The following is a 68,132-nucleotide window of genomic DNA, read 5'->3' on the forward strand; positions in this document are numbered from 1 at the left end:
CCTCTCCTCTCCTCTCCTCTCCTCTCCTCTCCTCTCCTCTCTTCTCATTTTTTTTTCTTTCTAGTGTCTGACTCATAATCTGGAGGATATTTTGCAGTAACTCACTGCTGTGGATGAATGTATCACACGCATTAAACAAGTGTTGCTACTGTTCACTTGAAGCCAGCTCACAATCTGTATACTCATTCAACTTTTTTTCTCCAAACAACATACATCATCTGAGCAGCTTCTATAAACAGACCAAGTTCAGCTTGCTATAGCAACACACCTCCAGTAAGTGAATTTTCTGGCTGATTAAACAGAAGAAAAATGATCTTTTTCAGGTTTTCTGAGAGAAAATTGTGAGATCCCAGCATACTTGTGTCAACAAATATCTGCTTGTGCTAAACTCACAGTAAGGTCGTCATCCATCCATCCTTAGGTTGTGATGGATGCACAAAATGGGGGTGTTGGGAGAGGAATTAAGAGAGAGCAATAACAACTATTTTTAAAATGGGTTCTGTCCTGGTACATTAAAAATATAATGAAGAAAGCTTCTTACCTGCTGATCTGAGATACCTACAGTTTGCACCTCAGCCTTTAGGTAGATGGGCTAATGCAGAGATAAACTTACAAAATGCCTCAGATGAATGCTAGACTGATTCCCTCATTTAACTTGAAAAAAGGCACTAAAGGATCAGCCTGAAAATAGGCATTTATGGTATAGATGAAATAAGGTGCTGTGAAACAAAAAAAAAAAAAAAAAAGAGAGAGAGAGAGAGAGATTGCATATTTCAGTTACAAATTCAAACATAACCTTGAGAGTTTTATAAATTTGTAATATTTATGTTAGTGCATATATTTTCTGGACTTGCATCTCTGTTTTAGAGTTCTGCATATTCTTTTGAGGTGCAAGAGAACCCTTGGAGTTTCCTAGGATTTAAATGTAGGGATTTACCAGCTCTTAAGTATTTTTGAAGTCAAGAAGATTGAGATTGGGAAATCGTTTTCTGAGGCAATCAAACCTATTCTGGGGGACAAGAAGGCTGCACGCCTGGACCTACTTCCTCATCTGTGCCAGCACGTGTGTTTCATGTGACCAAAATGGCAGTTTTTCCTGCCACAGAATGAGATTTTGCATGTGTGATGAGACAATCGCATCCCATGTGTGATGGGATGATCCCCTTACCTGGGCTGAGGGTGATGGATGGATGGATGGATGGATGGATGGATGGATGGATGGATGGGTGGGTGGGTGGGTGGATGGGTGGGTGGATGGGTGGATGGATGGATGTCACATTTTGGTCACATCAGAGACTACTTTTGATCACAGAATGAGAAAGGACTATGATTTGTTTCAGTGGGTCAGAATACACATACTTCATCCCCAGCTTATCCTCTGTTGAAGCATGCTAAGAATATACCGTTTGTCATTTAAATGAACTTATTTTAACGTGCAATAAAGGATGATTCATGTTTCCTTATACAATTTTATTAGCCTTTTCAGTTTTCATATATATTGGTTGTTTTCTTTTATTCTGTTTGTATCCACCATTAGTTATGAGAATGAGGGAGTGTGATTCTTGTCTAAGAGAAAGAAAAATAAGAAAAAATGAATAAAATATTTTCAATTTGTTTCAATGCCAGGAATATTTTTGTTTTAAAGAAAACCAAACAAAACAATAATGTGATGGGTATGGAGAGCAATATCTCAAACTACATAGCTTAAAATGAATTATAATTATTTTTATATCCTGGTACATCAGCTAAAATCGCATGTATCAATAGGGGTTTTACTGGGATTAAATATAACACAATTGCGTACATGCAGCTGACCCTTAAACATGCAGATCAATGGATTTAAAGTTAGGCATGACAGTGTTTGAACCACTGGCATGTGAAATAGCTAAACTTGGCCATAACTGTAATTTGTTTGTTGAAACTTTGTAAAATGAAACGTAATCATAAGTGGAAACATTTTTGTCTTTTAAATGACAACCTTGACTTAACAATGAAACACACTTCTTTCTAAACTTTGGTTCAATTCTTGCTCCAAGCAAGATTTAAAAGTTGCTTCACTTTAGCCTGTGTAGCAGAGGAGGAAGGGATAGATTCCACAGCTGAAGGTGGACAAAGGTAGCATTTCTTTGGCAGCAGAAAGTAATTTTTGTTTGGCAAAAAGGGATGCTTGCATTTGCACAGACATTTGGATTATTGGAAGCAGCCCTAGCAAAACTGAATGAACGGACAGCATGCAGGTGAAGTTTGAATGCATATCAAATGGCTCTGAAATGTGTAAAGTGATTGTCCTCTGATAGGATGCAGTCCCATATTGCATGCATTTAGTTTTCTGTATGTGATGAGTCATATGGATCCAAATGACACTACACATGTGTGTAAAATTAAGATGTGAGTATTCACAACAACATCACCACAGCAGTTCAGATCGGTCTAGAGTTTTAAACTTCAGCTTTTTTTTTTTTTTTTTGCTTTTTTTTTTTTTTTCCTAGGCTATATCAGTAAGATTTAAAACTGCTGGCAAGCCTGGAGGGAAAATATTTAATTCTTAAGCAAATAAGATTTTAGTACCATCAGTTCCTGAGAGAAATCCCTAATTAGTATATCTTTTATTTATAATGATATAGTGTATCATTGGCTTATAAAGACAGATAGTATATCTCAAATGTGCATGAGTAGCAACAGAAAGTTTTAAATATTTAATATGTATAAATTACTGCATTATTTTTATTCCAAACTGATGTCATTTTAAAACCTTATTCAGGCCCATTTGAGAATTCCGGTTTGGGGCATTTTGAAATATCTGAGGAAAACATTTCTAAGTGAAAATTCCTGAAAAAAATGCATTATATATCTCAAGGCCAATGCACATCTAGAAACTGTGGAAGATGCTAATAAATCCAATAAATAAATAAACAAAAAGGACATCTGGAATATCCATTCAGTTCAACTGATGCTAGGCGTACTCAGCACCTCTGAAAATTAGCTTGCTTATCAGCTTATCAGGTGCCTAAATTAGGATGGATTGGTGCTTTGAAAAGCATGAGCTTAACAAGACAGTTTTACAATAGTACAGCACTGTTTGCTGTAACATTTCCATCACATGCAGTCTTGCACACACCACAGGCAGGGAGGAAATGGGATGTCTGGAACAACTGCAGGTGATGCCTCCAGCCTTGACCTCGACACACATGGCAGATGGGGGCATGCAGGGCTGGAGTCCTGTCTTTTCCAGAGCCTTGTTAAGCTTGGCAGTGTACAACATCCTGCCATGCATTTTCTTTTCAGGATTGGAAGCCAAACTGTTGTTATTTACAAGGAACCATTTCTCTGTATGGGAAGCTTTCCTTCTAAAAAGGTTTCAAACACAGGAACCATTCCCGCTCTGCTCTCCCAGTGCTTTTGCATGGATTACAGTGTAACAGTTAGGATCCTCTTTCTCTTTGTTATAACAAGTGCTAAAGAGGGTTTTACTACATCCATCAGCGAATGCTGCAATCCAGGCACATGCCATAGCAACTTGCAATCATTTTGAAAGCAGAATTTCCCTGTGATTTCAGTGGGGACTTCTTCAAAACACATGATGTGGTGTGGTCTTTGGCATTTATACCCTGCCCCACTTCAGGCAAGAGGAAAAAAAATCAGGAAAATTAAAATAAAACAAATTTAGATTAGTGTAATCTCAGAGTTATGAACGTATATGCTCAGACTTCAGGAAATTATTTTTTTTCATCCTTACATCAACTCAGCTGTTTTGCATATGTTGGCCTTGGTTAATTCTGTTCTGTTTTGGAGCATAAATGTTAGTATGTTTTTAATATTTGTTTCATATCTCTGAGATTTACAATTGATATGTATACTTTAATACTTTTGATAACATATAATGTTTGTCTTCTAAATCTCTGGGACTTTGGCCATCAACCCATTCTTGTGTTGGTGAAGCTAAGTTTATATACGTGTATATATATGTATGTGTATGCATGGGTCTTACTTTGGAGGACTAAACCAGGGGAGGTTCAGGTTGGAAATGAGACATTTCTTCTCAGAAAGAGCAGTCAGGCACTGGGACAGGTTGCCCAGGGAGGTGGTGGAGTCACCGTCCCTGGGGGTGTTCAAGGCAAGGCTGGACGTAGTGCTTAGGGACATGGTTTAGTGGGTGACACTGGTGGTAGGGGGATGGTTGGACCAGATGGTCTTGGAGGGCTTTCCCAACCCTAATGATTCAATGGTTCTGTAACGAGGGTCCTTGGGGCTGTATGTAGATACGGGACACATTTAACAGGATGTGACACACACCGGAAAGGATGATTGCTAAGGAGGCTTTGGGTCAGCCTCCACCTCTCAGGACGGTCTGTTCCAGCGTTTGGCCACCCTCTAGCTACATGAAATGCTTTTTATTATGCTTAAACAGAATTTCTCGTGTTTCGGTTTGTGCCTGTCGCCACAAGTCCTGTCAGCGGGCAGAGGTTAGCGGGCAGACCCCTGGGAGGAGCCGGACACGGTCTCCTTCGCTACCCCACAACGTGAGGCGTTTATTTAACTGGATAAGATGCTAGCAGAGGCAGCCACCCCACAATACGACGGGCCGGGGCTAAGGGACTGCCCTCAGAGGGCGAGGAGGCTGCTGCCTATGCCGGGGACCGACTCGAAGACGATGGCGCCACCGCCCCCCTCCCACACGCCCACCTCCCGCTCCTCCCGCCCGCAGCGGCCCGTACCATTCCCCTCACCCTTTCGGGGGTGAGCGCGGAGGGGGAAAAGAGGGGAGGCAGGACACCCGCCGCTATGTGAGCGCCGTGCTACCACCCGCTCCCCCCTTTTACAGCCCGCGCGGTGGCGCCGTCCTGCCGCCGGGCTCTGTGGCGGCGCTTCCCGCCTCTCCTCGCCGCCCCGCTCCGCCCCGGCCGCCATGTTGCGGCGGTGGCGGCGGCTGTGGGAGCTGCCGCCGGGGGTGGCGGAGCATGCACGGCACGGAGCAGCGTCCCGCGGCCGCGCACCCTGCCCAGTGGGTGCTCGTTGCGCCAGGTAACCCCGCGGGGCTCCGAGGTGGGGCGGGCTCCGCCACGAGCTCGCAGGTCACGGCGGCGGAGCCGGGCAGGAGGCGGCCGCCTTCCCTGTGAGGGCTGCGGTGCGCGGCCGGCCCTGGTTTTGTGACACAGCCCCGACACAAGGCCCTGCAGGGGATCTCCCTCCTCTCCGGGGACCCCGTCTTCTTCACCGCCTTTTATTTTTTATAAATTTGGCTCGCCCCTGGTTTGCAAGCAGTGCTGTGAGCCTGCAGAGAGGGGCTGTAGAAGAGGGAGGTCCTGTCAGCAAGGTCCTCCATGGAGCCTCAGCATCATCTCCTGGCTGCTGGTCTGCCTCACCTCCTTCACCATTATTTACTTATTTATTGAGGAAAGGGCTTAGCCCCTAAGCTTCTGCTTCAAAACAAACTCCTTGGAAAACATAAATCCTAATCCACACTGAGATTTCCTCTGCTCTTCTTCCTGTAGGCTGAACGAGCAGACGTCCACATGGCAGCTAGCGCAGACGAGGCCATACGCGCTGTGTAGGCTTAGCTTCTGTTGCTTCACACAAAGCAAGTGTGAAGATGCCTTTCCCCCCCTTTCCATTTATTTCTGACTAGTATCAGCTCGTAAATTCACAGGTCACAAAAGGGTTTTGTGTTAAGGAGGATGAGGCAAACAGGATGTGTTCAAACTCCAAGATGCTCAGAGGAAGGAGACATTTCACAAGTACCTTTTTATAGCCTGATATCCTAAGGCAGTGAGACTTCCACAACTGTTCGTGGGTTGGCCTTATACTGTGCCTGTTTCTTGTCCTACCCAAAATTACAAGCTTGTTTGTTAATTTCAGCCAAACCTGATAAAAAGGGGGAGCTTTTTGGAGTATTTTTATAATTTTCATGAGAATGTCTGTGACAATGTGATAAGTGCTGTAAATGATACCACCAACAGAAAGGTAGAGAATCAGCTTAGTTCACCAAGGCTTGAAAATGAGGCAGTTCAGTGTTGAGGCATTAAGAAACCAGGCTTCTCTAGTTACAAGAGCAACAGAACCAATTGTTATGGTTTCGCTGATTCCTCTTTTCCTCTGGTTTTAGCTTTTCAATTCCTTTCTTCGGTATCTGACATGCTTGATGCTGAAGAAAGGAATTTATAAGCAAGGAATTCCTTTCTCTGCAGACTAGGATTTAAAGCTGAATCTTGTATCAGATGACTGGCTATGCCAACAGATGTCCATACTGTGCAAATATTTACAAATATGCTTAACTTATGCATGAGTAGTCAGTTCTGTGCAGTAAGTTAAATTCTTCAGTAAGTGTTTGCAGGATTGGAGCCAGAGCTTGTAACTTTCATGAAGCCAGACAGTTTGTATTACCAATTATGCCAGCACAGCTCTGACAAAATTTATATAGTACTCCAGACCCGTAAGAAAGTTTATTAAACCTTAGTAGAACCTCAGAGCACATAGTGATTTTTAGAAAAAGATAATTTCAGAACTCCACAGCTGATGAAACTTGCCTATCATATAAATTGGACCACTGAAATTAAATAGATTTAATGATTTTCTTTTTCTTTTCACAATTTTTATGAAGGGAGATTCTTAAAGTTAGTGTCTGTTGCTCTTGCTAAAGTTTTACGTTTCTGAACTGCTCTGTCTGATGGATCTCAGAAAGTCTTTGTTGGCCATTTAGCAGAAATTGTAATCGGAAGACCCGATTGGGACCTTAGGAAAGAAGATGGACAAAGTTGTCTGTATAACCAGAGATGATTTTTTCTTTGACTATGTTAAATGTTATTTATATGGCAATCTGTATCTTCTCAAGACCTGCATAGTATTATGCTCCATACACGTGTAAAAGCGACCTGTGTAAATAATTGCAGGATCTGGTTCTGGGTGGGAGTTAAGTACTGTCTGTTAATGTCTGCTAACACCTTGTAGATGTAAATTGCAAGTTTATCTTTGTGTATCCTGTGCATAGTGGCAGGAAAGAGAAAGACAAGTTTTAATGCTGTGCAAGGAGCTCCAAAACTTTTCTTACACTAAAGGCACTTTCTAAGGCCCCACTTTCAAGTAATTCCGTTAGTTTGAGCTGCTCACCAGAGCAGTCTCCCTTGAACAGCTTGTAAGGTTAATAATGCATACCATCCTACACGACTAAATAGCATTTCCACTTGGATATGTCATTCATCTTGCATTGATTGTGACATCTTAAAAGTTCCTGTATGGCTGGAGATGATGACTAGCTCTGCAGAGAGGCTAGATATCAGTTTAAAAAAGAATGAAGTCTGTCAGAAGGGTAGAATTAAAGCTGAGAGAACTGAAACTTGCTTTCTTAACTCTCAGTATTTCTCAAACATGTTTGACCCAGAACAAGGCAAGGATGTGGCTAGAGTTTTGAACAAGGATACATATGGTGGTCTCATCTCTTAATCACTGTGCCTTTCTGAAACTCCATCAGAAGAGTCTGAGCCTCTCAGAGAAGTCTCTGGGCATGGTTTAGTTACTTATATGACACATAGAAACACTTAGTTAAAGTGTAAAAAGCTCATGCCGAGGAAGGTGAGATTCTTATTTGGACTTCAGCAACTGGCAACATTGTGATATTTGCAACACAGCAGCTAAAAAACAGATGGATTTCATTTTCTGATTTGCCATAGAAAGTGAGCAGAGTAGTGTGCTTTGGGATTGAAGGCTCTAAAATTATTGCTAATTTCCCTGCTTTACTACACATTTGTAGAATACATTGTATTGTGTGGCTCTGTTGTTTGCAGTGTGTTTGAAACTGAGAAAATAGATTTCAGTTTTGGTTCTGATTTCCTTGTTTCCATATTGATTTCAGTGTTCTCGAACCAGCTGAGAAACGAGGAATCTCCTCTGTCAGCTAGAACTGCCCTATGTTGTTTTTTCAAGTCACGATTATAGCTAGAGGAGTAATACAGCTGGAGTGGTTGTTTTACCAATGATGCGTGCTACAGCAGTCCCTTGATTTGTCCTAGAGGGCCAGACTCCCTTGCTTTCTGTTCCAAATCATTAACTGTATCATTATATTTCCAGTACTGTAAAACGGTGACTGTCAGCGTCCATTTCATGCCTACAAGTGGTAGGACAGCTACAAAACACACAGCTCGTCAGGTATTTTGCCTAGATTATAGAGGTGGGTAAAGGTGGGAAGAGGTACGGAGTTGCCTGAGCTGAGAGACAGGGGCTGATGTCCAGTCAGCCAGGCACCCTGTGCTTCACCTCCGTCGGTCTTTGTCTACCTTCATTCCTTCCTATGGCAAAGAAAGGGCTTTGTTCACTCCACTTAGCAGTAGCACCTTGATGACAGAGCTTTGCCCTCACCACCCCATTGCCACACCCAGATACTCAAGCCTGTTTGGTATGGGACAGTCACACAAGGGAAATCTTGAGTAGGAAGAAGGGGAAGAGCCTCAGACAGTCCTATCAGGGCTGGCAGGTAAGCAACTTCAAGGGGAAGTACAAATCTTACCTTTAGACAAGGTAGCCTGCCCTTGTCCTGGTGACAGCACTGGTTGTGGTGCTTCTGCTGATACTTTTATTTTTATTTTTTTCCTGGAGCACAGGATGATTTGATATGCCAAAACATCTTTTTGTTTGTTTGTTTGTTTGTTTTTAGCACGGTTGTTCCCATGTGAGGGATTGAAGAACGAAGGGCAGGATGAAGGGGGAAGCCTTGGCCTGGGAATCAGGGATACAGGAGTTCAGAAGCGTTGGTCTGGTGGAGAAGGTTGGGCAAGGAGAAGGTGGGAACCATCCTGATCACTCCTAAAGGCTGGGAGCCACTGCTGGACATCATGCAGCCTTAACGCGAGCATTTAGGGGAAGGATGTGAACCGTTGAGAGAGAGAGCAACGAACAGGAGAAGAGTAGGCAGAGAGGTTGGTCAGGTGGAGTGAGGTGATGAGGACATAAAAATCGGGTGAGGACAGAAGACTTGGGCATGCAGGTAGGAGTAGAGCTGTGCATGCTGGGCTCAAAATAGAGCCAACCCTTCAGGCAGTTTCTCCAGTTGCAGTTTAGCTATTCTGTGGATACACAGGCACCAGATTTGGCCTAGAGGAGACTCTGCTCAGCACTAACATGGTTTATTGGTTCAAGTGCTGTGCCATGTTAACACATCTCTGCTGTTTCCAGAACCAGCTTTGCAGTGCAGCTGCTTTCAGACAGTGTCTGAACTAATAAGTCCTGATGGAACCGAGCTGGCTCTGTGCAGACCCACATGGGTGTTTCTGTGCTGTGTTCCACGTTCCAGGGGATTTTATTAACTTGGCTGGAAATCTGGATCTGAACTTGCTTTGTTCAGGGTAGTTGACGTCAACGGTTAAGAAGACCTCCGGAATCTGGAGCACTGGAGAAATTGTGGTACAGAGGCATCACAGTGTTTGTAAGTCCTGAAGGACCCACATGGACTTGACTGGTGGGTGTCTGAGTTTGCAGACTGTGCTCTTCTGCTTTTCTCAGAGAAGTTGGATAATCTGTGATGTCTCATTGTGTGTGTATCCACACCCTCCACTTACTCTTGAGAATGCAGAGCTTCCTATACAGGAATTGGTCTAGCTACTGAGTGGGTTCAAGGGAAAAGAAGTGGCTCCTGAGGATTAGAGCCCATCTGTCTCATAGCTAGAAGGTTGCTAATGCTGTGCTTTTCTAGAAGAGATTCTGTGGTTACTGAGTATTTATGTTGTGTCTGTTGTTTTTTTTTTTTTTTTTCAAATCCTATCACCTGAATCAATGAGGTGCTTTTGTAATACACATATATTTCTGTTTGTTTCACAGAGCCTATGGAATTACCGTTGTCAATGTTTTCTCTGAAAATCATAAGGACTAGAAATGATTTTTTAGAGAAAGAAATAACATTGAGACCCCACCTAACTGTAGGTTTATAAGAGTAGGGAGGTGGAAAACCTTCAGATACCGTTTTGAAATCACGGTGTGTGACAGATCCAATCTGGGCTCTGTGTAACAAAACAGCTTTCTTATATAATGGCCTCAAACTGGTCGTACTGACAGCGACCAACCTCTCCCACTAGCTGCCTAGCAAGAGGGGTGTGAAGGGCAGTCTCTTTTCAGTTCAGTTTCTTGGGTATAGGTGTTTTGTCGGAGCTGATACTATTTATATCCTTTGCTGGTTTTAGCAAAGAGGTCAGGAATTGAAGAAAGTTTTCTAAGTTTGGCGTTCCACTCAGCACCCAAGGTTAAGAGCACTGTATTTCATTTGTTCTGTATTCATAAAAGAAGTAGGGGTTAGCTGCAAGCTGAAGATTAATTTCCAGCTCTATTTTTTGAGCTAGACAAGTTTAGATGACTACATTTTTTTGGTCTGTTGTTTTCTTAAACAGCAAATTGATTAGCTTTTTTATTATTTTATGGGAACTGCCATTTTAATGGCACTGGAAGGATAGCAAGAAGGGAGGGAAATTTAACAATCCTATTATTTTTAGGAATTACTTATTTAAAAATAAAAGGAGCAGTTTCACATGAGACTTGGCAAGCTCTTTGAACAAATCTCATATGCCAAAAGTCAGATGGAGGCAGAAATAAATGGACTGTGATGCCAAACCATAGGGCATCAGCATGCATTAAATTAATCCTCCTTTCTTTCAAATGAGACTAAGGAACTTTTGTCTCCATGCAACAACAGAGGAAGCATTTGACTTGAAAATTTGGGGTCATATTGAGAGAAGATGTCATATCAAAAGAAGCTGTTGAATATATAATGCATGAAAGTAGTTTGCTTTAACATCTGAAATAGGCGGGGTGGTTTTTTATTATTTTTTATTTTCCATTCTGTTACCTTGGGCTTAAAAACACTTCAATACATGCTTTTATTTAGCTTTAAAGAAATAAATTCAGAGTATCTGCTGCAAAACAGACCGCTATGCTGGGCTGTTAGAAAGCTTATTTCAGAAGTTGTAGTGAATGCCAAAATTGAGCAGGACATTTGAACGTTAATACTTCCAGAACAATTCAGATAAAGAACTTGGAAATAATGTTGATAATTAAAAATGTGTGTTTTTAAGGAGCTGACTTGAAACATCAGAAAGATAATGTAAGTATACGTGCCCGTATTTATCTACTTTCTTTTAATAAAGTGAGCCTGGATACACTTATTGTAGAAGTCAGCGCTCTGTGGGCATGTTTTACTTAACCTCTCCCTAAACTGGCATTTGCATCTCCTGAACAAAGCCTTTTGCCTGCAGGTAATTTTCACTATTTTTTTGCATGTCATCTCTTAAAAGGCATACTGAGCTCAGCTGTGTATAAAGCAGATATAACTGGCAAGCCAAGGAGCCAGAAGGAAGCGTAGCAAATAAAATAACTGAAAAGAGATGTTTTAATGTGTAACACCATCTCCTACTTCTGCTTTCTGCCATCTGGCTTGGAAGAGACCAACTTATGCCAACTTAGGCCTCTCTGCACATGGGAATAGGGCTGATTCAGCCAGTAATACAGCTGCACCAGTGATGACCCTATAAATATTGAGAAGGGAAGTCTGAAGTTTTTATCCTTTCAAGTGATAACCTGTTCTCGAACTTCTCAAGATGACTTTTCCTTCATTCAGCTCAGCCTCCTCTGGATGATCTGCCTAACATCGAGATTTCAGTAACAGCTGAGTTAGTATTCTCCATTGTTGCCAGTGAGTCTATAAACGTGTGTTTTTGGCTTAAGAAGTGATCTGTGCCAGCATTAGGTGACGTTAAAGGATGCTCTCAGGCAGAAGTCTTAATATCAAGCGCAGTTGCTTGGCTGTGTACTGGGGCAGAAGACTACTCGAGCCATCTGGTAGTATTTCTGCATCAAGTTTTGTTCAAGATAGAAAACTTAATGCCATTTTTGCATCTCAGTATTTTATTACTTTTTAACCACATTATTTGCAGGTGAAGTAGGAGCCAAAAAGGGTTTAAGGGGTGTAAATTGCACCACATTAAACATTATTTGCTTAAGGCATCAAATGCTATATGTTATGATTACCAAACTGATGGCCATCCTAGCTTTTACAACAGGCATCGCAGAAGTCCCCTTGCTGAAGCCAGTGCTATATGGTCAAGAGGATAAGGGAGTGAGGTAACACAAGCTATTGTAACTGAGTGAAAACTAAGGTAAGATTTCCAAAAATGAAGTGGGTTCAAGTGTGAAGCCATGCCTCCTGCCTCCCGTGTAGGCATGTGGAAGAGCGGCTGTTTGCAGAGGTAATAGAGCTGAGTGCCATTTAGTGGTCTCCAGGGAGCGTTGTCAGCCAAGGAAGCAATGATACCTCGTGCTCATCTGTTGCTTTCCCACCTCTATAAATCACATAGGATCTTGTTTTCTAATTAGCCTAAGCTGACCAAAGAGGCCATTGTCTCATGTAGAGTAGGTGATTTTCTGTGGCATCTGCTGCTCTCACCACGGGTTCTGTCCCTCTGTTCTGGTGATCATGTAACCATATAGTGGGCGGCAATATTTACTGATTTGGATGAAAATGAAGACTTCTTTTGTGGCTTGTTTCTGCTCATTTAGGTCAATGAACTGAGCTGGCTTGCCATACAGCCACAGAAATGCTGCTGGTTTTAATGGAGAGAAGGCAGCAGAGGTCGGGAGCTCAGGACTGCATTTTTTAATGACCTGTGATCTTTGGTCACTGGAAGCCATTCATGGGACTGCATCCTCAGTCTATGCATACCTGAATTGATTCATTACGCTAATATTTTGTAACTTATAAATATTTTTAGAAGTCTACCAGATACAAAGTACTGGATTTATTAATTACTTTTCACTGAACTTTTTTTCAGCGTGTGTACCACAGGACAAAGGACACTTGGCTTATATAGCATTGGCACAGGCACTGAATTAATTAAAGCAGTTTACTTCAGGGTTAACTGATTCTAAAAAGAATGTAAATATAAACAATTATTAGATCTAACATATCTGCACCCCTAGACTACTTAGTTTAAAGGCGTCCATAAAATGTCTGTTAAATGAGCGCCATCATCATCATGTCTCCATCTGACACACCTTTTTTGCATGACTAGAAGTTCAGAAGGGAATGGAAAAGATTTGTGTAGGTGACGTATGGTTTAATATCTGTTTTTAAATGAAATCTTAACTTTATATTTCCAGACTTTTAAATGATCCTGTTTTTTTGCAGGGTGGTGGTGGTGGGGAAATTTGTGCTCTCTGAGGGTTTTTTCCTCTTACGCAATTGACAGATATTTACAGCCTTTTGCTTGCTTGGCTGGCAGCTTTTTGCATGGGAATTCCATATAACTTGATATTAGTCTGTTATATACAGTATTCTATAAGCAGTTTTTGAAAAAAAGGTGAACAGACCTTGCATCATCTCTAACAGTTTCATAGATCTTAGTGGGAGTTTTATGTTCTTTTCCAGTTTATTTGTGTTGCGGTACCAGCTAGCCCCTTTTTTTTAATGGCCAGGTTTGTTAATGCCACATGTCAATCCATTGTGGAATAAATTATTGCTAGAAATTCTTTGACAGCCGCTTCATTTTCACTTTGTTCTGCTTACACATTTTACAGAATTTGCCTGGTTATATGTCCACGAAATACGATAGGCTTCTCTCTTTTTGTGTAATTGAAGGCTTTGTAGTCTCTTCGTCTCACCTTCAGGGTTTTGACGTTCCCTCTGTAGACCCCAGTACAGCTGCTGGATGTATCGCCCACATTTTTAGGTGGGCTTTGTGTGACTTGGTTGATCATGAACGAACAGTAACCTATAAGTAACTTAAGCAAAGTACACCTACTTAACAGTGTGGTGCTGGTGTTTCGTTGTCCTGCATTGTGCTTAACTCAGAACTCCCTCCACTGGTGCAGCAGCGACTCTGCCTCACCCGGGTTGCAGGAGGTGTTGGGAAGGTTGAGGGAGACAGAAGCATACTCCCAAGGGATGGGGCAGGCTGCAGGGGGCGGTCGGCTGCCTCCTAGAAGCACCTGGCTGTCTTACCTGGCACTTTAGAGAGTGGCTAGCTAATTCAGATGCCTCCTTGGGACAGGATTAATCGGGCCTCTCTGTACCTGTTTGTCTGTTGTTTTTTGTTTGTTTGTTTGTTTTTGTTTTTATCCTTGCAGAGAACATTGTCCTAGGAGAACAGTGTGCTGTACTGACACATCTGTCACTATGTTGACCTGTGCTCCCTGTGCATTACCTGCCACGTACAGCTGCAGTTGGTAGAGAACGTAACAGTCAGAAAGGTCTCATGTCTCTCTTGTTATTCCAGTAGAGGAACAGGTTTTTACAGATGCTTTTGGAGTAAGCGCAGTGGCAATCACCTGATGTTTTCCATTAGGATTTCCCGTAATGTCCCTTTTGTCTGCTTATTTTCTGTAAGATTATTGCTTGTCTGGTTGTGACTCTTAAAATTCAAAAATCCCAAACACCCAGTTTAACTCTTAGTTTTGCTAGAAAATCACTACAGAGCTGGTTTTTAAGAAATCTTTATTTACTCAGCTAGAAGAGATCCTTGCCCAAATACGAGGACTGATAAATGTAATGACATTAAAGAAATCCAGTTACCTTTCCTGGCTGAAGGCCAGAACACACAGAAGAAAGCGTTTGGACACCTAACTTCAAAAATCCCTTGCTCAGCACTTTCCTACCCACGAACTGTTTAAATTCAGATAAATAGGGCCTTCTTCATCCGTAAGGCCATGTTACTATTGCATCCAGTTTTCCAAGCAGGCATTCTCCCAGTTGCCTCTTTTTATCTGCCAACTTGACATCTAGTAGAGCCAATCTGTAACAAAAATATACTGCTGCCCCTGGAAATGGAGTGGGGTATTGAATACATTTTGAAGAAATCCCAATGTTTAAAACAAAAAAAAATCAAACCACTTTTGCCTTTGCCCACACCTTCCCTTCTTTTTGTTTGTGCACACGTGCATCCCTTCTGGTAAGCTGCCTTCTGCAGCAGCTGTGGGGAGAACGGGGCGTTTGCTCTGATCCCATGGGCGGGAGATGCTGGGACTGGGGCTTGGCCTCTTCTTTAGGGGCTAAATGGCATGGGCAGCTGCCCGCCGTGCAGTTCCTGAGGAGAGCTGCAGAGCTAGAAGGGCAGAGCTGTGTTTCCCTTCTTGTGGAAACCCAGGGCAGATAAAGGGGAATCCGTCAGGGCAGAGGGTGATGGCACAGGGCGGCCCTCAGCAATGAGAGGTGGTTATCCTGGGTGAGGAGGCAGCGGGGTCTCTGCAGGCATTTCCCGTACTTAGTGGAGATGGATGAATCCAGCATGGCATTGGAAGGTTGGGAAAATAACAGATCTAGCGAATAAAGCTGCGAACTTCATTAAAACCAGCTCCATTAGGAAGGGTTGTCTACTTAATTGTTCACGTTATACCTGATGCAACTTTGGGCTCAGCTGGACGCCTTCCCGGTGTTCATAAATCTATGCATGGAGAAAGCAAAGCAAGTGAGCACTAAAAGCTCCTTCACTTTTGTTTTGTTTTGTTTTGCTTTGCTTTTAGTTTCAAATTTTGAAACTCACATTTAGTGTGTATATTTTAACATGTTCATGCGAAACACATCAAAGTAAACACATGCAGTGTGTTTCTTTCACTGTCATTAATCACTCTAGTGTTTTAAAAAGTAACAAAAAATACACCAATGTTAAACTGTGCTCAGAAATTGAAATATACACAGCTTTAGAAATTTGAAGTTCTCCTTTGCCAGGACAAATGTAGCTTGACAACCGTGTGTGTTTATGTATCAGCATATGAAGTAAATCTGGTTAGCAAATACGGACTTTTTTTTCCATTAAAAATCCCTAACTTATATTGAAACTTTTTCAAGCCACCTGAAGACTCAACTGAAAATTCAGGGGAAGAAAATAGCAGTTAATTCTTCAAACAGCTCTAGGAACTGTTATCTTCCAACACCTCACCACAAAACACACTTGGTTTTTAAGCCCTGCTTACGTCTTCTTCTGGACAATTTCTGTTTGGAGGTGTAGATGTGAAAGATGAGATTTACCCGGGCCTTTTTTGCAACTGAGGTTCCTGTGAACTTGTGAGAAGTCTACCTGTCCTTTCCTGAGGTGCTGCGGACAGGCTTTCAGCCAGAGTGGACAACTATTTTTGAATGTGCTTGAGGTTCCTATCTCCATTTTTTTTTATGGAAAAGGACTGCGCTGCCTCTGTCTCAGCAAACCTCCTGGATACTACCAAAACTCTCTGCTTCCCGCAGCAGCACCATAACCCAAGCATCAGCCTGGTCCCTGTCAGTCTGTTCTCTGGGGGCTGGATGCTGGTTGTGTTTGTGAAATGCTTTAGTAATTTTCCTTGCTCTGATGAATGCCTTTATGAGAGGAATTGGGACAGAACTGGCAGTCTGTGAGCTAAGAAGGATGATGCTGTCATGTTGCTCTTCACTCAGATGTGGGAAGTTGTTTTCATACATATAACTTAGACTTTCCCAATGAAGAGAACTTGGATAGAATACACTTAACTGGGGATCCTTATAGATGGTTTTTTCAGACTTGAATCAGCATCATTATGGGAGCTGTTTCCTTTCTATTTTTTTTTTTAAATTTCAGAGAAATTGTACTTTTGTGGCTCTGCTTTTTGTCTGACTTTTTTTGCTTAAAAACACAGTAAAGAGAACAACTGTCAGGAGCCTAAGCCAGAGGCGCTGTATTCTCTCAGCTTCTTTTTCCTGTGGGGAGAAAGAAACACACTCATTGTTTTTCAAGATTATATATAACAGATAAACAAAGGTGCATTTTTTTCACATAACAACCACTCAGACAATTCCTGCCCCATATTGCCGCATAATCTTAGTTCCCGAAAGAAGTCCACTGTTTGTTTCTGCAAATATTTTACCTTGTGCACTTTTAACTTTTTAATGTCCATGCCATACTTGGCCTAATTTGCCAAAGCATTCTCATTGTCATTGAGACTAATCGGGGCAACGCATCAGTTCATCTCACTTAACTGAGATGTCAAACTTGGGAGCTCTGTTGCCTGAGGCTCTCTGGGGGGAAGTGGTTTTCAAAACTTAAATCATTCCCAGGTGCATATATTTTCCGTGGCAAATAGAGAGTGCCAGGAAGTCTGGAATCATAATTTAGGTGCCTTGATCAGGTAGGATGAATTTGGGCTGAGGCATATAGCTTTTTAGGCAGAAAATATGTGAGCTTTCAAAAAGTGTCCATCCAATTAATTCTGAACATCTTGGAGAAGCATGGCAGAACGTGAAATGCTTCTCAATTTGCAAGTTTATAACTTTTTCCTTTCTCCCCACAGAGGCTGCTACTGACCCCCCTAAGACACCTGACAGCGAACCTATGTTTACAAGGTTACGCAGTCCAAGCACAGGCAAGTTTTGGAATAGTGACACGATTCTGTTAATGTTCTGGTTGATTCCCTCCACCACCAAATGATTTGTGTTTTGCAAGCTGAAATAGTGATGATAATGTAAGTCTTACGTGCCAAAGATACTGATGGTGATGCCAGACAGTTAATGCTGTGCAAACATGTAGGATTTCTTTTATAATTTTAATTGGTTGAAATGTTTATTCATCAGGAATATTGGCAGCACAAAAAAGAGGGGTAATTTAAGTTGTGTTTTTAAGTGCATTAGTTTTGGGGAACTTTCAATGTTGGGTGTTGAGCTTGGGCTTTTTTTTTTAATCCAAACTTAGGCTTCATACCGTTCATCTTATGCTGTAAAATAAATAGGCAGGGTCAGAAGAAGTGATTCAATTATACTTACCAAGCTTTTTGACTCTTTACATTTTTAAATCTAATTTTCTTGTTTCCTTGGTCCAAGTGGTGGTATCTCTTTTCCCGTTAATAGATGACAAGGCACTTTGAATTCAAAATACATTGGAAAGACCAGCAGATGCAGGTGATATAATGACACCACCATCCCACACACAGTTACTTTCTTCTAGTCAGATTGCCATTTTAGTCAAGGATTTGTTATTTCTATATGAGTAACGTAATAATTGCAGTGTAAGATACTGCAGCAGAAATCTGCAGCAAGCCTTGGTTAGGGTTAGCATGTTTTGTTTGAAAAACATGGCTCACGTTGTTTTTTTCTCTTTTCGTAATATTGTTTTTTCTAAATTATATGCTTTTGTTTTTGAAATACACCATTCATTTTTTTATATATTTGTAACTAAAGTCTTCAGGTACATTTTAATACCACAGTACTCTAATTTCTACTTGGAAAAGTAATTTAAAAACAATAGATACAGAATGTGAAATAATTTATTCTCGTCAGGGTACTTGTTTTTTGATTGCTCAGATTTACAGTGAAAATATACAGCCAGAGAAATTTTCCACCTGCTGTATTATATTGGCTTTGTAATTTATTATGTATTAAAAAGAGTAGATATTAACTTGCTTTTCTCTGTGGAAGAAGAGAACTATTTAGCTTGTAGAATCAGAGATCTTGGGAAAGGTTTCTGGGGAAAACCTAAAGTACGATGATTTGACCAAAAGCCTGGGTGTGTTCCTTCAGAATTTACAGAAGTTTATTTATAGACATGCATAAACTTTCAGTTATGTAGCCTATTATAAGTATAGGGTTTGAAAATGGAAGGACTGAGAACACCCTAATAATGTCTTTTCCTTATGTCTGGGTCTAATGGATGAATTGTTGATGCCAGATACTGTATAAATACCCACTGAAGGACTCAGCACACTGTGGATACTCATGCTAACCACTTTATTAAATAAAAGTACGCACGGTCCTTTTTATAGTCAGGTAAAAAAGGACAAAATTTCTATCCCATACAAAGACTACAAACTAGTGTTTCAGCCTGTAATACAGAAGTCCTATAAGACGCATTTTTCAAAGTTCTAAATTAAAAAGAAGGGGAGTGCCCACGCCACAAGACTTTAGCAACTAATTGAAGCGTCAAAGTTAGGAGGAGAGCTACTTAGCTTCTCTCTCCATCTCCTGGAGATTTTCCCTAGTGACATAGTTGGGAACCCATGGTGACTGTCCTTTTAATGTAAAGAAATAAAATGAGGAGCTGAAGTTTTGCAGTAGGAATGGTCTCTTTCCCGACATTTCCTAGCTCTCCACCGCATTTGGCAAGCACGCTCACTGGTAGGAGTCTTTAAGCTGTTCAACGAACACTTCCATGAATAGTCTGATGTCTGGCACTGATCAAACTATGGTGTAGACCCTTGTTAAGAAGCACATGGTAATGATTGAAACCTCTGCTCCCCCTTATATTTACTGTTCACTCCTCTCCTTCCCTCTCCAAAAGAATGATTATCAGAGAACTGAAACTATATCCTTAGGTGAGGTTAAACATTTGGTCAGCTTCTTGGATAAAGGGGGAAAAAAAAGCATCATCAGTCATTTTTGGGAAAAGATGCATCTGCCCATTTTAGCTGACCTTCCTCTGCACCTAAGGAATCTCTTCAGGCTGGAAACAGCAGTGCTGACTTCAGCTTGTAATGGCTTGCATTGACACTTTTTTGAGCCAGCATGCGATCTGCAAGTCAGTGCAGCTTTGCAATTTATGTGTTTTGAGCAGGACTGCCATGTTGTAGTTGATGTTGTCTCTTGAAGATGCACTGATAACCAAGACAGGACTAGTCCAGCCAACAGACTCAACTAACTGAACGTCAGTGGCCCCTTACAGCCCCACAGTTCTGGTAACTTGTTTGAGACACAGCAAGTGCCAATTCTGTTTTTAACACATTTGCCACCTTCTCATTAGAACCTAGAAACAGCAGAGCTGTGTTATGTGGCTGAAAATAAAGCTCTTCTTTCCCTTTTCAAACTGTCAAGATTATGGTGGACACTTTGTGGCAGCTCCTTTTAACTTTCTTGTTCACTTTGTTTGTCTACCCATACTGAGTTATCTGTTGTCTGTTTTGATGCACACATGCACAAAAAAAAATCAAGTTGTCACTTGAAGGTTTGAGAGTTTTGTTCCCCTAACCCAGCATATAATGTCTTGGGAACAAGCATGAGAGAGAGAAAGGAAATTTTCTGGTTTTCCACCTTCCCCCTTCAGTACAGACAAAAGCTAATTTCTTGTGTGATTTTGATTTGGGTTTGGATCAAAGGCTTTGTGTTGTAAGATGAACTATTCACACATCTTATTTATTGATTCAAATTCAGTTTGGTTTATAGAGCTGGTAAACGAACATCTGTATATAATAGTTTTCTTTGTCTGAGCTTTCTTTGTAGTGAGTTTATGTAGAATGTGTGTATGTTTGTGTGTGTATGTATATAAGGCACATTCTTCAGATGTATTGGGTATTCTTTTGATTTTTGTGAAAGCTTACAAACACAAACCAGATTTCTGTTTCGACAGGGGAAGCAACCCTTTACTTATTCAATAGTGGTGCACAGCAGCTGTTTGAAGTTAAAGTTTTTCATGAAGAATATCGTTCCTGGTTTATAGGTGAGACTGTTCAACAAGGTGAGTAATATAACATATCCTTCCCCCAACTGTAACTAATGTTCATAAACAGACACCTTCCCTCTCTCTTCTAGTAAATTTACAGGTGTTTCTCCTAGTTGTTTGAGGCATGCTGCATCACATCCCCACCTTCTGACACACTCGTTTGCCATCTGGATTTAACCAGGGCTAGGGGCTTTGTGGTCTCTCTTTAAAAGACTGCCTTTGGCAGCCTCAATTAGACAGATGTTCGTTTGTCTTTGAGGAAGGGTATAGCGGGGCGGGGGAGTCATTCAATTGTATTTAAACTGAAGTGTTATAAAATACTTAGCTTGGCTTGTCAATCAGACCAGAAAGTCCTCAGTGTAAGTAAAATATGTCTTATCCTATGGCAGGGAAAAAGGGCTGGAAGGCCTGAGCTAGCTAAGCAGAGCAGCGTGTAAGAGCTCCAAGCGTTGGAATGCATGGTCTTGTTTTCTTTTGATTACCTCTGTAGTCCTCTGTGTGAGTGTTGTAAGCTCAGGGATAGGGCTGCTGTCTGAAGGTGCCGTTTCAGTGTTTCGTCTGAAGTGAGCTCATCTATAATATCATAGTCCATGATCTTTCTAAAAATGAGAAAGAAACTTATGTAACTACTTGTAACAGCTTTAACAATCCTTTATCAGTAAGGGTGTCACTGGGGTAGTGTTTCTCTCCCAGGATGTCCATAGACCATGCAGTAAATATCAGCTCAGGAGATGAATGTATACCCTTTTCGTCTATTTTCAACTAGGAAAATAAAAGCATTTATAATAATAAATAAATAAAGAACCTTACCAGACATATGCCTTCTTTAATGGTAATATCCCAAATGCGTGTTATTTTTTAAACATCCTTTGCAGGTGTGTATAGCAATGCAAACAGTATGTCTGCGAGCTTTTCCTTGCTCCATCTGGGGGGGAGCCAAAAGACTGGGTCTGCTCCCTGCTCCCAATTATATCCATGTTGTATTCTCCCCTTTCTTTTTCTAACCTCTGCTTTGGCCCTTTGGAAACACTTGCCTTGAGAAGCAATTGCTTCAGTTTCATTTAAAATATAAAGGAGGGATTTTCTTTCCTGAATGTTTGGGTTGCTGCATCTCTGAGATGGTCAGGTGAAAACAGCACAAAAAAGCTGTGTGTTTGCAGTTAAAGCAAATCATCTCATTATTATCTGCAGAGAAGGAGAGAGGTCTTTACACAACTACAGTGAGTCTGAACTCCTTACAACAAATAAAAACACTCTTACTGGAGTTACAATTGAAAGCATTTAAATTGAAACTGTAAGAAAGTGGCTAGTGTTTTTTTTCCTCCAATCTCCAAAATCAAAACCTTCAGGTTGATGAGTAAGTAGTCCAGGTACTTTCCACAGCTTATGGCTGTGCTGTTGAGTTTAAGAGCTGTCTTTGCCTGGTTCTTGTCAGGAAAATGTATTCCCTTGTGATCTGGGTAGTTTTCTTCCAGGGTCTTAGCATGTGACAGTACCAGGTTATAAACTCACATAGCCAGAGAAATGTTTTGACCCTGAATGCCCTAGACTTGTCTTGGTTTTGCTTGCATGGGTTGATCAGTATCATTTTGATATAAATGTGAGGTGCCTTATGTTTGTTTGTCTTACTCAGCTCACACAGCACTAGAACCACGTTTTGAGGCTGTCACCTTTAGGCTTAGCTTTTGATTATGGAATTGCAAAAGGAGGATGACAGTGTAAGAGCCCATTCTGCTCCAGCCAAGGGTTCATTTAGGATTCTTGAGGCTTGTCAGAAGCCGTACAACTAGTCTCATAATAGCCATGCCCTTGGTACTCTCTCTGGAAAGAAGAATTGAAATCAGCTTTGAGATAAACGTGAACTGGATCACCAGGCTAATTTGGCTATACAGATACGTTGTTGAGACTTCACACTATAATGCATCATGTTAGCAGTGCAGATGCTGGATAGGTTATGAGCTTTGACCAAACCACCTTCCCACTCTATCTTTTGTTAGACTTAGGGCCATTGCAATAAGATTTCCTTTTTAAAAAAAAGATCTTAATCACATAATTAAAAAAGAATTACATTTATTTGCCTTTGGTTTGCTAATTAATGTCAAGTTGACATCAGTTATTGTATCTAATTAGTGAATTTCCTTATTTCCAATTATCTACGATTATACAGAAAAACTGACTGGGCTGTTGTCCTGCAATGAGCTTCATATGGACGGAGGTGTCTGCTTCAAGGAGAGACCAAGTTCTTCCTTTGTAATTTTGAATAAAACACAGAAACATTTTCTGATCTGTTGAAGCGTATTTTGTTCTATTAGGAAACTATATGCAGATTCTCCCCTTACAAATGAAAGGCAGCTCTACCTTAACTAGCTCTTGAAATTATTTCTTGCACGGCCATCCTCTGCTGCCAGCATGGTGTTTGGAGTGGAGTATACTGGGTTTATCTGGTATCCCAAAACAAGGTTATGTTACACCCAAATCTGCCAATAGAGGGCAGCTTTAATTTTGCTGTTTTTATTACAGTCCAGAAAAAGGGAAAACTGAGAGTGCTTAAAGCCAGAAGACCTGCAACAGAGCTTGTGCTTTTGTTTGGCAGAGTTGAGAATTGAGCTCTCTATATTTTTAACATAAAAACACAAATACTATTTTCTTGCCCATTTTACTGAAATACGGGATTACTTAACATAAAAAAATCTCCTTTGCTTGCCCACAGTCCTGACACACATCCTAAAAAATGGCCAGGCAATATACTCACGCCTCTTGGTACTAAACTTACTTTTGTATATCTGTCACTTAGATGGGCGCCTGCTGTTCGTGACGCCGATGGACCCCTTATTTCTGATACTTTATTACCTCAGAAAGGCAGACAAGGAGGTAAGCCCACTTAACTTTTTTCACTGTAATTCTCAGGAGAAAGCGTTATGTCAGTCTTCATTTTCTGCAGAAGTTATGTTAATTTTATGAACAGGGACTTCCATATTATGGGAAATTAAATTTGCTTTTAAAACAGAGATGTCCACCCTAGACATACTTCTGTTTATACTTCTGTTTTCACCATTTTCTTTGGCCACTAAAGTATTTTCCAGGAGTCAGCTTGCAATCTGAACAAAACCTAATCCCCTCTTTGTAAGAGAAGCAGAGAATCTTTTGTCCTTTTGTGAGAGCCTATCCCCGTACGATTGAATTTAAAATGATAGATGTCATCAGAGCAAAACAAACTAGAGCCTGTCCTAAGGAGTAGATAAATCACTCTGAGAAACAGGAGAAGAAAGATGATTTCAGATGCAGTGGGAGATGAAGTAGAAACAATTCTGTGGCAGTTTGAACTTGAAAGGAAACATTGCCTTTTTACAAACAGTATTAGTAGAGCTGGTGTATCATGCAATAGCAAAGGGGTGACCAAGTATCCAAAAGATGAATATCCATTTATCAAGGGTGTTGTAAAACCTTACTTAAATATCCAACATGTATCAAAACTCCTAGGCAATATTACTGATTTATAGTTTGTCATGTGCCTGTGAAAAGAGAGGCACATAAAAATAAAAATGTTAATCCACAATTTTTATTTCATGGGGTCAATATTTTCACTTTATGCATCCTAAGAGGTTTTCTTCTAAGAGCACTTCCTATCAAGTGGCTTGCCATTTTCTGCTGTAGGTTGCAGGTGGAGAATGCAGGAAAACTGTCTTTGTATGCTGAAGAAATGAAGTCCTACTAGGCATTTGTAATAGTAACCTATTGTTATGTAATTACTTCTAAATAATTTATGGTATAGGGTGTGCCAAGGTGTTCAGTCGTTCTGTGGTCTCTTCTTGCTGTAGGGTGGCCCATCAGAAGAAGTCATTGCACAGGAATAGTTGAGCTTTTTCTCTTGGCATTGCACTCTGAATTCAGCACTCCTTTGAAAGCTTTATAAACCAAACTTAAATTAGGGAAAGTGTAAATCTCCTCTGTCAATGTGTCAGAGTGCTGAGGTAGCCTGAAAGGATGACTGTTGCTGCTGTTTTCTGTGGATTGGAAGCGTCCAGTGCTGCCATTTGCTTCTTAGGTACATTGTTCTGGAAAGGTTTTCTAAACAAGGCATGGTGCCTGATAAGTTCATAGAGCTGTTATGGGTTCCTAATTAAGGACAAATGCATTCCTGCAGTGCCCTGCCCAAATTAGTGTATTCTTCAGTAAAGCAAAGTCTTGAAGATTTTGTGGCAGATGTCTCAAGCAAGGTCAGCTTGAATACAGCACATTCACTTCTGGCGTGAACTAATGAGTATTAAGATACCTCCTGAGTATTGTGGAATCATTCTTTGCACCATCCTCTGGTTTTGATAGTGAGATGCAGGGTTGCTTGTGTCTCTGAGCAGAGTCATCTCCTATCCAATCTTAGCATAGGCTCTGTTGCTGCACGAGGTGAACGTGGCTGTCTTGCTTCTGGACACAGAGTGGTTTGTGCAGGTAAGGTATCCATGGGAAACAGTTCATTGAAGCTTTATTTCTGCTTCTCATAGCCTTTTTGCCATTGTAATTGTACCTTTTCATTTTCAAGAGAAACAAATTGAAATTCATTGTTTTGTGTTTTTTCTTTTTTTAATCTTATTTAACAGTGGATGGTTATTTTATTAAGCCTCTGACTGTTTAGTAAGAGGATTAATTAATAATGAAAACAGTTTACCCAAGTGCTTTTTTCATACTGACCGCTGTAATGACTTCAGCCTTGGCTCCTGAGACCTTGCGCTCTCCAAGGATGGAGAACTCACTGAGTCTTTGTACTGATGCGTAAAGGAGCTTTCCAAAGAGAAGCCTGCCAGTTGTGCCAAACTGTGCTGAATGATTATGCATTGTTTGGCAACGACAAGATTTGTTTGATGGTTCTGTCATGTGTGGGGCTATTTAAGTTTTGCCAAAATCCCTTTATATGCATACTCTGGCCAAACTGGAATTGACTTTGCAGAGGTGAAAGGTTAATACTGTGTTCCAGAAGCTGCCCTGCTCCTTTGAGATTTATCTTTTATGGAAGGAAAAGCAAAATTTGAATGGAAGTTATGACACTGGGTTTAATCCAACAGGTTTTGGTCTCAAACACTATTGGCACACACTGACTACTGTGTCTTATGTCATCTTCCAAAAAATCTCGCTGTACTTCACATTAGCTTCTCCCCATGTTGTTTTAAATTTGGGCTCTTAAGTGCAGTAATTGAAAAGTTCAGCATTTTGCAGATATTTACTGGTTTGAAGTAAATATTTATAGTTTGCTTTGTAATCAGTTTCTAAATGTGTCATGTGGTACCGTTCAAAATACGATCTTCCTTAAATACTTTATATTAAAACTGTGGCAATTGCATGCATATATATATTTCTATATGCGTATATGTATATGTCTTAACATTGTAATAATGCTTTTATTATTCCTTTGATGTATTTTCAGCAACAAGGAAAGTTCCAGCCACTGGATCAAGTTGTGCTAGACTCAGAGTACCCTTATTGCCGATTGCTGCTGAAGTGCGTAGATGTTAAACAGTCCATACATCATGTAACGGAAGAAAAAGGTGAAAAGATTTGGGCGGGGGAGGGAGGGGAGTTTGGATTTATTAGTGCTACTTCATTACAAAATAGATTTAAGTACTGTTTTTCGCTTTACTTGAGGTGCTGGATGAAGCTGTATTTTAAAAGCAGAAGTTCAGGCTTAGAAGTCTTCGTTACAGTATTGTGAATAGTAAAACGTGGATCTCAGATTATCTGCTGTAACTCTAAAATAGTTGTGCAGTCTTCCTGCTTGGTGGCATAAAAATTATAAACTGATCAGAGTTGGCTATGTGCTATGAACTTTCTTTGCCTTTTGATAAAAGTTTTACATCTTCCTAAATTCTTTCTTTAGTGTAGCATAGTCTCGTGTGGAAGAAGTGAAACCATTGTCCATGTGGCTTTTTTTCTCCCTCTGTGGCAAAGCATTCAAACAATAAGCAGAACAAAGCTCAAGAAGAGAGAATATACTGCTGAGAAAGAAGAGCACAAGTTTTCTAGCTTTGCATAATTTATTGTGAGATTAATCACAGAATCACAGAATAGTCTAGGTTGGAAGAGACCTCCAAGATCACCGAGTCCAACCTCTGACCTAACACTAACAAGTCCTCCACTAAACCATATCCCTAAGCTCTACATCTAAACGTCTTTTAAAGACCTCCAGGGATGGTGACTCAGTTCAAAGGCTTAATTTTATTTTCATTTTTACATGCAAACCTTGATTGGGATTCATAACTGTGAGAGAACACCTGAATGGAAGAAAATAGTATCAATTCTATACATAGTGCCCTCAGGTTTTATCCAGAATTCCCTTTGGTACAGGGGGCTCTTATTTTGAGGAGAATATCGACTTTCTAGGGAAGAGGAAGGGGCATTACATAATTTTCGCAGCTTGGCAGACCTGCAAAAGATGCTTGACTTCAGTTTTTACATTCAGTCCTATAAAGGGCATTATACTTCTGTTTGCTGACTTTCTGATAGTGGAGATCTACCTGTACAGGAGTTGGAGAACACGGAATCTACCAGTAAGTGAAAAAACGTTAACTGTCTGACCCGTTATGTTTATAGAGCACCTCCAAGCAGTAGAGGTACACAGATTAAAAGTCAGAAATACTACAAATGTGCTCTCATGAAGCACTCTGCCCTTGTTGATATAGATAGAAGAAATATCTAGCTGTTCCTCTAAAGATGAGGAAGGGTGATAGAAGAAGAAAAATGCAGCTGAGTAGAATGCCAGACCTCTTTTAGGCTGTGTAGAACATCAAGAGAGGGGACTGTTAGCTTTTCCTGAAGGATTTAGATGTACAAGCTCAAATATTTCCTGTATGATATGGTACATATGCATTAACACAGAGCAGTTACTTCCCCAAAAGAATCAATTTGAACTTCAGGGCAAGACATGTTTCCATTGAAAATGATCACTTTAACTAGACAGCAGGAAATCTGGGCAGTGAGACAATTGTGTTATTTTGCTGGGACTGGGGTAGTTGGAGTTATGTGCTGTCCTGGATTTCCAAAAGAACCTTTGGAAAGCATTGAGTTACATTCAGTATCAGTGGGAGCAGGCAACTCTTTTCTTGGGGTGAGTTCTGACTTTCAAGAAGGCTTCTTTAAGACAGATGTATCTGAACTACAAAACCGCTTTTGCCTTCCCATGGAGTGATAAATGCTTCCAGTAAAAACTAATATTAAACTTCTAGGCAATTAGTGTCCCCTACAACTTGTCCAATGGAGGTGGGGATGAGAGGGGAGATACTAAACATCTGCCCTTCTGTCTCAGAAGGTGAAAAATCCTGCCAGATCCTCTTGACTGTCAAGCTAAGAACTCTGCATAAGAATAAAGGGCAAAGCCAGCATTATTTTTCTGAAGAGGCACTTTCTCCAAACAACAGTGCTGCCTCTGGGCGGTATTAGTGTTTCCTTTTTAACAGCAAAAGAATAACTAAGTATCTATATAGATTTGCCATAGACAAGATCTTATGTCTTAGTCTAACCTCTGTATCCATTCTGAAATCATATTTGCAGTTGTTGTCCACCAGAGCATTGTTTGATAAACTGTATTGGTAGATAGTAGTGAAAATTCTTTACTGGTTGTTTTGTGTTGTGTTGATGCTTTTCATAATGTATTATGTACACCAATAAGTTTGGGTCATTCCGCCAGCAAGTGATATTAACTGCTAAAGAAGTTACATTCATTTTTTGTTTTGTTTGTTTGTTTGTTTTGAAATGTAATGGACAAGGATTGCTGTCCATATTAATGCTGTGTGTGCTTGCACGCTCTGGCTGTATGTGATAATCTTGGACATGTACCTGCTGCTGCTTTTCTTGTTCAGGTTTGGGTTGGGTTGAAAGTAACAACATTAGGCCTGCTCTTAGGATTTCTTTCTTTCATTTTTTAGAACACCAAACCTACAGTTATGCAACAGACACATCAGTGCTTGCCTGCCTGTCATGCACAGGTCACCGTTCTGTTCATTCCCCTTCTATGTGTTTCATATTCACATCTCTTTTATTGCCTGTAAAAAATACCAATATTATGACTAATGTACTCTTTCTAGCTCTAAGACTTGTCTACGACATAACCTTTCTCATTTAAGGAGCAGGGCTTTAGGGCAAGAAGTATCTGTTGTGTTCAGTCTTCTGCAATTCTGATCTGTTTGGCAGAACCTGACAACATAATTATTTCATTCTTAATTTAATGTTAAGACTTTTAACATCTGTATAACAAATTCTTACCCTAGAGCACTCGCAGTTTACACTTACTGAATTAGCAGAAAGTCCGCTTTCCCTGGCCTCAGTGTTGAAGGGCACTGAAAATTCATTTTGCTGGATTAAATTCCCATTTACCTGCTTTAGTAGTTGGGGAAAGGGTGTGTTACAGCTTGCTGAATCTGGGTGAGGCAGGTTGTTTGCTAATGAATTCAAAGATTGGATAAAGAGTACAATAGAGAAGGATTAGGAAGGGGTTATGAACTCCAATTCTAGAGCGTTACTCTTTGTTTCATTTTGCAAGGCAAAAACTGCACTGTGATCTTGTCTGATGTGATTAACATGAAGAGCCAAGAAAACTTACCTGATTAGAATAACTAAGTAATATTGCCAAGCTTGTATTCCCAGAAGGTAGGAAAAAAGGGGCCATATGAGTTTCTGAGTTATGGAAAACACTGAGAAAATGGATGTTAAAATGTGCTTTAGGCAGTTTGCTCAACAATACATCAGGGAAACTTCCAAGTCTACATAGCGATTACCCGATCGCTGAACATATTATTTAATTGTAGAACCACTTATATTCCATCTGTATTTCTCAAACCCAATCTTTCCAGATGTCTCAGACCAGTTTTATAGGCACCAGACACATTAGGGAACAAAAGGCTTTCCAATATATACTCATATTATCAAACATAGTCGCTAACTCTCACCAATATCAAATGTGCATCACATGTTAAATCCACGTTCCAATATTGAATCCTTTTGTCAGCAGTTTGTGACTTTCATAACTCACTTTAATTCTTCAGAGGTCTCAAATATTGTCAGTTTCTAGAGTTTAATAGTCAAAACTGTCAAGCACACAAAATGTTTTCAAACAAAGTGATCTCTGAAGGGTTCAGCGTAATTATTTTTCACGTTTTAATGAAAATGGCTTCACAGTTTTACGTTTCCTTTCTCTAACTGAGTCACTCTGAATCATGCTGTTGTGGGGGAGTCTGCCTGGGAATCTGGACTAGAATTACTTTTCAGCATGGGCTGGGGGATGGTGGCAGGAGGATGTCCCTTCCTCGAACTTTCTCAGATAAGAGAGGAATCCGTGAATCGTACTCACTGTGCTTGGCCCAAACCACATTAGCTCTTTGAGAAGCAGGTTAAAGCATACAGATAGTCTCCTCTAATTTCTGCTGCTTCTCTTTCAGAGCCATTTAGAAACTTCAAAGTCCTATAGGCTGCAGCCAGTAATGTCACAGCTGCAACTTTACCTGCAACTTTTCCTGCAACTCATCAACTTCATAAAGCAAAGTGTATATTAGCATTTTTTTCCTTTTTGCTCAGAAGAATTTTTTGCATTTTACTCCTCTACAGCTGTTGTGTTGAGATAGATTTAAACTTTATCTTGTAAACAGCTTTCCCCGACCTCTCCGTACCCCCTACCATGCATACACAAAGAGCACATAATAGATATTTGTATGCAATTTGGAAGAGCCAAGATAAACCCCAAAGAAGGAAATGCTGAAACAATCATAAATAATGTTGTTGTTTGCAAGGGGAGAAGGAAACTCCATGAACCTAGTGTTGGAATATGATACTGGGTCAGTAAATGACATGAAACAGATGTATGTATTTATGGGAATGGTATACAGGAGATTAAAATCTATTGAAATACCTGTTAAAGAAATAGATTCAAACACAGTGGGCTCTGAAATCTCCTGTGTAATCTTACTAGGCATTTTGTTCCGCTTCTAAAATGGAGCACTGTGAATTAAAGCTCAATAATTTTTATCCTGAAATTTCCGTGAGCTTTTGCAATTTTCTCTCTCCTTTGCCTCAGCATCCTGACTCACATATGTTCGTGGTACCCTAGTTATCACAGGGGAAACGCTTTTTGAAATTCTTGTATCATCGAGTTAATTTATGTTGCTCAATAAATCATAAATGAATCATGTACTTCCTCCCACTAGGAGTGTGTTTCATGATTTTAGTTCTTTATTTTCTTTTGACACTGTATTAAACTACGTAAAAGGAGGATAGAAGTAACCTTTGTAATAGTCACCCTGTGAAATGGGAGTGGAGAAATGATAGGAAAAGAGATTATTGAAAGGGCAAGTGGTTTGTCTTCCGTACCCAACTCTCCTGGCACCCCTTTAGGTGCTGGAATTAATAAACTAGAGATTTAAAGTATTATGTTGTGGGTGCTTGTGTGTTTTTTGCAGTCATGAAAACAATGTTTTATGTTGCAAACGGTGTGGTAAAAATGACCAGTCCGGTGACACAAGGTAGTGAAGGTTTGGTAAATTACAAGGGCTTGAGAAGAGCCTTACTGAATTCAGGCAGCCCAAGATTACACATATATACATAAAATATGTGCTTTGCTGGATTAGGGCCTAATTAAAGATTGTTAGGTTGTTCAAACTTGTGCATATCAGCTCAGTCTGTTTATTTTTCCATGTTTCCAATATTTTTGAAACTTTTTGCCCTGATATCAAACATGTGCAAGCTGCAAATTAACTTCCGTGCTCTGTCAACAGCTCTGAAGATTTTAAGTGTATTGAAAATGCAATCTAAACCAGTCATGACTTTCTTCCCCTTTCTTGGTTTATCTCAGAGATTGGCAGTCAGAAATTTCACAAGTACAGCCAAGAGAAGACGTTGAAGTGGTTAAAGAAAAAGGTATCACGTTTCTATTTTGCTTTCTAAATTGCTCTATGTTTAAATGGAAAATGCAGATTAGCTTGTCCATATCTGTATTTGAGCCATGTGGCATCCCTCAGTTAAAGTACATGTCCTGTGCAAGAAGGATAGACAGCACACCACAGTTGCTGCGTGCAGGAGTGGGGTGAGGTATTAGAGAAATGGCAGGTTTGTTACATTTCTCATTTTAATGGGGCTGCCGTGAAAGGGATCTGAAGGGGGAGGCAGGAGAAGAAGCTGAAGTTGAGTTTATTGCTGCGCTCTGTAGGCTTTGCAAGAAGTGAGAGGCTTATTTCTTGCCTTATCTGCTTTGCCAGTGGGCTAGAGGAAGGCTTTAAGAGTTTCTCCTTGCAACTTTTAAATTCTGCCATGCCCTAAAGCTCGACAGATAGTCCAGCTTGGTTTTGTGCTGTAAATGTGATCCCTCATGAAGTCTTGGCAGAGACTTTCATAACAGTCCTGATATGGTTGCTGCTATCCTAATCCCATCACTCTCTTCAAGAAGTCAGTACAGTATGCTGAAAGAAATAACTCTTATGACTAAGTTCAGTGTTGTCTGTGTTTTGGTCTAAAGAAGGTGTATCTAATTTTACACATACACGTGCCTCTGCTATGATGCTACTTTGTAGAAAAAGACTGTATGCATCATACATGGCTGGGAAACCTTAAATTAGTCAACATGAGCAGAAAATCTGGTCTGCTTTCTGCACTGATGAAGCTGGGGGTTATCTCCTTTCCAATGAATGCCTGAATGTTGGAGCAGGCGCCTGTTTGCGTTGAAAATTTCTTTGCCAGTGATCTCAGTGTTAGGTACAGTATCACAGTGCCCTGTAATGTTCTTAATCTTTGATTTCCATCGGGGCTGCCTTTGCAATCCAACTGGGTTGAGGCATTCTCTGTTCTTCCAGCAGGTGTATTTTTCACCTGTGTAAGAGTGGCTGTTAACATCTGAAAAGCTCGTCGCATCTTAGGGTGCCACAAAACTGGTGCTGTGTTGCCAAGGCAACACGTTCAAAAACGGGCTAGCTTTGTTGCGTTTTTGAGCTCATATGCTAGTCATTACAAATGTATATTAAATTTCACCACAGTCCATAACTTGAGTGTTTTATATGCTTGAAACAAAATTACAAGAGCTTTGTCACTGCATTAACATGTGCATAACAACACTGATATAGACATTTCTTTCTGTGGTTTCCTATAGGTCAATCAAACAGTGAAAGCACTTAAAAGCAACAATATATCTGTAGGTGAAAGGGTACAGGCAGCTACATTTATCAGCGGTAAACAGATCACAGATGCTGAAGAAGGTAAGAAAACTAACCATTGTAAGCGCTGTAATTAAACCAGTTTTTGTGAAACGGCATACCTGCAGATAAAACACATGATTAGCATCTAAAATGGACTGAAAGTGGTCTCTGCAGTAAATGTATTCCTTGCACAGAAAAATCCATACCTGCTGTGGCTGTGTCACTCGATGTTTCTGTGTTCTTTGGTATCTTCATTGGGGGGGGCTTTGACATTAGATCTCAACTGGGGTTCTTTTAGCTTCTCCTTAGTTTACAGAGAAGATGTTTTCTCAGTGAAATATATGCTGAAGTGCTTTACTGAACTGAGACCATACATAATATGTATGAGTATCCACACAATAAAAGTCTGTATTAGAAAAGACTATTTTTATCAGTATGCAAATGCTGTTGATAGAAGTCTAAAAGAGAAAGGATGGTAGGAAGACCCAGTCATTGACTAAACATTACTTTAAGTGACACATGGACAAAATACATGTTCACGCTTATTCGGGGCAAAAACTTCAACAGTGTATGCATATTAAATCTCTCTGAAAGTGACAGTGCTGGTACCAAAAAGTCTGGAATGATCCTGCTTGCTTCTGGTCACCTTCTTGTTGGGGAGGGCAGCATCCTGAATGTCACTGGGATATGAAGTTGTGTAGAGAAACCTGAAAATGGACGTTAATGGAAATTAAGAAAGGTTCAGAACAAAATGAACAAAGGCAAATTGTTTCTGATTACTAAGACATTCAGAAGTCTGCATGCCATTGAAAAATAAGGAAAACAAAGCAACTTGCTGACGAAGTGGAAAATGAGTTACCAAGTAATGATATCAAAGGAAACAACATAAATGAGATTTAAGAGGCAGCTCGACAGTTTTATAGAACAGATAGTGTAATATATGGTTTTTAAAGAGAGACAAAGCTGCAAAATTTGTACGTTACTTTAACATTACAGTAGCTTTTTACCCTTTTTCCCTACCCCTACTTCTTTAAAGAAATGGAAAATTGTCCTGTCCTGACAGTGACAGTCTTGACTATGCCTAAATACTTTACCACTGAAATGAGTAACCAAATAGGTAATCTGTAGTGTTTTGTCCACCTTCCTGCTTACTTACAAAAACATGCATATACATCTCTTTTTAGGTTTATAGATTTTAAAGAGCAGCATTCAAGTAGGGAATACCAGGGTTTAAAAATAGGTAAGTTTTGGAGGCAGTCCTGCTGTATGCAGCAAGGTGAATGACAGGAAGTCAAATGGACCTTACTCAACACTTACTTTTAATAAGCCTAATTTTCTTGTCTGATCCTTTCACTGCCATGACAGTGCAATTTATTTTGGTAGAGAATTTCTTGTTGCATAAGGGTATTATGAAATTTCAGTACCTTGTAAATAGATGGATATTGTAGTTAGCTTTCACAGATGTTGTAAGGCAAAAACCTGGGAGGATATAATGAGTGCAAGTGGGAAAGGAGGGAAGATTCAACGTGAAGGAGGGAAGATTCAACAGAAGATTCAACCTGAATATTTCACTAGGAAGACAAAGAAGAGAGGTGTACAGGTATTCCTGGTGTTTGTCAGGAGGTCAATAACAAAGCAAGGCTAAGGTGAGAACAGAGTACCTGGAAGGCAAACAGTGGTATTTTAAAATTGGTAAAGGAAGTTAGTGAAGATTCCTTCAGGGCAGAAATGCAAAGAAAATTGATTTTGTATTTGGGTTATAATAGCAGTTCATTTGGCCTCACCATTCAGTGTCATAATGCAAAGAGTGAAATGATGGAAGTATTTTTCTTGAGAGATAAATTGGTCATATTAAGTGCAGAGGTGAAGTTGTCTTGGATTGAAATTATTTGTTCTTCTCTTCTTCTCTCCTGACCCTAAAATGGGCTTAGGGAGTGACAAAGACTTAATGAATTGAGGCAGTGGAGGGTAGAGAAGTGCAGACAGGAGATACTCTCAGTTTGATGCTAGTCCGATCAAAATGCATATGCTGGTGTCAATTTGTTAATGCTTTCTGCTTCGGTGCCAATTTGCATTGGGCTTTTTAGATATTCAGAAAGAGGAGGAAACTCTCTGATGCAGAAAAAACAGTTCTTTACTACCCTGAAGCCAGTTTACCATGTACTTCTTAACTCTCTAAGTGTGTAGTCATACAAAAAGATAGAGCTGGCCTATTTGTAGATAGAATTTGGAGGTGAGATTTTAGCTTAATGTGTGTCTGGCAAATACTTCCTGTGCATGGATAAAGTTACTCCCTAGCAGCCCCAACAACAGCAAGTTTGAAAGTTCCAGCCCATGATCAGTAAGTGTGAGTGTAGAACGTGACCGGAAAAGATCTGGTTTAGGACTTCATGTTATAAAAGGGTCACTTTTTTTTTCCTGTCTCTCAGAAAAAACATTTATAGCAGGAGTGCCCTATACTGAAAACAGCTTCTAGTAGTTCATATTTCCACAGATAATTATCCTGTCTTGCCAGTGATGTTTAGATAGGCCGTGGCATTTTCCGTAAAGTACTGAAATTAAGTACAAGACTTTGAAATAGACTCATTGTCTCATCTAATTGTTTTCAGTTGAAGCCAGAAAATGTACTTTAGTACTGAAGCGCTTGCCAAATAATTGTAAGATCCAGATGCTTTAAAATTAATGATTGCATGTTCTGTTGAGTCAGCTTTTTACTTTTGCAGGTTTTTAAAATTTAATTTATTCGGAAAAATACATGATATCTCGTATTCTCAGAAAGTGAACAGCTTTTGTAAAGTACATACAGCAGATATTAATAACATGTGCTGACAAAGTGAGTGTAGTAAGTCTTTACTTTTTAAATAAACCTACAAGTGTCATGTAACATAAACTACTCAACACAGAGAACCATCACAGTGTATCCATTAGAAGTCTCTTACTATTAGTTCAACCTTATGATTTATGGTAGTGCATACAACATGGCTAAGACAGCATGACTATATAATGTGAATGTTCTTTTTCTTGTCCTTTTCATTCCGTGCCCTGTTCCTGGAGACTATGTACGGTATGCCCATGGGTTAATATCAGAATATATTCCTGAAGACCTGAGTAAGGAGCTGTCAAAATACTTAGGGTAAGTATTGTTCCAGCTAGCTGCTAGTTTTATGTGGCATGCATTACTATCCTTTTGGTCATTTCTACTGAATGCTGGTGTTTGGTCATCAAAGTTACAGTGAATAGTACAATTTTCCCCATTCACTCAGTGGTGTGAAGTTTGAGTTCACATATGTAACCCATGCTGGTTTATACTTAAATCTGTAAGGTGAGAATGTCCTCATGCTGGTGTTCTCGTCCAGCAGCAGAGTTTGTCTGGGGCATCCCTGGGACCCTGTACTTTCCTCTCCATTCCCCTCATTTCCGTTCATTGTGTTCTGTTGTTGTGGCCTATAGAAGTGCACAGTTTACACCTCAGAAGTCCTGTATCTTAACAGTTTGATTGCAGAGGTGTTACGTGCTTTGTAAAATCGTCTTACTAATAAAGCCAAAGTTTTCAAAAGTAAGGTGGGTTTCTCCTGTTAGGGCTGCCCAGTCTAAGATCTTTTTTTAAAAGAGCCCATGTTTCTTCATGGTGCCTGGCTCTTTTTCAGTTATCTAAGTCAGAAATACAGGCAGGGTTCATGAGCCACTTTTTTTGCAAACATATGCCATGTGTGAGCAGCTGATACACAAAGCAACCTTTGTGGGAAAGGAATTAAAATTTGGGCCATTCGGCTGTCTACATTTATAACATAAAGATTTTTGTTCTGCAGTCTCCCAGAACTTACAAGCCCTGCACCAGAGCCACCATTGAAGGTAGGAGAACATTAAGGAGAAAGATATTAAAAGATATAGTATGTTGTAAGCTAGTTTCTCTGAATTATTATTAAAACTGAACTAGGTCAAGCACTGGGTGCAATACAATGAGTAAATTGGCCTTGTAAAAACACAGTCTGAAATAACATGAGAACATTACCAGGTACTTTTATATTTTATGTTAAGCAATATTTTGGTTGGTTTTGCTGTTTAAAAAAGGGGAGGGAAAGAGACTTATTTTATGTTTTTGGTCAGCAGTCCTCTCTTTTGTGTTTTGCTCATTTAGTTTTATTGAGGTTGATGGGACACTATGACCTCATAGGTTTTCTTTCATATGTAATTTATGAGGACCCTGAAAGGGACCTCCTGGGTCATGGATTCCCAGACAACCATGTTGGATAATCTCTCCTACGCTGACCATTCTCCACTGTAAGTCTCATTAGGATTTTTTGTTTCCATTACTTCTCTTGGAAGACTGTTGTATAACCTCATTCCTCTGATGCTCAGAAACCTTCCTGTAAATTCCACCTTGAATTTATTCATGGCCAATTTACTCCCTTGTGGTTTTGTGCTAACCTTATCATTGTTTGTTTTAATTGAAATGGCTCTTTTCCCTCCCTAACATAAGTTCTCTCAGCGTGTAAAGGGAAAATATATATCCTTCTGTTTTCATTTTGTGAAGCCAAACTTGGTTGTGGAAGATGGGTTCTCCATTCTGTTATCATTGTGGGAACATTTCTTTGCACCTGTTCCAAGATGAATTCAATTGTTTGAAAACAGGTGGCCAGAATCAGATATAATTTTTCATGGTAACATCTTTACCAATACAATACGGTGGCATTAATCCCTTCTGGTCTTAACTAGAAGTACTTTATCTCATTATTTTTTAGAATCCCATTTGCCTCTCTTACTGTGTGATGTAGCAGATAGTCATGCTATGAACAGTTAAGACACACAGGTCTTTTTTTCTACAGTGCAATTCTTAGTGGATCAGCATTCACATTATACTAGAAATTCATGCAGGTAGTTGCTGTATACACGACCTTATACTTCTGTACATTTTGTCTGTTTATAATGTTTCCAGTCTTGAAGTCTTTTCTGCTTTTTCTTCATGGTGTTACAAGCTCTTTAGGTATTCATAATGCTACTCAGTGGTGTACATTCCATGAACGTTAGCATGCTGTTATCTTTAATTAACAATTAACGAACATTTTGAGTAGGTATTGTTCATGGCACTTCACTTGTAATATTCATCTGTCCCTGTGACATCCCTTTCTGCGTTACTTGCCTTTGTTTCCCTTTCACACAGTTTCTTACGTACCTTAAAATTCTTATGCAATCTTCATCTTCTTTCATTTCTGTTGCTTAAGTGGCACCATGTCAAATCCTCTGGCAATCCCTTACATTTTCTGTCACCAGAAACTGTATTATCATTGTGGATAAAAGGAAGTCGGTAGGTATTGCCTACATTTAGTTCTCATTTACTTAGTGTCTTGAATTATTCTTCCTTCTTTCACACACCCACTGCTTCCATTCTGCTAAAGCCTGCTATAACTTTTTCCTTCCTCCTTACAAATAGATGGGTGTTTTGCTATTCTGCAGCAATGTGGTCCCTATCTAGTAGAACAGTTGCCAGGTTTTGCTCCTGGACTTGTGATTTCTGAGGCAGTCTCCCAACAGGGTCAGCATATTGAGTTTTACTTCTATTTTGAAGAGTGATTTCTTTTCTCTTCATCTGAATTTAACCCTGAATTTAACCTCTTCATCTTCACTGAAAACGATTTACTGAGGCAAAGGATTTATTCCATTTTAGGGCTAGACCTAGATTAGCTTTAATATCTATTCATTTGTAGCAGCCTTGCTTTTTAGATTCCAGTTTTGCTTCTGTGGCTAAACAACCTTCTACTATTTGTTTTAATTTCCTTTCCAAGGTCTAACTCAGCTTGACTTTTTGGCAGCTCTCACTTTATCCCTGTATTACCTGACGGCTAAAACAAACATCTATTCCTTATGCTTTTTTTTTTCCCTGTTCATTTTAGATTTTTGCTTACCACTACTATCTTTTGACTTGAGGTGGGTGGAAAATGTGTGCATCTGTGTGAGTGTGTATGGGGGGAGTACTCATCTAGTTTAGTTTGAGAAGCTCTTTCCTTCAAAATTCTTCACTTTGTTAAGGTAAGAGATCCAAAATTACATATTTCTTCTTTTTCTTTTGCATTCCAAGAGTCTTCCTCACGCATCAGGTCTTTTGCTTTGGCTTTTGGATATAAGGCAAGCAGTTTGCAAAGTTTGCCCCTGTGGGATCAAGTGCCCCACTTCTGATTTTCCTTTTCCTTTAATTTAAACTGAGGCACCCTGTGTCTACTGAAACTAGGTTACTTACTACAATGACCTTTCCTGCAAAGTCCCTGCTACTTACCGAAACACAGTCTAAAATAACCTCGTTTCTGGCTGGTTCAGTGACTGTTTTGTTAAGCTGTATGTCAGCTAGCACATGCAGGAATAATTGGGCCCTACTGTTATTAATAGCATTTGTTCTCCGATGTATATCCATGGATATAAGTTATTTCCATGTGGTTGGACAGTTGTTCTGGCTGCACAGTTACTTGGCCCTTTGATTCTGTTAAGAATTATCTTTATGTATTGTAAGAAATATTAAACACACATCAGGAGCCAACTGATATTCATTAGCTGTATAAGCATGTTACAACAACTATATTAAACTACATGTGATGTACATTACCTATTCTGTATGAATAGCTTTTATACTATTGGGATAGTTCTGAGACTATTTTTAAAAATAGTTTTATTTCAGCAGTTGGGTTACAGAGGAAACGAGGCTTAGAACCGTTCAGTTGCTGGGCAGTGAAATCGTACTGAGTATCCCATTAATTTTTAGAGAACTGACGAAGGTGTGCATGGTGCGTGTGAGTTGAAGTCTTTGCAACTTCGATGCTTAAACCTCTCCTTTATCTCACAAACTCAGAGGAGCAAGGCAGACTTGCACACTAAAATCTGTAGTCTCCTTTAGACCGTACTTACTCACTTTGTAATTTCTTACTCACTTTGCATTGAGATTTCTCTTTTTGAGGGCAAGGTATATCGACAGACATAGTATATGATTTTTGCAAATAAGGGTCTAACATATTTTCCTCATATAGCAAAGTAATTACATGTTTAGAAATGGTGTTAAATTCTGAAGGGAGGAGAGATTTAGAAACTTCATTGCTTGACAGAAAAGCTATGGCAGATTCTCTCTCTTGTTATCAAGTAAACTGGATACAGTCTGGACATTGTGATTTAATGATTAAATCAAAAATACATGTCATCTGTATTAATTGTAAGCTGTTGATCTTGTGTTGTAATCATCATACTGTCCAGTTTGTCAGCATAGGCAAGTCTGGCCGTTGGCAGACGATAACAGCTTACAAAGTATATGTAGGCTCTGCTACAACTGAACAGCGAATGCTTTGCCAAAATGCAAACATTTTATTGTAAGTTTTAAAAACTTGTTTATCAGATTCCAAAAAGAGAATAGTCATTATTCATTACATTGTCATTTGAAAATGTAATCACAGCTCAGTAAACAGCCTCCCAGAGAGACAGATCCAGATCCCATTGAAATCAGAAGAGAAGGCTGCTGTTGGATCTGGTTCTAAGAGCTGAGAAATCTAAGCTGCAGACCTGGCTTCTGTGCCAGAAGGGAGGGGGGAGGGAGGGAGATCACAAGCACCATAAACAAAATGAATAAAACAGGATCTTGAAATGGTACGGTACCATCCAAGCTGCTTGCAAAATCACTCTCTTTGGCACAAGACCTGGGAAGGCCACAGCTTAGATTTCACAGGATATTAAGGACAGGGTAGTAATATCAGATATATAATAATAATAAAAATACAGTGTTGTAAAATACTATATACTTTTTTTTCCCTTTTGGAAGCATACCAGAAAGTTTTCACCTTTAAACTAAACACATGCTCACAGTTTATGGAAAGAAATATTCATTCTTACAGCCTGATCATGTGAAGTGCTGAGGACTCTTAACTCCCATTATTTCTGAAGTTAGAAAGCACCCAGCACAAGCACAGTCAAGCTTCTCAACGTACTGTTGGATTCGAGTGATGAAGCAGCCAGCAGAACTATGTCAGTGTTTCACTGTGGCCAAACTGTAGAAACTAATCACTTCTAGAGGTTGTGCACGAACAGATAACAGACTAGATGATGATTCACTCATGCTGGCAGATAACAGTTACGCCGCAGTTGCTGGTCCTTCACAGTTCCATGAGTCTGTGGGGACCAGTGTCTGGGTTCCCTGGCTGCTCGACAATTAACTTCCAACAGCTGCTCCATAAAGGTTCTCTAAATATTTAGACTCTGACACCACAGACACAATCATGGAAATTAAAAAGTGGCTTAAAGTGATTTCTGTAAAGTCATTCTTCAGAAAGGCTAGGAAGAAGGAAATGCTTCCTATGGCATTGAATGATCTCTTCTGAATACTTTAGGGATGGTATATAATCATGTGTAAAGAAGGCAAAAAGAAACCTTCCACTGTTACTGCAGATTCCTCTGTTCATTGCCAGTCCTGTTTTGATGCTATGGTTACTTTATAAAGCCAGAGCTTTAAACTTCCATGTGTGTACACATAAAAGTGGTTGACAGAGAAACTTCATCACTCTAACATTTCAGAAAAGGAAATTATCAGATGTCCCTGTGGAAGCAGAAGACGACTATACTAAGTTTAACAGCAACAATCTGAAAAACAAAAAGGTAAGCCAGTCTTGCACTCATGCATGTTTTGTTAAAGCACAGATTAAAACTCAACATTAGCACAGAGTCCCTTTTACTCTCCTCCAAAACACAAGAAGGGAAAAAAAAAAAAGCCAAATGGCAGATCTCTGCAGTTGTATCATCTTGAACTTTCAGGTTTAATTTGATTTTGATGGTCTTCATGTCCTGTTCTGAACTCTTCTAAACAGTTACTGTTTGACTGTATTTTATTGGTGAACACACCAGTGAGCCTTGCAGACTTCGACATGTTAAGATCCTCAGATAACATTTGCAAAGCTCTTTGAGATCTTCACATGAGAAATCCTACGCCTGAGTGATAGCAACTTGATAACGTTTGGTTATCTGAAAAAGAAACAATGATGGCAACATGCACTTAAATTCCAAGGGCTGCTGAGACAGGCTGTATTTTTACCTAGACATATTTCTTGTGCTCTTATTTATGTCAATTTAATACAGTTAAATCAACACTGAGCTTGCTGACTGCCAGCTCCAACACAAGTTTGGAGGCCAATTCAAATCTGAGTCCAGTGGTGCTTGCCACTGTACCATTCCTAGGAGAGCAACAGAGATGTGAAAAATAGATTGTCTGTGTGTGCCAAGCTTGTGAGGCTTGCACTGGGTTGTTTCTCTGAGCACTGAAAGAAAATGAATCTTTCTGCAGTCCATTGGGAACTAAAAAGGCCCTCTGTTCTGGTCTTTGACCTTCAGACTAATGCTGACTACTCTTTATCCTTTTGCAAAGAGAAGCAGCTGGTGACAGATAGATTCCTTCTTTCCCTAGCACCCCCCAGAATTGTTCATATCTGGGACACACACTTGTTTTGAACTTAGAGGATTGCCCCCTAAGTGGAGGTAATAAATAGTGTAAAATCTGCATGTTTTCTCCTCTCTCTATTATGTATACACAGGTTTTGAACTGAGCATAAAGATAGAAACAGACTGAGGAGAGATAATTCCTTTTAATGCTAAATATGATTTACTTCTAAAATAACGAAGCACATTGATGAGAGAATCTGGGAAAGAAAAGATAGCTCTTGGACTCCGTACAGTATACTACTCTTTTTTCTTAATACTTTGGCAGTGTTTTTGTTTGTACTGTAACACAGACAGTCGTACTGTAGTTGCATATCTCCATCCTGTCCGTAACCTTCTAGCTGATCCCAAGCAGTGTAATTGTGAAGTCCTGTAGACTGAGAAATAGCATAAAGAAAGGTCAATGCAAAGTTTTCTTAATAGGTAAAACAGCTAGAGATTTAAAACATAACATTTTAAAATGTAAGAAAGAAAAGAGGTCAGCTCTATAAAATGTGGCTCATAAAATGTGTTTTAGGTGTAAAAGTCTGGGAAGTTGTCCCAGTGGCCTCAAAGTGCTTTGCAAATGTTGGTTACCTTCTTCATTCTTAGCTCTTCCATCTCTTTTCCCTTTATTTCTCTGCACATAGAGACTTTGATAATAAATCGGTGTGAATTATTCATCATCTGTAATGCAAGGCTGTAATTCAGCCTGCTGACAGCATAATCACGAGATTGAGTCGGAGGGTACAGTATGCATCTGTTATATTGCATGCATTATTCCTCTTAATGTACACTCAGGGATTATCCCAAAGTAAACGTTTGAGTTGGGATATCTCGTTCTGCAGAAGGCAGAGACGTTTCACCTCCTTGTCTTTGTAATTGATTCTCTGTCTTTGTCTGGGGTTAAGCAATTTACAACAAGTATTTTTCTGGTTGAATAATCTTAAATTTGTTTTGTAAGGTTTTTCCCCTACGACTTAAAGCCTGCATAAAGTTATCTTTACTGTGGTACACTAAAAAATGTATTCAACTTCTTGTTTAACTTCTGCATTTAGAAATTTGTAGCTTATACTTCCCTCCTACAAAAACTCTTTTTAACTTGTTCTACTTTTCATTTCATTTACAGGCAAACAGCAAGATGTCTGCAGCTCAGAAGGCTCTGGCCAAAGTTGATAAGAGTGGAATGAAATCCATTTCTTCTTTCTTTACCTCCAAACCTAAGGCATCAAAATAAAGACTTGTTTTTGGAAAAGTTTTATACGGTGTTTATTTTTACATTAAACTAAAGATGTCTTTGAGTTTTTTTGTTCCGTATATATTAAGGACATGTTAATGTTCATGGTGTAGTGTGATGAAGAGATCTGCAGGCTAGTGTGGGCCAGAGCTGTTGTCTCAGTGGGACAAGGTAGTACCATGGAGAAATTCCAGCTTGGAATTAGCATGTAGCGTACAGCACAGCTGTACTGCCTTGTCTTCTAGAGCAAGCTCAGTCAAGAACACTGCAGTTTTCTCCATTGCACTCCACTGTGGGCTCGAGACATGCCCTCTCTTGTGATAAGTTTTAAAGGAGAGGTTTTGTTGTTCTTTAGGAGTATTATTTTTTGAGACTCTCTGGAGATTTTTACTCAATATGATCAGATTTTGATGTAAGTGCTGAGAATAAGCACTGCAATTTATTGAGGCAGAGATATTGTGTCTATATTCAGATTTTGGTTGTTTTGAAGATGCAAGAAACAAATTGCAATAAATGTTAACATCCATGTGATGCAATGAAGTTCTTTATGTAACAAATTTGTGCTTGTGGTGTTTGCTGTATGTTTCAAGAATTGGGTTAGGCTTCAGGATATTTCTTGGGGGCTTTTGGTATTTTCCTGTGTATAAATATTAATCCTTGAAGAATTACAACATCATTTCAGGCTTAAATGATAAATCTCTTAACGCATAGCAATATAGAATTATTTTATGTTCAGTTCCAAAGTCAGTATGTCCTTACCAAAATAATTAGTGAAAGATTTATTTAAAGACAAAAGTGGGGGTTTAAAAGCCTATGTGGAGCGGGATATTTAATTCAAAAGCTTAACTCTGAGTGTCTTAGGTAAGGTTTAGCATTATGAAGACATGCACAAAGTTTGTCTATTACTTAAAACATACAAATCACTCTTGGGTGTGTTCTTTCCTTATTAGAGAGTATTCCCATATATGCAGAGGTGAATAGCTATCTGCTATATTGCAGTTTCCCCGATCACAGAATTGAGTTACTGGGATCATCTGTATAGACCTAGCCAGTCCTGCACAATACTAATGCCTGATTTCATCCAGCAGTTCTTGCACTGAGCCACTACTCTGGTTGAGCTACAACGTTTTAGAAAGGGAATCTTAAAATACATCATTCTTTGCTACTTCAGGTCAGTGGAGAACTTCCTTGTATCCCTTGATACTGGGGACTTCCAGAGAAACTGGGAGTTGGTTCGTTTTTGGTAACTATACCATCGTTCCCCTGCAAGCCGACTTGCTTGCTGTTTAAATCCCTTGGGCCGCAGTGGTGACTGTTAGGCTAAAGAGCTTTGTGGCAATCTTTTCCAAACAGGGATGAAAAACCATGCCGTGCCTTGTATGCTGTTTTGCAGTTGCAGTTCTGGGGGGGTCTGTATGCCTTTCAAAACAATGTTTTTTCAAAGTTATGTTTGTAAATGGAGAAGTCAGGACGCCTAGAATTCCAGATAAAGGAAAAAACTTGGAAATCTATGGAATTATCTCTGATTACAGAGATACTTAATTCACAAATGTGGGTGCCCTCCCAATGAAACTGGACTGAGGTGGGAGCAAGTGTAGAGTTAATGCTTCCAGTTTAAATAAATTAAAAAAAAATGGTTTAGCTAGACCCAAAATGGCATTCCTTAGGAAAAATGCTTTTCGGACATTCTGAGGAATCAGTAGTGTGTCTTCCTTATCTCTGGAAGTCAGTCCGTTGTACTAGTGTTTGAATGTGTGATTCAGATGCAGGCACTTTGCTGATTTTTCAGTTAGAATCATTCTCCCCAGTCATTTGGTGCTTTAATAAAATTTCACTCATGAATGTAAACTTTCTAAAACAATGTAAGGGGTAGAGGATGGTAGGGGACACAAAAAAGTGGCAAATGCTATGTGGGGCCATAGAGAAACTCCTGCTACACCACACTGCCTTGCTATTCAGCTGTCTGGAGCAGAATTTCAGCAGTCCTGTCGATAGATTTTCCTGGTCTGATATTAAATCTGGGACAAGTTTAAAAAATAATAGGTGTCGTGGTAATTTCGATGTGCACTGCTTTTGTGATTGCCATCTTGTTTCTTTTCCTACCTTACTTGTCTGGGCTATAACTGAAGACCAGTGCTGTAGTAGCACTTACTGGTTTATCTATTAGGTTCTTGCTATGAATTGTGAAGAACTAGCATCAGGTGAGCCCAGACCGAGGAACTGCAGTCGTAAACTGGGAGGGTTGGATTTTGAAAAACATTAAACAGAGCCCAGCAATTCCTTTGACAATCAAATATGGCCTCCAAGTTCATATCAGTAGAAGAGTTCTTTTGAAAAACACCAAAGTGCAAGATAACATAATATAATGAAAAAAAAAAAAGAAGAAGAAACGAGCACTTACTGTCATGTCATGTTAATGGAGAGGTTTTGTGCAATAAGCCAAGTCTTAGGGAGTGTTTTGGTAAATGAGATTAAAAGAATTGTGTATCTATTAACAGAAGGACAATTCCGAGCACTGGATGGTGTTGGGAAGGCAAGCAAGTAAGCATGGCATGGATGTTTCAGTGGAAAACCAAGAATGGGAGAGAGTTACAGTAGAAACAGGAGCTGCGAGGTGGAACAGATGCATGTTTATATCTCTTATTCTGAATATTTTAATGTGCTAGTTTCAGGTTTGGGGGGTTTAATAGTACAAAGGTTTTGTGAAATAAATTTTGGAATTTTGTCTTTTCATTGACTGAACAGTTTGCGAGTGTTTCTTCAAAGAAAAAAAAAAAAAAAACTATCTGGTCAGAATTTAGGGCAGAAGGACCATCCCGATACAGACGGGAGGCTTTGTCATGGCTTCTGATTTGGGGTACCGATTTGTTCTTTCTTTCCCTAGCCATGACTTTCACATCCATCACTGCACAAAGACTAGTCAGAGTTCTTCCTCTGTGCATGGATGCGTTGTGCTTTAGCATGTCACATCTCGACCTCAGCTGTCAGCTGCGCCCTAACTTACAACAACAGTAATTTTATTAGCAACTGTGTCTTTGGTTGAGCAGAAATTTGTGCATGACAAAAGAGCACAAGCCATTTCCAAGAGCCATTACAGCGTTCACGTGACAACAAAAACTCTTTTCCCTTTAGTTAAGAATGAAATACATTTAGTAACTTTGAAACTTCCTTAACATGTAGCTGTAAGATGTTATGAAGAACATGTGGTGCCAAATACATAAAACAATATTTCCTACCACAACGAGGATTTAAATATGGTTAGTATGCCTAGCCAGCAGTAGCGCTAGGTCATTATGAAGTGCTGCTTTGCGATTTCTTGCTTGGTTAGCTTAAGATGAGACAATATGCCAGCGCCGTTACAGAAATATGGTCTTACTTTATTTCTTTTTCAGGATTAACATGCTGTCTTTACATGCTCATGTAAATAACTGATGAGTTGTGATGCTTTTATAGTTGTTGTTTTCAGATTAAGCAGCTCTTAGAGTCCAACTCTTTTAAGACTTCATGTTGCAAACGGATTGACATCATTGAGCAAGGAAAACTGCATACGGAAATACCAGCACTGACTTGGGGATGTGTCGGGGTTGGACTTGCACATCATTTTCAGTCCTACATAGTAAAGTTCTATTTGTAGAAGTGACAATTGGTGATTTGATTTCTTTTTCATTGGAAAAGGTGGCACAGTTGGCAGAATTTATCTTCAGATGAGAAATTTAGAAGCATTCAGTGATGCTTGCTTTCACATGTTCAATTGCATCTGACTTTATGGTTTGTAGAGGGAAACTAAAAGCATGGGTGCTTATTTGAATAGATTAATGCTTATGCGTAGGGTTTTCTTTTCTTTTTAGATGCCTGCACAAAGACATCTGAAGAAGAAGTGAAAGGAGCATAAGGAGACTCGCTAATATTATTTTAACTTGCCATAATCTCAAAGCAGCTTTTAAAGTCTTTTTTTACGCACTTTCTGAAAACAAATGCTTGAAGTTAGACATGCCCTGTTCCAAGAAAAAGCAAATCTCAGCAGATTAACATTGTTAAATATGCGGTGTGTTAAACATACAGTGCTTCAAATTTTATAGCTTATACACTATTGGTCTATCGGGCCCTTCCAGGAAAGCACTTACGAGCATGCCTAATGTTAAGCACATGAGCAGTGTTCTTAAAGTCAGCAGTGTTGTTCCTGTGGGTAAGTGCTTTGCTGGATCAGCGCCTAAAGTCCTGTTAGGTGCTGAGCATCCTGATCCATATCCAGCAAAGCACTTACGTCCACGCTTATCTTGAAGTGGAAGAGCCGGTCTAACTAATATTTGTGCATTAGCGTTTGCCATAAAAATCTCTCTTGGCACAGTGACTCGCATGCTTAAAATTAAGCACCTGCCTAAGTATTTTGCAAGGTCAGACCAACAGCATCCTTGAGCAAATCTTAAATAATTTCTTGATTTTATATTAATTTTCTTTTTTGTAGTAGTTGCTCTGTTTTTTAACAAAGCATATGATTTTATTGGCTATAATTTCAAGCTTTAGAAGCTGCGTAGCAAAATGTTTCATACAATTTTCTCCTTTCTTTTTCAAATTCTATCCAAATGCTTTTTTGGACTAAAAGTCAATTTGTTCAGACTTAGAATCATCTAAAATGAGGGGAAAAAAAGAATAAAAAAAAGATTCTTAGGACATATTTTTTTGTAAGAACTGTTTCACTGAGTTTGATTTGAATGGGTTTGTCCAACCCTGACCTATTATCCAGAAGATGTCACCTAGCTCTGGCTTATGAGCAGTCTGACTCTTGAAGTGAAGTCAACTTCAATAAAAATGTCAAAGTTCACATAAAACGTGGAGGAAATGGATGCTAATGAGATCCTTAATGATTTGTCAGATTCACGGATTGATGTTTTTAACTTAAATAACTGTTTATCAAACTACCAAACTTTAGCATGTCACTTTTTGTTACGGAATTTTTCAAGTGATAATTTACAGGATTTTGAACATAATAAATGTGTACTTCTGTAAATTTTAACTGGAGACGGTTCACAGATGCTTCAAATGGACGAAATGTTCTGTAAAATTTAAATATACGTGAAGCATTCTAGGTAAGAAATTAAAAGATGCTTTGCTTCCATACACGCTGCCCAACGTCAAGTCAAACAAGAACTTCCAGAAGAGGTTATTAGGACATTTCTGAAAACTAAATTCCAAGAGGAGGAGGCAATGGCGTATTCAACTTTCTTTTCAATTTAAATCAATTCTGTTTTGTAATATGAAAGAGCTGAACGGTTAACCATTTAGAAATCCTGTATGATAGGAAATGTAATCCAAATGCTTATTTTATGAATTTGCACTGAATTCTTTGTTTCCTTTTCACTTGTCTAGTTAAGCAAAGTGCATTGTGCCTTTTCAAGGAAAAAATGTTTATTTTAACATAATTTTCTAAGCAGTACTGTAAGAATATTATATGGGTTCAAGAGATTTCTATTTTTCTAGCTTCTTATATTAAAAAAAATGATGTATAAATAAGTCTGTATATCTCAGTGAACTGTTGTTCCATTTTTATTTCAGAATTTATTTTAACTTCATGTGCAAGAAAGAAATAAATGCCTTTGGAATAATTTGTTGATTGTTACTTAACTCATCTCACAGAGCAATACAAAGAGAAACGCAGTGCCATCAAACTACAAATTCCACGAGCCTCTGCAAGCTAGTCAGTAATTCTTAGACTGAGTTGAAGGAAAAAATGGATCCTACGATAGACACAAACTTAAAGGTTCATTAAGAGAGATTCAGTGATGCTAATTGTTGAGGAGCTTACTGTACAGATGCTCTAGTGAAAACCCATTGGTGTGTGCATACAGTTGGTGGCCCACGTACTTTGGCCATTTTACTTTTAATGACTGGTGTAAAGTCTCTAAGGGATGGGGGGATAAGGAGAGAAGAGGTGCAGGCTATGATATGGTATTCATGTCATTTTTAACATACTTTACATTCTTTGCCATGACACGTAGCATATAGGTGCTCTGTCACGGATCTGCAGAAATGATAGCCTTTACTTTTTTGGAGGGTTGGTTGGTTGGTTTGGTGGTGTTTTTATTTTGTAGAAAGCAGTTAATCAGACACAAAGAAATAGCTGTCCCTTTGCCAAAACATTATTCTGGTATCACCGTGATGCTATGCTCCGACACGAGGCTGCAGGGCTGTTAGGACTCATTGCCATTTCATTGGTGAAATCCCGAGAACAAGGGGCAAAGCAAAGGTAGGGGGGATTTTGCTTTTTGTTTTTGTTTTGGGTTTGGGTTTTTTTGGCAGTCAAGTAGGTTTATTGGTGCTAGTAAGAGCCAAGTAAGAAGAGGAATAGGGTATATACCACTTCATAAGCCCATCCCTCACCAGTACTTTTCTGTAGAAACAATTCTGTAGAAACAACCAGTGCTAAGGACAAAGCACTAAGGCAGCTTCTATTTAAATGTGAAGTAGCATTTACGGTGCTAAGTCCAATAAAGCCAACTCACAAAGCACTGCAAAGACTGAAGAACTGTCACAGCTCAAGTGTCTAAGCCTAGCTGTCTAGTTGCCTCTGTGTGCACAACTGTTCTATCTCAGTGTCTGTCACATCGCAAATGGCCCTGTTATTTCCCAAAAAACGTGTTTTTTGATTTGGTAGGAGTAAAAATTAAATAGCTGATAGTCTTTTTGATCTTCTAGTCAGTCCTATGCTACAGAAACTGAGCAGAATGGTTACTGAGGTTGGTAGCTAGTGACAGCTGAAGCTTCTTCGAAGTGAGCCATTAGTGACTCGCTCCACCTCGTTTTTACAACCTGGAAGTTAGTACTCTGCACAGCTTGATTGTTATTAATGGACAGCATCCTGAAAAGATGATTTTTTGTATTCCAGGAAAAATAATCCACTGAAACTGTGGCTTTTTCTCATGAATATAAGATGAGTCTAGATGGCTATGTGTGCTTGTACACAAATTTGGTACGTGGCTGTCTTCGGTGTCACTTCAGTGTCTTCAAGAATTGGAGGGAATCCTGTGTCTGAGGAATTGAATTTAGCCTCCAGGCTGGCAGAATAGGTCAGGCTAGGCAGATCCCTTTGGCTTTACATTAAGTGTTGTTTCTCTCTCGTTGTTTTATAAATCTATAATAAGCATAATGTTTAACCTGCTCTGTTGGGAGGGGAAACGTCCCCTCTCCACCCTGCATATTTTCTTCAGAGGTGTTACCATATGGTTTTCTCTTACAGCCCACCTAAACAGTTGTTGAAATTGTACCCTATTACCTCCTTCCTGCCCCACAATCCACTGTTCTGTGCTTGTAAGGGCAAAATTTGTTTGTGACCATTTTGGAATCCAGTCTCCGATACCCAAAACATTCCCATCTGTCCACAAGGAAGCACTGAGAAAGTGGACTAAACTCTGCTCAGCTTGCAAGCAGCCGGGGTAGGCAAGTTGATCCAGACCCCCTTTTCCAGATGTACTCTCGTGACTGATATTAAGGTGTTTTAGCCCCTTAAGTTCCAGTTATTTTTTTCTCAGCTGTTAACTGCCCCCCACCCCTCTGTGACTTATTGTGTGAGGCACGCTCAGCCTTTCAGTGTGAATTAAAACAGCACCCAACAGCCAAAGGGTCGTAACTGTTTAAGCTGTTAAGGCTCAACTGAAAGAGTATATCCAAGCATACCCTTCAGCTCTCTGTCCCTCGGCCTTCAATCTATAAACTGTGAATTACGTCTCCCTGCCTCATCACGGCGAGCTGTGACAGTTACTAGCTCACAGGATTACATTTAAATAAAAATATATTTAAAGCTGAATCCAGTGAACTCAACCTGAACTTGTTTCAGCTCCCATATGCCTACCACAAGGAAGAATCCCTCTTCGGAGAAAGGAACTACGTGGAGAGACTGATTTTGGGAAAAGCGATATGAGGTTGCCATTTGGTTCATAACACCATGCAAGACAGACAAGAGTAGCTGTGTCCTGACCTGGGCTCCCAAATCTTAATGGACAGAAGTTTTTCTCTGGATCCAGGTCATGAGGTGTTGGTTTAGGCTGGGCTCTAAGAGATAGAAGCTTTGAGTAGGATTTAATACTGCCATTTGTTCCCACAAACAAAAGCCCCTATAGTCTTTGTGCTGCTTGGGTATGGCTTTGCCTTTAGTAAGCACAAATTGAACTTCTGGCCTTCCTGGAGTACGGTTAGAGCATAAACCCAGAAAAAAATAAAAATAAAAATAAAAATAAATGTTTGTAGGTTTGTAGCAAGACAATTGCTCCCAAGATAACTCACAGGTTAACTGGGCAATCTGCAGGGTCTGTGACAAGACAAGGAGAGATTTCCCGTGCACGTTCCTCCCAGGCAGGACAGGACTTTAACCTTTGCAAGTGCTCCACACCCAAAACAGAAATAACACGTGCTCTGCTCCAGCTCTAAGTAGATGGAGTAGTGGCAGACCTGGAGTGCGACCAAAATGAGGAAATAAGTCTGAATGTGGTGGGGAAATGTGTAATGGATGTGCTGCCACAGAGCTGCCCTGAGAGTGCTGTGCCCTTTTTCTCCAGCTGGTTGGTTGGAGACGGTAGCACTGGCAGAGAGGAGGCGCTGAAGGAGTATTGCCTGCTGTGGTTTTTGTTTTCAGGCCAAATCGTCCCTGTGTTCATCCATGTGGCTCAAAGAGACTGAGATTTCCCTTTCAGCACTACTGCTTAGTGACCAGCAGCGTAAACCAAATGCTGCCCTATGGGGATCGGAGTATTTCTGCAGGAAGCAAAGTGGGGAGAAAGGGCTCGCGATGGCAAGTAAAGGAACAGAGGTAGGAAGGGCAGAGGGGAGAGAGAGCGGTTGGACAGCACAGGAAAGCAAAGACGGCCGTGGTTCAACACCTTTCCAACCTCTCATTTTGTCTGGGAGTTGAGCAGTGAATACCCTTCTTTATTTGTGCCAATGGTGTGTGAAAACCACTAGGTAGCAGGCAACTGCTAAAAAGCAGTAGTATTAGGATGGACATGCTACTCGATGGCAAGAAGAAAATGTAACCAAACCTTTATAAGGAAAACCACCACAGAAATGAATTTGCCAGTAGCACTTACAAGGATCAGAGAGATTCTGGGTCCAGAGTCTTCCAGGGCCCTTTTCAACAGTTCTTTATAGAGGACTGCTTATTCTTACAGTGTATGAAAAAGTCCTACTTGGCTTTGAAGACCCCTGGGAGGTCTGTCCCAGAGGATGTGCAGAGCACCTGCAAGCAGTGACATTCTCAGATGTCCTCATGTTCACGCCCATGTGTCCACTCATTGCCTGTATTTTTGACTCTGCCAAAGTTTAACCACACAAATCCTATCGAACAGAACGGGAGTTGTGTAGCTAAATTCTGTCCCGGGTTTTGGAAGTACTGAGGTCAAATGAACAGCGTGTGTTAACATCTGTATAGGGTGGCAGAGCTGTTATGCTCACTGTACCTGGTGTCCATGAGAGAAGGGGAAAGGCCTGGGGAGGTGCAGGCAGGTCAACACCTGGCTGCACACCTGGTGTCAACAGGAACCAGCAGTTTTGACCATGGGACCCACTGTGAGGGCTGAGGACTGCTAGGGGGAGATCTTTTCCAACAGTCTGACCAATGTGGTGAAGAGAACCAAACTAGGAAGAACAGGGGAAGGAGAGGACAAAGACGACAGTGAGGTAGCAGTGTACGAGAGTTAAAAACAAAGATGGCAGGGGTTTGGGTAAAAGAAAGACTTCAGAAGTAATAAAGGAAGGCAAAAGGAGACTTGCCTAAGGAAGTGTACACAAATACAGGCAGTCTGGGAAGCAAGCAGGAGGAACTAGAACTGTGCATAGTCACACCATGCCGTTAGTATAATTAGAAGGAAAAAAAAAAAAAAAAAAAAAAAAAGATGAAGAACAAAAAACTGACCTACTTGATGGACTTCTATGAAAAAGAAAAAGGGTGGATGTATGGTTAGAGCATTGGCCATCATTTGCACTGATTTTAGCAAGCTTTTTGATATAGTTTCTCATAGTATTCTTGTACCCAGGCTGGGACATTATGGTCTGGATGGGTGGTCAACCAAACGAGTAGAAACCTGGTTGGATGGCCAGGCTTGGAAAGTCATGGTTACTGATCAAGCCCTACCTGGACGCCTGTGATGTGAGGTATTGCAAGTCTGTCCTGGGACCTTCCTTGTTTAACAGCTTTATCAGTGACCTGGAGGAGGTAGAAAAATGTGCTCTCATCAAATGTGTAGATGACACCAAGAGGGAAACCAGTCAACATACTCAAGGGCAGGGCTGCCATTCGGAGGGACTGAGACAGATGGAAGGGGCCAAGAGGAAGCTTGTGAAATTCAACAATGACAATGCCAAATCCTGCACCTGGGAAGGAAGAAGCCTCCCAGTACATCTAGGAAAGTGGTCATCCCACTGTGATCAACGTGCTGGATCACATCTGGATACTGCATCTGGCTTTGGGCTCCTGGTACAAGAGCAATATTGAGAAACCAGAGGGAGTTCAGGTGAAGCCACTGAGATGGTTGGGGTCTGAAGCACTTGCCCTCTGAGAAGAGGCTACCTAGAGCCTATAGAAAGGTCATCAAGAAGATGGAGCCAAGCTCTTCACAGCAGTACAGGATAAGGGAAAATGCACAAGAAACAAGAGGTTTTGACCACAAATAAGGAAAAGCTTTTCTTCCCATTAAGACAGTCAAGCAATGTGGCAGTAAAGAAGTTGTGCTGTCTCTGTTACTGTAGATTTCAAGATATGACTGAAGGGAGCTGTGGTCTGATCTTGAGCAGAAGGTTGGACAGAGACCTCCTGAAGTCCCTTCCAATGTGAATTATCTGACTGACCTATGTAGGACCTAGATGAACTCCCATATAATGTAGACCACCATTCTTAGGAGGATAAGAAGTACCCAAACTTGATTTGTACATCCAGACCTTGGCAGTCTGTGCCAAGTATCCTCCTCGTTAGATGTACTTTATTTTTATCCTGAGTAAGTTGTGCTTTGCCTTCTGGCCAATGGATTTCTTCCTCCTTTGTGGGATGGAGAATGTAACTGCCCTCTGTTCCCTGAGTTGTCACAATTCAGCTTTTCTCAGGGAAGCTGAATAGATTGGAGTCTTTTACCATAAAACATATTTTTTTCTGTTCTCTCAGCTCAGGTATCAGTTCTTCAAAATTCAGATCTGACTTGGTGTTCTTCAATTCTACATCCATGGATCACATTCTCCCTTTTGACCACAATGTTGCACACAGTGTGGGTGGTCCATCCTTAGTACTCTGGGCCCTTACCATGCATTTTTGTCAGATTCATTGCTTCCTGGGATGGCTTGAGCTGCTATGGACATAGATGGTTTGTGGCCCACTGTCGTGAGAGTAAGTATCATTAACTTCTTGTTTTTCACCATTAGTACTCAATGAGGCATTGCATCAGCTGTAAATATTCCTGGGAAGGATTCTGTGTGTTTTGGCAAGTTGTTGTAAAATACGTATTTACAGAGAAAGAAAAAAAAAAAAAAAAGGTTGTCTCTCTCTACAGAGTCTTGCTTGACAGAAGCCCAGCTGCTGCTGGTGCTGATGTTAATGTCCCTTCTGCACTTGGAGGCTTCTCTACCATTTGGGCTTGTTTTCACCTACCTGATCTGGGGGTCACTGATATTCATCTCTCAGTGAAGAAGACATTGGTATGTAGTCACTCGTGTTACAGCAGCACTTGTCCATTCAGCAGTCTTTAATGTCCTCAAGAACTGCTTTGAGCTTCAGTGTGTTTTCTCTCTTGTCACAGGTCTGGGAATGAAATATATGAGATGGAAGTAAGGATTGGGGGTGGGGAGCGGGGAAGGGGAGCTTCATGAACAGGAGACACCTTCCCTGGGGGACCAGAAAATTAAAACCAGAACCTGGCACCAGGGTAGGTGGGTCAGTAGGAAAAGGGAGCAGGGATGTGGAGAAGTCCAGTCAGTGACATGCACTCTGGTTCCCAGCCCAAGAGCTATGGATGGCAGTCTGCAGTTTTCCAGTTCTTTGGGATGCAGGGATGGGGTAGGGTCTCCTCGTTGGACGCAGCGGGTGTGTCTGGATGTCAACAGGCACTTCTGCTCTGCATCTCTAGGACCATCAGGACCCAAATACCCACATCCAACTGGACCGAAACCAACATCTGTGAGTTTTATTCCCCTCTCACACAGGTAAACCTGACCTGGCCTGACCAAGGGAGGAGCTTAAGAGACCTGTCTGGCACCTGAGTCATCTGGATTCAGTTCTTGACTCGCTTCAAAGCCCCTTTGATATCTGGGGTGAGGCACGTACCTTTTTTTTTTTTTTTTTTTTTTTTTTTTTCCTCATGGAGGGAAGGGAAGATAGAAATTTCTGCTTCTTTCCCCTCTGTGGTTTTGTACTTTTTTTTTTGTGCCTTATACTTTTAAAGTGAGCTCCTCGAGGCGAGGCCCATTTCTTCAGCCATGTTCACACAGCTCTTGGCTTGCAGGAGTCCTGATCTCCAGCTGGCCCCCTGTAATCTCAACGATAAGCATTGTGCCTTACTGAGAACTACAGGATTTGCCCATCTAAAATATCCATTAAACAAATAAATCCTCCCCGAACAGTGCTAAGTGCTTTTTGATCTTGCCTCAAAATCCATTTAATTGGATGTTTCATTTTTGATCTACACCGCTGCACAGCCCGTGCTGAAAAACATGTGTGTTTACTGGTGCATATTTGACTGAAACAATTTTAAAAGACTTTATTCTCCAAAATACTCTATTCCTTGGGCCCCAGATTCCTGTTGATTTCAACTGGGCACGCGTACAGCCCCTGGTCTGTGTTCACTGGCTGCCGGCTTCAGACTGCTGTTGGTCAATCACCCCCAGGGGAGCAGTATGAAGCTAATGACCAAGGGCAGGAGAGAGTTACACAAAAGACTGCTGAACACAGCCTGTAACAAACCAAAAATAACTGGGGGAAGGCGAGGAGGAGGAGGGAGGGCTGTGCCACACGAGGCTCTATACCGCTGCTGTGCACTGCATTACAACAATGCAGGCCACGGGGGCCGAGCAGAAGCCCCCATCTCCATCTCATGGGGCTTGATCATCACCAGGTGAGGGACAGCAGCTCCCTGCCCCAAGGATGCTGCCTGAACACAGGCTGGTGTTGGATGAACTGGGATGAGTGTGGCTTTTCCATCCATATAGCACTTAAATGCTCTACGGCACTTAAGCAAATTCCTATCAAAGCAGTGCGAGCAGTAGACGTACGGTAGCATCCTGGTTTAACCCGGGGTGGAGGTGAAGATAGGGTTGAAAGCATTTATTTGTGTTTTAATGGGCTATTACTCCACGACTCCTTTTCAAGGATGAGTTAAGCAGCCCCACTGTCGTGGCGTTATTGCATTTTGAAGTTAAACAGCCCCGTGATCTATGAACTCAAATCACACAGTTAATTACCCCGTGCCCCCCCTCGGTCCCCTCCCCATCCCCCTTTGCTCTTGAAATACATTATATTTCTTTGACAGTCCTCTGAGAACAATGTCTGCTTTTGTGACAGCGACATTGCCAGTGGTGTAAAAATCTATGCGTCTGTCAGGTTTCCCCATGTGAAACATAATTGCTTAATTTCCATTTGAAAGTACATCCCTGACATTAGAACAACGTAGACACACCAAGGATAACAATGATTTCCTGACACCTACAATGGGGCATAATGCGGTAATAAATATGTGTGCAAAATGAATGCTCTGCACACAGAGGGAGCAGGTCTGAATTTACAGCTGCAGATGAAGTGTTCCTCAGGAAAGAAAATAATAATAATAATAATAAAAAGAAAGAAACCAACAGATTAGCATCAGTGTGAATCTATGTCAACCAGATGGCTTGCTATGGAAAAAGAGCTTCCCTGTTTTATTCCCGTAACCCTGTCTAGCAGGCTGAATGTCTGAGATGAGAAGAGAAAAATGATCTCATTCAGGTTTTTTGTTTGTTTGTTTGTTTGTTTGTTTTGTCTCTTGCATGCATGCAGCTTGAGCTGGAGCAGAGAAAAAGCTCTGAAAAGAGCACAGAAATTGTCCCTTAACTGTGGCACGTGAGATGAGGTGGACCAGGAGAGCTCACAGACGTGGGTTCAAACATGCCAAAAGCAGAGTATGAAGGCACTGGGATCACAAGCAGGAAGGAGGAGAGCCCCTGTGGGACATCACCTTGAGATGATGATGTACTTTTCCTCTGACTCCTCCCTCCCTTACGGAGCCCCTGAAATGTTTGGAGCAGAAGTCATCTCCCCAGGCTCTGGTTGCACCCTTAGATGCTAAAGGGATGCCAGTCATGGCCTGGCATGTTGGTCCTGGCCTGTCAATGAATGGACTTGGCCATGCAGCACATAGCTAGTTCATGCAGAGGCAGAAGCTCTGATGGGCTACGGCCTGGGCTACAGCCTGGTCCAGCTCCCCCCGACTTATCTTAGGCCTGTAACTGAACCCTTTGTTAGGAGCTTGGCTCTCTTCAGAGTCACTGGAGACAGAAGCGTCTCCATTTGACTGCTGGCAAAGGTTTTGGTGATGCCTCTTTCCACTGACTGTGAGAAGAATATCCTAGTGTAATAAGACTCTCAACTTGACCCGACATTAAATGGGATACGTCCAGGCCCAGATGCCTACCTTCAGGACAATGACTGCTCTCCTTTCCTGGAGCAGGTCAGGACGGCCTCACTATCTGGGTCACAAATCACTTCTCACTGAAGGCACCTCAAGTTTGACAGCTATGGAAGGGACCTGTAATTAACAGTTTGAAGAATGCTATACTTACATTTACAGAGTTTTGAGACCCAATACTAGATTTATGGCTCACAGCTAAGCTATAATTTCAAGACAACTCTAGTACAGTGGTTTCTAGGTCAGGCCTTGTCTTTAGACACTCTGCTTCACACATCAGGAAAGTTGGCTTAGAGTTTCTGTGTTCCAGTGAGAACTGAGTGCATTTTAGTGACACTGTGATGAGAGCCGTCCTACAGAGAGGTCGTAAAAGTAATCAGGGTGACTCGACCTGTCTTATCTGCAACAGCTGATGAGATGTGAGTGTGCACCAAGAAATAGGTGAAGAGAGTCTTCCTTCTCATAGGGGAAGGAATGACATGATTTGTCAAAACCTCCTTCAAGGCGAGGGCATGATTCACAGGGCAAGAGCTGAATAGGGTTTTTTGTTGATTTTCTTTGTTTAAATTCTGTGCCCAGTGGAAATTTCTCACAGTAAGAAAGGAGGAGGATATTAGCTTTGATTGGGCCTGTGGTAGAATTAATGTGCATGGAATATCCATTCCTTGATTCTTTGCTTGTCTTTGGCAGTGAATGAATGTCTGTCAGTGCGAATGTCTACAAAATTACTATTTTAATGACCTGTTTGCTTCAATTAAGGCCTGGCTATTATCTTTCCAAGAAGCAGAGGGTTGGGGAGGGGGAGATGGAGGGAGAGAAAAGAGCTGATCACTAGGACGTGTGAGTAGAACATTTAAGGGGCCAGCTGAAACCGAGAGTAGATTTGGAAAGGCTGTGTGATGAATCTGTGACATTGCAATATTTCAATCATCACATTTCAGATTCTGGTTCATGCATCATTTGCTATGAAAGTTTTGAGATTTTAATCAGTGTTTCAAGAGTAAATTGATACAGTCTAATCATTTAGAATCTCTGGCACAAGCCCAAAGTGTATTATGTTAAGTGTATGTTATGTATTATAAAAGCTGCTTGCTGAAAATTAATTGAGTATTCCCGTGCTAGATAATGTTTCTCCATTCCCCAGAGCCCATCCCTTTGCGTGCGAGTGTTTTCCCAAGTGCAATGCAGATGCCAGAGAAAAGGTGAATATATAACATATGTAAAAGACTGGCTCAGCACAGTATCAGGCCTGCTAACCTCCCTGGCTAGATTGTGTGGCTGTTTATTTGTCTGCACGATGTGTAGGAGGAAAACTGCTGGGTACAAAAGAAAAAAGTATTTTCCATAGACACAAAGCATAAGAGAGCCTGTGCCGTGACTCTAATTCATGTAAAAAATTGGAAACGTGTTTGCATTTCTCCTGATGACTTATATGGACTTGGAAGAACAAGTCACCCAAGTAAATGACACGGTTAGCAGCCAGTGAGTCTAGGTAACAAACGTGCCATCATACTGTGTATTCAAAGACTTGGTGAATTCTCATGTCATGCTTGTCATTCTTTTTGTACCTGTGGCAATGCTCATTAAATGAATGTGTATGGAGATGAGGGGCTGGGCACATCTTTAATTTGCCAAAGGCCAGCAGCGGGTGGCCACCAGCATTATTTATGCTCGTTGCTGACATTTCTGATACAAACCATTTCCATCTGGAGGGGTTGATTTCTCAGGGGAAATTGGGCCCCTTTTGCAAAGGGAGGTTGTTTTTGGAGTCTACCCGAACTACCTATTGCACAGGCAATAGGTTCAAATGCTTTTGACCTGAGTTAAAATACCCCTGCTGCCTGATTCAGGGTTTCGAGCAGAGGCTCTCCAACTGAATATCCCCACCATCAAGATATTTTCCCCAGAATCCTGGCTAAAGCTGTTCTGACTAATTTTTGTTTTTCAGTCATTCTCAATGTCCAGCACAAGAGGATGGGATGCCCATCTCAAGTCACCCTCACACTTCCTTCCTCTTGCTCACACAACAATGATTTTCAGGAAGTGGAACATGAGCATCCAAAGCATGTGTCCATCCTCTCTTAAGGTGCCAAAACAAGTCCTTTATTTTTAAATGGATAGACCAAAAGCTCTGAAGCCTATTTGTATACATCCCAAGTGAGAGTCCCCTGTTGCATAAGATCTTCAGGCACAAAGTGGGGAGAAACATCTTTCTTTCAATGGCTTTGCCTAGGACACCTTATGTCCCCGTGCTACTGTCTTTCTTTACCCCTTTGGCTTTTTTAAAGCTCCACAGCAATGGAAGGAAAACATATGTTTTGGAGTCACTTCCAATGCTTCAGTCCGCCAGAATTAATTGTTTCATTCTGCTGACTATGAGGAAATCTTTTCTTTCTGTTTCAGTCAACACATAGTCTCTCCCCACAAGGAAAATCAATAATTCTCAGTGGCCTTAATCAAAGCATGGACATTACCAGACCTTTTAGGGTCAGATTTGGTCCATAAGAGGGAGGAGGGAGGTAGCTGGCAGGAGGTCATCTTGCTCTTCTGAGGGAAGAGTGTCCCACGGTACTCAAGCAACTCCTTCCTAGTTTGAAAATTTGCAGTCCCTTCCCTCCCTACAGGGTCTGGCTTGACTGATACCATCACAGAAAGGTCACAAGCACATTTGCTGGGTGCATACATACTCTACCTCATTTATTAAGCTGGGAAATCCCATGTCTGGCTTCCCTTAGGGCCAGATCATTCTGCAGTCATACATTTGCAGTATTTCTCTCTAGTACTCTCTGGCTTGTTTTTCCAAGAACAGCTAGCTGGCCTCATCTGAAAGCCTATTGCCAATGGCCCAGTGGCCATGAAACAGCTAAGGGGTGCCCTGTTAGTGGTCCCCCTGCTCCCAGAGGAGTCCTCCTGCAGTCTAAGGCTTTGCCCTATCACCTGACAAATTAATGTGCTGTCTGTGGTCACTGAAAAAGGTACTTGGGTGTCCTATGGGAGAGGTTTCATGTTCATGATCACAAGTGGTTTTACATTGCAAGTAACTTCAGCTTGGCTGCCCACTGTTATTATAAATAGTGGAAATAATCCAAATGTTTAATCACTAATTCTCTCTTCATTTTTGGTACCTTCTGGTAGCACACTGAGCAGAAAATAGAAACGGGATATCTAGGATGGTAAATTTAAGGTTTACAGCCAATATCCCTCTTCAACTCTTCAGCTGAAAGTTCTTCTCTTTAGGAAGAAATTAATGATTTAGTAACCATGAAATCCTCATCTTCTCCCATTGTGCCATTTGGACATAGATAATATTCCTCCAAGGATGGGAGGCCAATTTTTTTCACACAGGTCATGGAAGAGCTTGAAGAACTTCCTTGGAATATCCTTCAAAGGCAGTGTAGTTTTAACACCAGATGCCAGAAGATACAAATGTTTCTGCTTCATTTAACACATAGATAAAATGGCATAAAACCAAGCAAAGAGATGAGGTTCAGGGCTTCTAGAGCTGAATATCTCCTTCCTAAATCGCTCTCCCTGTTGCTGGCTGCTTATTCATGACCGTGCTATGGCCATCCAAATACACTTGGTTTCAAACAAATAAACAGAAACAGGACCAGCTGGGGCATCTCAGGGAGTCTCCTCTCAAACTCATTCCTCCTCTCTCCCATTGATCTAGCCTGTAACATGGGAATTGCTACCATCCTCTGCAATGGTATTGAGAGGTCTCACGTTTCTATAGCCCCATCAGGGCTCATAATCCCCCCTCACTAACTGCTCTACTTCTCTCTCAGCTCATCTCTGCATCTTCCAGACGCATGAAGGGGCAAAGTGGCATCGGGCCATCCCTCTCTCCTCTGTTCTCTGTATCCTTCACCTGGGCCTGCTAAAAGCCCTGCTGCTACATGCCCAGCTGAGTGCAGGCTAGGGATATTATCAGTGACGATATGTCTACATGTTCTGTTGCAGGCTGGGGTTCTGTGGGGCTGCAGACTTGGTGGAAGTTGTGTGACTGTGGTTCACAGTCAGATAAAATAGGCCATAACAATAGCTCAGCACTGCCTTCACACAGCTTCCAGTTAGGAAGGGTAGACGAGAACTCATGAAGATAGGACAGAGAGAGTTAATGTTTGCCAGATCTGCAGGAGCCATAAACACTTTTGTGCTTGAGCTAGGCCTGGGTGTGCTTGTCGGACCTTTTCTCTGGATTAGTTCACAGAAAGGGAGGGATTGTGGAGGTTGAGAGCCCCAGCTATATCTCTTGTTCATATCCCCACCACTGCCAAGCTGTTTTGTCTTTCTGTGTCTACAAGCCCTTGAGCTAAATCCCATGGTGCTTATGCAGCTTGGTGAGGCATCTGGTGCTTTTACAATGGAAGGACCAAATTGTGACAAGGAGTAACCAAGATACCACAAGCTGTGTATGGGGATTGACCTTAAGAATGTCTGCATCAGGAAAGTAAGAAATCACAGACAAAATATTCAGGCAGGTCTCAGCAAATATCACAGAGGGACAGACCATATCGTCATGAGAATCAGCCTAGTGTCAGGGCAAGAAATCATAGCTTTACTCATTTCTGTAAATTTATGGTTTCCATTTTTTTTATTCCCTACTTACAGACCCCAAGATTTTTTTTTCTAAGGGCAGGACACATTGCTGCTTAGTGAATTTAAGCCCACTAACAAAAAGTATTCCTGGTCTGCACAGGTCACAGAGAGCCCAGGTTGAAAAATACGTGCTATAGCTGTAAGTAATAACTCTTAGATTCTTGCTGTTCCAGACTTTAGAGGACAACACAATCTCGTTTTCTTAGCCAAAACATTACATGGGCCGCCTACTACCGGATCTCTGGCTCCCTATGCTTAACTTTGTGCTGTGCTTCACTTGTGAATGAAATCAAGCAAAAGGAGCCAAAGTCCTTGGTCAATGTTACCTCTGAATCTTCTGTATAGTGCAGAGGACTTGAATTATGGATCCAGATCCAGCTTGTAGATACCTGCCCTCATCTTGTATGGTTTTTATTAAAATAGTCTCTTGGTGAATGTTATATTAGCAAACCAAAGTTTGGGGGCTCTTTCCGCATTTAAAGGGCTGTTGCTGTGTCATAATATTATATCTCTTCGTCTTTATACTAGCAGCCAAAGAAAAAGGCTCTGGACTGTATTTGCTTTTTTAAAAAATAAGCAATAAAGCTTAATCTTTTTTCATTTTGGAACCCAATAGAAAAAGCACTGAACACTTCTGTTTACCTTTTTTATTACACATTATTGGCATTTGTAAAGTCTGGTCTGAAAACTTATTATTTTTTTTTCATTAAAATGCTCAATATCAACTTTTCTGCACTGTATTGTTCCTTATTTTCAATGTATTGTGATAAAACTCTAAGCCTAGGATGTCCACTGCCACTGCTAAAGAGCTGTGTCCCTATGTGGTTGGAAGGCCACTCTTCACTGTTCCCTTTCATACACTCTCCATTGAGCCAACTGGCTTCAGCTGCTGACAGATAACGAGAGAGAACAAGAAGAGGTGTTTAAAAAAAAGTGTCAGGAAAATCTCCAAGAAGTCCTCAGTGTGAACAGACCAACCCCTTTAGCCACCCCAAGAGAAAACTCTGGCCAAAGTGGCAAGCCTCTTTCTTAGATGCCTGTGCTCTCCTGAGAGACTTGCTCATTCTTCTGGGCTCATCTGGTGCTTTGAGTGCAGCTCTGTCTGACAGAGCTGCTACCTCGCTTCTGATTCATCTGCCATATCCCAGGTTCTACAGACCATGCGGCAAAAGAAGCAATGACAAACCCCGAAACCTTAGAGCAAAAATGTGCGGTACACTCTCTTACGGGAGGTGGAGGAAGACAAGCTTGGTGGAACATAACCAGGTCCAGAGATATATCAGACCAAAGGAACAGAGGGCAAAGTCCTGAGAATGATGCCCCTCCTGGTTTGGAACTGTGTCTTGGCAGACCAGAGGTGAGGATGATGGGCTGGGGAGTGATGTTGAAGAAGCAAAGGGTGTCTGCATTTTTACATCCCTTTGTCTTCTTTGGAGCTGTACTGACTCATCTGCTTCCATTTCCCATGAAGCCAATAGCGACTTTACGATGTCCCTATGAGAGTCTAAACTCAGGAAGAGAAGTGTAGAACAAACATAAAACTCTCAAGAAAACAGCGATGAAGGTCACTCGTGATTTTGAATCAGGGCTGCTACAGGCAAATGGCTCTTGGAGAGGCAGGTGATTCGGCATCAGCAGGACTGGCTGCCAATGCAGCCTGGGAGCTGATGGTTTGTTCTAACACAAAGTAAATGACCCTCACAGTAACTCGTCATCAACCCATAAAAGTGTGAACTCTGCTGTGACCAGACCAGATTAGTGCTGTATTCAATGGCAGCAGTCCTCAGAGTGAATAAGGCCAAATCAGGCTATAAAACCCCTTTAACTCACATTAAAGTGTCCCACATAGTGCAGTGGTCAAAATCTGGCTTTCAGCATGGTTTTGCTCTGGTGGGAACCTAGCAGAGATGCCCTTTAGCAACAGTTGGGTTTAACACTAACATAAATCCCTGCTGCCAAATCCTGTTGCTGCTGTGCAGGTCCATCAGGCTTAGGGTAGGTTTTCACTGGCACTGGTGATTGTGAGTCTTTGCTCTAGGAACAGCCAGGGACCAGGTGCAAACCCAGGCCAGCAAACAATACCACAGCTTCTGCCAGCACCAAGCAGAGGTAAATTGTTAGGGATGAAGTAACAACACCAAAGGGGTAGATTTTAAAGGGACTTTGTTGCCTCGCTCCCAGGGCAATCAGAGGATTGGAGCACATAAGTGCTGTGGAAAAAAATTTGGCCATCAGGGCACTCCTTGCCATAGCAACCAGATGAGGGATGGCCTGGTTTTTGCTAGGCTCATCTGCACCATTCTCAGCCCACCTCCACTTGTGTGAAGTAAAGTATTGGGGCCATTTTAAAGCCAGCCTTTGACGTACTCACCACTGCTCATGGTGAGCAGCTGTTTGTCAACAGGGTGCTCCATAACAGCGAGCATCTCACTGGTCAGGCTTCTGCAGCATCTGCCCCTGGAAGGAGCTAGAGGAGGGAGAGGGCAGGGGTGGCAGCACACATGAGCCATGGTGGGCTGAGGAGCCGAGAAACCAAGGCCTCAAAAGAGGAGTGGGAGGGAAGGAAGGCTCTGAAGGGCCAGGCTTTCTTACATTTTTATTTTCTTTTAACAAGCATAGGTTTTCTTGGGCTCTCCCAAGGGCGCACGTGTGGTTGCCAAGCAGCGTCTGTGTGTGCGGCTATCACAGAGCTATGGAGCAGTGGGTCCAAGAAGGGATTAGACAGATTCAGAGAGGGTAAGTCCATGGTGGCTATTAAACTTGGTGGTCTGGACACAACCCTGGTCCCAGAGAGCCTTTAAGTTGCTGGTTTCTGGAAGCCAGGAGAGTATGCCAAGTGGAGCCTCAGCCTCTGCATTTCCCATTCTCAGGGATCTTCCCTAAGGAATTTCTACTGGCCCCTACCAGGATACCGAGCTAGCTGGAACTTTGATCTGCCTTCATGTTATTTCCTGATGTAACTTGGGCACAAAAGTGAGAGATGAGCTTAGCTGTCCTCCTCCATCCCTGTGCTGTTCCTAGCATGTCCCACACACATAGGTTCTGCACTCCTAACTTGTGCTGGCTGAAGGCTAAAGTCTACATGCATCAAGGAGGAATTCATAAATCTCTTGCTGTTTTCACACTCCTGAGGTACAAAACGTAGTCTTTGCCAGTAGCAATAGTCTTTTTGTCTTGCTGTATGTGAAGTGGGATCCTGCTAACCCACTTTCTGCCATGGGTGTGCCTGCCCTTTCAGTTTTTCACTCTTCTGTATGGTGAGGACCCATACTTGTGTGGAGCCAAAGAGCAAAGAGTTTGCATCTGGACTGAAGTTCATGGGAGACTTCATGGGATGTTGCTGACATTTGCTTTCACTGTTTACTCAAAGGAACTCAACAATGGGCACTTTGAATACAAGCAGCCAAGCATGTTTTGCAGTGAAACCCCCTCCTCTTGCTGGCAGAGGCATGTTGGTCACTGATTTTGGCTGGCTCCCACTGGCAGAAGGTAGGGTGGTGGTGGAGACAATGCACAGCCTGGGGAGACGTGCCTTTCTGTGCAAACATAGGCTGCAGCAGGTGAAGGTCCTGGGGCAATTTTTTTTTGGAAACAGGGCTCAAAAACAGCAATTTGAGTCATGTTTCTAACCTTAGGCCATCCATCCAACTTCTCTCTCTTATACACCAGAGAAAGTTTCTATTCATGCTTCTCATCCTTTGCCTCATCCCTTGTCCTTTTGCATGTCTGTTTGCTGGTCTGCCCAGACTATTTCAAGGTGTCCTGGTTTCAGTTAGGACAGTTATTTTCCTCCTAGTAGCTGGTAGGGTGCTATGTTTTGGATTAGGATGAGAAGAGTGCTGATAACATGCTGATGTTTTAATTGCTGCAGAGCAGTGCTTACACCAAGCCAAGGACTTTTCAGCTTCTTGCTCTGTCCTGCCAGCGGGCAGGCTGGGGGTGCAGCAAGAGCTGGGAGGGGACAGACCCAGGACAGCTGACCCAGACTGGCCAAAGGGGTATTCCATACCATCTGACGTCATGCTAAACAATGTATAGGGGTGGCTAGCCGGGGGCGGGGGCCGGCTGCTTGGGGTTGGGCTGGGCATCGGTCAGCGGGTGGTGAGCAATTGCATTGTGCATCACTTGTTTGTACATATTATTATTATTATTATTATTATTATCTCAACTCACAGGCTTCACTTTCCCATTTCTCTCCCCCATCCCAGAGAGGGAGGGGGGAGGGTGAGCGAACAGCTGAGTGGTGTTCAGCTGCCAGCCGGCTTAAACCACAACACAAGGCCACCACATTCCCTGTCTCTGGCCTTTGGTACTTGTTGTCTCTCCTTCCTCCTTCCACTGGCACTCTGAAAGTGTAACTGAGACAAAGAAAACTTTAGCTCTTATGTCACTTGATATCCTACTGATGTAGATTTTGTGTTGTCTCCTCCAGCTCCAAGCCCTGTGCTGGGGACCTGTCTATTCTGGACCAGGGCAGTGTTTCCCTGCTTTACATGTATGGCTTCCCAAGCATGGGGAGGTATAGATCTAATTGTATGTCTTCTGCTTTAATTTTCCTCTCCATCTACTTTTGAATGACATCCTGCCATCTCATTTTCATATCATCCTCCGTGCTCACTGACAGCCAGAGGGGAAGGTCACTGTGATATAAAGTAAATTTCTTGAAGGATTTTATTTGGGCTTTAAATTAAGAGTAAGTGGATTATTCAACATTTAAAAATAAATCAAACTCACTACCCTTACACAAAATTCAGAGGAATATTGTTTTATTGGCCTTATATTGGGGTGTACAGCTCCCCTGTACTTCCATTCCACTCAGCCTGGCTGCAGTGAGGTTCTCTCCCTTTGATTTCATTCTCAGTTGCATGCAGATTCTTCCTCAAAAAGTATGTGTTCCTCTTCCCTTTCACTTCCCTTTAACTTCCTCTTCAGTTTCTCTTCTTTCACCTATTTCAAAGCCTTGGTTTTGCTGAAATCTGCACAAAAAAGAAAAGGTGGAAGTAAGGACAAGGAGGCCTATGGTAATAATTAAGAATTATCAAAAAGAAATTAAAAGCCAAAATGACTGTGCAGCATCTTTTGGGCTGGGTACATTTTGATGGCCAGGACAGTGGTACTCGAGGCAAGAGCTTACTGTTCTAAGTGTGCTTGCCCGTGTTGTAATGGGTTCTGGGTGTAAACAGCTCCCTTCATGTATAGTGTTAAATAAAACACATAATTGTGTAAACCATAGTCCTCCAAGCACTCAATATACCACAGCTTACTACTTCTGACAAGGTTCTACCTGGAGTGGAAAACGTACCAAGAGCTCATTTACTTTGAAAAAGGAAACATTTTTAAAAAAATCCGGAGGAAGGGCGGACTCTCTAGATATTATATAGCTGTACAAATGAATTTAAACAGAAAACCTGAAAGTCTAGTTAATAATGTCTAGTTTATAATAGAGCACGCAGGTCGATGTCTAAACCACTGCTCAAGCATGTCAGGTTGCAGGACTGGGGCTCAGTGATACCTTCTGTAACAGCATATTTCATTTCAGTATCCAAATCCCATGCACAAAACAAAACAAAACAAAACAAAACAAAACAAACAAACAAACAAAAAAAGCCAAAAAAGAAAACAGGAGGGAAAAAATAAAATAAAATAAAATAAAATAAAATAAAATAAAATAAAATAA

General features: G+C 41.0%; 1 protein-coding gene across 5 annotated transcripts; it reads left to right on the forward strand.

Annotated features, from left to right (window-relative positions):
* The first annotated feature begins 4,871 nt into the window (after nt 1–4,871).
* On the forward strand, nt 4,872–47,863 carry RNASEH2B (ribonuclease H2 subunit B). Of its 5 annotated transcripts, none has more exons than XM_035323382.1 (11): nt 4,872–5,022; nt 17,263–17,334; nt 20,304–20,411; nt 23,191–23,267; nt 25,813–25,933; nt 31,222–31,286; nt 32,509–32,614; nt 35,609–35,687; nt 36,364–36,406; nt 45,725–45,840; nt 47,075–47,863. In XM_035323382.1, exons 1-11 carry the CDS (start codon nt 4,959–4,961, stop codon nt 47,094–47,096), a joined length of 873 nt encoding a protein of 290 aa, XP_035179273.1. In that variant the 5' UTR covers nt 4,872–4,958; the 3' UTR covers nt 47,097–47,863. The 5 variants fall into 5 exon arrangements, with proteins under 5 accessions (XP_035179273.1, XP_035179275.1, XP_035179271.1 ...); XM_035323380.1 differs by lacking the exons at nt 45,725–45,840; nt 47,075–47,863 and adding exons at nt 41,096–41,176; nt 43,119–43,783 and having other exon boundaries at nt 4,873–5,022; XM_035323381.1 differs by lacking the exons at nt 45,725–45,840; nt 47,075–47,863 and adding exons at nt 41,096–41,176; nt 43,119–43,783 and having other exon boundaries at nt 4,873–5,022; nt 20,304–20,393.
* Nucleotides 47,864–68,132: the final 20,269 nt, after the last annotated feature.

Source organism: Oxyura jamaicensis, chromosome 1 (genome assembly GCF_011077185.1).
Source record: "Oxyura jamaicensis isolate SHBP4307 breed ruddy duck chromosome 1, BPBGC_Ojam_1.0, whole genome shotgun sequence".
NCBI classification, from domain to species: Eukaryota; Metazoa; Chordata; class Aves; order Anseriformes; family Anatidae; genus Oxyura; species Oxyura jamaicensis.

Bases quoted from the DNA above. Each gene is read 5' to 3' on its own strand.
- RNASEH2B (XM_035323380.1), top strand. From the start codon at position 4,959: ATGCACGGCACGGAGCAGCGTCCCGCGGCCGCGCACCCTGCCCAGTGG. The intron at 23,268-25,812 runs GTAAGCCCACTT...ATGTATTTTCAG, and splicing joins TCAGAAAGGCAGACAAGGAG to CAACAAGGAAAGTTCCAGCC. The intron at 32,615-35,608 runs GTAAGAAAACTA...CTGTTCCTGGAG, and splicing joins GATCACAGATGCTGAAGAAG to ACTATGTACGGTATGCCCAT.